The 72,089-nt window shown below is 38.2% G+C and overlaps 4 protein-coding genes and 2 long non-coding RNA genes across 7 annotated transcripts; 5 read left to right on the top strand and 1 right to left on the bottom strand.

Moving 5' to 3' along the window:
• Positions 1–29,799: 29,799 nt before the first annotated feature.
• On the bottom strand, positions 29,800–31,117 carry LOC145642886 (uncharacterized). Its single transcript, XM_081694047.1, has 5 exons — positions 31,085–31,117; positions 30,732–31,001; positions 30,324–30,652; positions 30,028–30,219; positions 29,800–29,920 (listed from the first exon to the last, which is right to left on the bottom strand). Exons 1-5 carry the CDS (start codon positions 31,115–31,117, stop codon positions 29,800–29,802), a joined length of 945 nt encoding a protein of 314 aa, XP_081550173.1.
• Positions 31,118–37,272: 6,155 nt separating this feature from the next.
• LOC145642885 (uncharacterized) lies at positions 37,273–39,103 on the top strand. The gene is made up of 2 exons (XM_081694046.1): positions 37,273–37,890; positions 38,198–39,103. Exons 1-2 carry the CDS (start codon positions 37,273–37,275, stop codon positions 39,101–39,103), a joined length of 1,524 nt encoding a protein of 507 aa, XP_081550172.1.
• Positions 39,104–41,166: 2,063 nt separating this feature from the next.
• Positions 41,167–41,917, top strand: LOC145642884 (uncharacterized). Its single transcript, XM_081694045.1, has 2 exons — positions 41,167–41,787; positions 41,894–41,917. The coding sequence occupies exons 1-2, from the start codon at positions 41,167–41,169 to the stop codon at positions 41,915–41,917; spliced, it is 645 nt and encodes a 214-aa protein (XP_081550171.1).
• Positions 41,918–42,516: 599 nt separating this feature from the next.
• On the top strand, positions 42,517–44,103 carry LOC145555999 (uncharacterized). Its single transcript, XR_014091664.1, has 3 exons — positions 42,517–42,641; positions 43,204–43,256; positions 43,938–44,103. It is a non-coding gene; the product is annotated as an uncharacterized LOC145555999 (long non-coding RNA).
• A 6,272-nt stretch (positions 44,104–50,375) lies between these two features.
• Positions 50,376–51,457, top strand: LOC145641802 (uncharacterized). Its single transcript, XR_014115526.1, has 2 exons — positions 50,376–50,716; positions 51,087–51,457. It is a non-coding gene; the product is annotated as an uncharacterized LOC145641802 (long non-coding RNA).
• Positions 51,458–51,732: 275 nt separating this feature from the next.
• Positions 51,733–62,727, top strand: LOC145641801 (F-box protein SKIP23-like). Of its 2 annotated transcripts, XR_014115525.1 has the most exons (3): positions 51,733–53,131; positions 62,022–62,102; positions 62,196–62,727. XR_014115525.1 is itself a non-coding variant. In XM_081692766.1 (2 exons), the coding sequence occupies exon 1, from the start codon at positions 51,961–51,963 to the stop codon at positions 53,113–53,115; it is 1,155 nt and encodes a 384-aa protein (XP_081548892.1). In that variant the 5' UTR covers positions 51,733–51,960; the 3' UTR covers positions 53,116–53,131; positions 62,022–62,727. The 2 variants fall into 2 exon arrangements, 1 of the variants encoding a protein (XP_081548892.1); XM_081692766.1 differs by having other exon boundaries at positions 62,022–62,727.
• Positions 62,728–72,089: the final 9,362 nt, after the last annotated feature.

The raw sequence follows: 72,089 nt of genomic DNA, 5'->3' as shown, positions 1-72,089 counted from the left end.
CTCCACAAGAGAACTGCAATGGGGAGAAATCTCTTATGCATAGCCAAGAAAGAAGCACATAAAACCATGGAAAACCTTCATGCCGGTATATGTGGAACGCATATGAATGCAAAGATGTTAGTCCAAAAGATTCAACGTCAAGGTTATTATTGGACTACTATGGAGAGAGATTGTCACGAATACGTCAAGAAATGTATGAAGTGTCAAGTCTACGCAAATTTACAGCATGTTCCACCTTCGCTTCTCTACACATATACTTCTCCATGGCCTTTCTCCACTTGGGGCATCGACATCATTGGAAAAATAACACCACCAGGACAAGGGGGGCACGAATTCATCCTCGTAGCGATCGACTATTTCACCAAATGGGTCGAAGCGGCCTCATATGCTAAGCTGACGGCGAAACATGTAGCTCAATTCATTGAGAAAAATATCATATGCCGCTATGGGGTACCACATGAGATGATCAGTGATAATGGAACACATTTTCAAGTCGAATGCGCAGAATTATTACAGAAATATCATATCAAGCATCACAGATCATCACCTTACAGACCACAAACAAATGGTGCGGTCGAATCGGCCAACAAAAATGTGAAAACTATCATCGAAAAGATGACAGAAAATTACAAGGATTGGCCAAGTAAGCTACATTTCGCCCTTTGGGGATATCGAACCTCTGTTCGTACATCAACGGGGGCTACTCCTTTCTCTCTGGTTTATGGAGTTGAAGCTGTACAACCAATAGAACTCGAAATCCCTTCTCTTCGAATTGCATTGGAAAGCCAACTAGATGAAGTCGACTGGATTAGAGCAAGATATGATGAACTAGTCTTACTTGATGAAAAACGCTTGGCAGCTTTGCATCATGTCCAAACCTACCAACAGCGTATGGCGCGACATTTTAATAAAAAAGTCAAGACTAGGAACATCAAAGAGGGTGACCTGGTGCTTAAGGCACTTCGTAAAAATGTGTTAGATCCAAGAGGAAAATTCAGACCGAATTGGTCAGGCCCGTACATTGTTAAAGTCATCTTGTCTGGCGGAGCGGCACAATTGGTAGACATGGACGGTAACGGTTTCCACAATTTAACCAACTTGGATCAACTCAAGAAATTCTACACCTATTCACATGGGTTCATGACCCAATAGAGCTACGTTTGGCCTGATTCCTTTTTAAGGATACGTAGGCAACTCCTCAAGGGGGCCCGACCACTTTAAAAAATAAAAATCCTCCCTCCGTCAATCAAGCATACGCTCCAGTTCAACATTGCGTCACGACAAAAAAAAAAAAAAAAAAAAAAAAAAAAAAAAAAGAAAGAAAGATAAAATTGCCGTGACGCGGGAATCTGCAACGTGTCACGAGATTTTTCACCGTGACACGGTGGAATTTCAGGCTTTCCGACTTTTTTTAGTGACGTATTCTTTGCGAATTCATTATTTATTTCGAGGTTTTTATTTTCATTCTTCCATTGCGTCCGACTCCTTGACTCGGATAAATAAAAAATAAAAAAAAAAAGTCATTGTAATTTTTTATTTAAGGCTGAAATAAATTTGCTATTATTGAAATAAATGTGACTACAATTATTGGCATCATATGCCTTATTTTAAATAAAAATTATAAAAAGCAAAGCAATATTGATCTAATCTCTCTTCACTTTAGGAACATCCTTCTCTTGGCCAATTAGGTCGGCCTTCACCATTAATGTGTCTTTTGTAGCCCGAACCGTCACACCCCTAGTCGAACTTTCACCCCTTTCACCCTTCTTGAAATTCTTCGGTTGTTTCTTTCTATAGACCATCTTTTCTTTACCCTTCCCTTTCACATAACTCTTCCTTTTCGGCATTATAGGAGTCTTAAACTCAATCCCTTGTGTTCTTGGACCTTGACGATCTTAAGAAGGTGCTTTCTTATTTCCAAGACGACTCTTCACATCAGACTTGCGTGATCCGAATCGTTCCCTCCTACTTCTAGGGTTCAACCATGCCATTTATGCACTAGATAAAGGAGGAGGAGCTTGGTCACTTGCCGAAACGGTCCACAAAGGTCTTCCAATCCAGTAAGTCTCGTACTTATGAACATTACTTTCATGCAACGATACTTCACGAGGACTATCGTTATAGCGTGGAACTACTTGTTCAAGTCCATACTGCCGCATCAGTCGAGAAGGACAATAAAAAGTCAATTTTGAGATACTAGGAACACGGCAATATGGAGTATCATTCGTGCCAACCATCCTAGTAAGCCTCCACCAAGGCACCACCCAACGAATGGAAAACTCCCTCTTTGCAAAGAAATTTTTCCAGTCTTCATACGACATGTTCGCAGAATAATTCTTTTTGCTGCGGACTAGATCGTTAGGGCCATATTTTTCAACATCGTTGGGGGCTTCAAATAGTTCTAAACGTTCCATCAACCAAATCTGCAAAAAAAAAAAAATTAAAAAAAAAATCAGTCGTTTTAAAAAATGAAAAAAAAAAAAAAAAAAAAAGTGCAGATTTCCGTGACACGGCAGATCTAACCGTGACACAGTGCCTGTTTTGTGTCACGGGGGCTAATCGGAACGTATTTTTACCTGCAGCAGTACCAGATAGCCCTTCCTGATGGCTTTCCGGTCAGCTTTGGCCTCGTCAAGGCCACGAAATGTTTCTCCAAGGCACGTAGGCATAGGAGACCTCCCAGATTCGACATGTTCAAGCACTGACGCTAGACAAGCATGTCCTACCCTACCGTTTGCAAATAGAAGCTTGCTAAACATGCAAAAAATATATGCCCTTCTACGATATACATGATAAGACTCAGAGATAGGGCGATTAAAATATAAATTTGCAAGTTTTTCTAAGTCTACCTCATTACCACATACTATTCTAATTAAGTCTGGATCTGTTAGATTCAGATGGCGTTCAAAATCTTGGTAATAATATTCACGCAGGGTAGGCATGGCAATAAGATTTCTAGCAGGAAATCCAAAGATTGCACCGAATTCCTCCAGCAGGGGAAAGATTTCATCGTAATCAAATTTAAAACAATGTGTTTCTGGACTCCAATAATCTAATGCTGCCCTAAGAAAATCATGTTCAATAGCTACATGTCGCAGGGCTAGTAAACCCCTGATATGAAATAATTCTAACTCTCATTTGTCAGCATTTGTCAAAGAATAAGACCAGTCGCGCAACGTATTATCAAAATTCTGAGACATGATTATTGAAATATGAAATTCTAATTATTTTGTGTTTCGTAATTATGCATATCATGAATATACTGGTCCTATTTTATAGCAAAAGCGCTCGGAACTACTCAGAAATTATCTTTTTGTACGCGCAAACCACACCGCTGCAGAATACGCGTACCGTGACACAGGAAATCCCACCGTGTCACGGGAATCTTTGCCGCGACACGGCAATTTTTGCCGTGACACGGTGTACAGTGCCGTGTCACGGCACCCCACGCGTTTTCTTTTTCAATTTTTACCGTATCTATCCGGATTTTTTTTCGTATTTTATCTTCACCGTTTATTTTTCAGTTTTTCTGAGAGTTTTATTCCTAATAAAATTCTCAACTTTTATATTTTTATTTTTATTATTATTATCTTTATTTTATTCATCACTTTAATATTTTATTTTCTCTTTATCATTTTATTTACTTATTCTATTTATTTTACTTGTCTTTTTATTTCTTTTTCTTTTGGGGAAGGTCGGTACCCTCCATTACTCCACTTACGTTTTTTTTTGTCACGTCATTAATAAATACACGATCACACACAATGAGTCTCAAGCACACACTAACACACACTAATAAGTACATAAACTGTGAATAATGTACAAAAGAGTCATAATAAATAAATAGCGTCAAGTGTCATCATAGTACGTACAAATAAAAACCCTTGGTCAAAAGTCTCTAGAACCAGAATCAATATCATCTCCACCCTGTGAATATGGGAACGGTGAGCCAAAGAGCCCCTCCATCATCCGAGTACGGGGAGTAGTGTCCCTACTAGTCCCTGTGACCCCAGCAGTAGTCAAACTCAAGGCAGGACCCGTCCAACCAGCAAACGATGTAGACTGACTTATAGAAACGGGAATCGTCGGTGAAGGCATCGTCCCATACATCGGAACAGAGAACTGAGGCTCTCGCTGAGAATGAGAACGCCGATGAATCTCAGGAGATCGTCTACCATGACCAAGCTTCTCCTCGTCCGAGCCTCTATGCCTCGAGCGCGAGCGGGACCTCCGTTGCTCCTGAAAGATACAAAATCAAAAGGTGTCAACAATGCAAAATAAAACAAATGGTAGAAGTGAAAAAAATGAATGATACCTCAAGAACGTCGCTAGAACTGCTCCGACAACTCACACCACGCCGAAGCTTGATGATGTAGTACTTCAGGGCGTCAACCAGCTTCATGAATCCTATCATCTCCGGGCGGTTAGGCTGAGGATAAAAAAAAGGAAAGTCAGTAACAAGCGGTGTTAAAAGAATGAATAATACATCAAAAAACTTACCGGCTCAAAGACCTCGGGCAGAGACTCCTGCGCCTGTTTGTAACCCTCTGGCGCGTCAGCAATATGGTCCTCGGTAATACCAATCGGCCCCGGGTAGCGGACAGACTGAGGCGGAATCTCGATCCTCCCCACAGGGCGAATAGTCGTCTGAAAATATGATCGGGTAATCAAGTTATTCGACTATTTAAAATAGAGACTAATAACAAAGATCCTCAAAAGAAATCATACCTCAGGAAGACGGGGTGGATGAGCCAGAGAGGGAAGCAAGTCCTGCGCATAATCACCCTCCATGTGCACAAGCTCCTGCCAAGGAAAAGTGTAGCGCTCTCCCCTGTTTATCAACTCCCTAATCAAGCGCGAGTCCGGCATAGACTCGGGTAGAGACGAGGGCACCACAAAGCGATCGCCGCTATGCTGACGAACGACACGCTCCCCCAAATACCAGTCAAAGCGTCTGGTACCAACCAAAATGGTGCGGTGCGCTGAAAGACGCAAGGCCTCAGGAAGATCAGTCATCCCGGCCCAAGGACGATATTGAACCTCATTGGCAACCTGAAAATCACAAAAAGTTGGCGTGAAACATCGGAAACAACGTCAGAGGGAAAATAACAGGCGACGAAACTAATTCTTACGCCAACAGAAGAGGTGCCTCGGCGTAGCAGCCCACGCAGCGCAGGGACAGACTCCACCTGTGACTCTCCTCGATCACGCCAGCTGGCCCCGACAGGGAAATCATGAACCGCTCCACGACACCGTCGAGGAGCCAAGCCTGGGAAGTACTCGTAGAACCATAGCTGCAATGAAAAGTAATCTTTGAGCACATGAGTCGAACAAATTAAAATGAAAAAAGAAGAGGTAACGATCATCACCTCTACGACTCTCCACAGACCATAGACAGTGATGGGAGACTCGTCGTTCAGCTGCCGACAGCCATGACGTAGCGATAAGAGAAGGTCGGCGTATCCGAGGCTGGCCCAGCTATAAGATCCTATCTCATGGATCCTGACCAAAGAAGGGAGGTAGCAAAGGAGTACGCGTGAACTCCTATCAGGAGAAAGAGTCATAGAGATCAGAATTAGAATGAAGATCCGCACTCGCTGCTCAGCCGATGTCTCCTCCATGTCGAAGCCACGAGCTAGAACTGAAGCTAACTCCGATCGCCCGCTCCTAGGACCACCTCGAGACACTGGTCGGGTCCTGATATGCTGAACGATCGGACCTAACAAATCGGCTGCCTTAGCCGATCCCCAAGATAGATCAGACATCTGAGCTACAGCCCGGTCAGTAAAGCGCAGCCCGCTAATCATACTAAAGTCCAGAGGGGTCACTGTCATCTCCCCCCAAGCAAAATGAAAAGTGTTGGTAGTATCCCAAAAATACTCCAACAATGCGCGAACGACCGTCGCACCGCAACCCCGGGGCCTGCGAAATCCTACGACCGCCGTATAGAAATCTACTAAACCAGCCAATTCCCATAGGGCATTCGTAGCAGGATCCCTCGTAATGATCTGGTGAAGTCGAGGAATCAAGTCTCCGGCTCTAGAACCGTGGTGGCGAAGCGTGCCGTCGACTATGCCGGAGAGTGGGCGATGAGAAACGTGGTTTTCACGGCAGAAAACCAACTGGTCTGGAGTCCACAGAGGTGGAACCCACCTACCTCTACTCGTAGAAGCCCGAGGCTCAGATTCTAAGACATCGTCGTCCATGCCCTCGGGAATAGTGGGAGTGTCCTCCCGGAAAGCCTGACGTCGGCCATGGGTGGAAAGATCGCGATCCCGTCGCCTAGGCATGCTATTATAAAAATAAAGATCTAAATGCTTAGCATCATTTCCTAAGTTATTTAGTTGTTTATCGCATTATACGCTAAATTTTTACCTCAAGGCTAAAAATTGGCAAAATTATGGAAGTATTTAGTTTCTCCATGACAAACTAATACTACAGTTCTCTTAGCCGCATGATACTATGTTCTCCATGATGATATAGTAAATACGCGAAATATGTTTCGGAATTGCGCAAAAACAATGAATCAACACATCATAACATATTTTATAAGATCTACCACCAATATTTCACCATTTCAAGTGCAAGGAAGTAACATGAACAATAAGAACATCATTTCACAAAAAGTAGTACCCAAAAATGGTGATTTGCTCAATTCTCCATCAAATCATGCAATTTTTGTCTCAAATTTCACACAAGCACACATACATACATATATAAGTAAGTTCATGGCAAGAATTTCAACATAAAACCTTAAAATCAAAAATCCCCAAATTGATTTTTAAGGGTTTTTCATGAAATTACTCATTTGAAGCAAATTTGAGACAAAAATTAAGAGGAACTTACATAGATCCTTGTAGAGGTTCGAATATGAGGAGTATGGAAAAAATTTGGAGTGAATTTGGTGAAAAATCGAGCAACAAAAGCTCGAAAAAACTCCGGCAACCCAGCAGACCACCGCGACACGGTCAGTCAATGTCGTGACACGGTGAGTGTGTCCCGTGTCATGGTGAGCCTGAGAAGAGACGGAGCTCCGGCGGCACCGGCGGCAGCTTCAGGCAACAGCAGCGCGACAAGCAGCAGCGATTAGCGGCGAGTTGCAGCGAAAATTAAAAAAAAAAGAGAAGAAGGAGATGAGAACACGGAAATACCGTGACACGGTAGTGTAGGGAATAATTTCAAGCTTTTAAATCCCACTAGCTTGAACCCCACTGTGATCATACACTAAAGTACGGTGGCGTCCAAAAGGGAAGAAGATAGAGCAAAAGAGTCGCCAACAAGTTTTAGGAACTTGTAAACCGTTCACGAGGTGAAGGTTACACCCCTTAACGATCCAAGAGATCGTCAACTCCATAAGGTCATGAACCAAATAAGGGTTCGGGGATGAAGGTACAAATCCAACCTAAAAGAGATTGAACCTGCCCTAATAATAGGCCTCTACTTTATTCTGATCATATTCATGTGCGCTTTCTGACTAACATGCAATCAATAAGATTAACCCCAAACTTGTTTATCTATGTTGGTTGAATATTAATGCACAAATAAACTATTATTGGCGATCACTTGAATTATAATCATATTAACCCTAAACAAGATTATTAGATATCTTATTAAGCGTGATTACAAGTACCAAATTCCCTTTGAACATGTATAAAAGGCGTAATCAAGCAATAAATAAAAATAAGCATCAAGCAACATAATAATAATAAATATCACGACAATAAAATTATAATCATCAAAATAATAATCATAATAACATTCATAGTCATCATAAATCATAACAATTATAATCATAAAATCATAATCATAAATCATAATTAAAATAATCATATCAACATTAAAGCATAATAATAGCAATATCCTAGGCATGATACTAACAAGATTAATAACAAACCCTAGCATGTCACTAAGCAATAAAAATCAAATCTTTAACCCTAACATGATACTAACAATCATAAACATTAGGAAGAACATAGGAAGCATCATAGCAATCATATTTAATATTAAAAATACCCTAGACATGATACTAGGAATATCATAACAACAATATAAACATGATGTCTACATCATAATATCAATAAAAACCATTAAAGTACTTACTTTGATGCCTCGTACCTCTTTCTAATAACAAAATACACGCGTTAGTAACTTCAAGGAAAATAATAAACAAAACAATTAAATTAAATAATTGAAAGAGAGATTTGGGACCAAACCCTCAGAAATTAAAACCTTTCACGTCTAGGGCGAAGGCAACTTCGAATATGGCTAGGTGTTTCTAGATCTTGCGAATGCGGAATTTTGTATGAAAAAGCAAAGTTTGAAAGAATTGAATGTTTTAAGAGAGATGATTGATTTAGAGAATGCTAAAGAATTAATGATTGTTGATGAAAACTTGTGAATGAGGAGAATTGGTGAATGATTAGTGAGAATAGGTGAAATCAATTTGTGAATGAAAACGGAGTTTTAAATACGATATTTATAGAAAAAATCAGCCAAAAAGATAAATTAGACAAAACAGAGTCTGACGCTTAGAAAACAGGGCTGGCGCCAACCCTGGCTAGCTGGCGCCAGGCACCAGCACTAGCGCCAGGCGCCAGGCGCCAAAGCCTGGGGTTAGGCGCCAAGCCTGATTCCAACGCGTTTTCGAAAATTCGATAAGTTTACCGTACTGGAGGATAAATTAATATAATTTCCTCGAAAATGCTATTTGATTTTGATTAAAACTCTGAAAATTCAACAAAAGTCAATTTATCAATGCTAATTGAACTAGGAATGAAAAGAACCTTCTAGAAGAATCTAGAAGACTAAAACCATTCCTAATTGCATTAGGAATGATAAATCATATTAGGCCCTCCCCTAGATCATTAAACCGTACATAAAGCTCAAACCGGGCCCAGTTTAGTAAATTGGCCATAACTTCCTCAATATTCATCGGAATTGGGCTTATAATATATCGTTGAAAAGGTCTTTGAAAGCCCCATCCAACTACACTACCATTAGACCCATATCATGGACCAACCAAACTGGATTGGCTGTTTTCTTAAAATAAGTTTTCAAAAACAGAGAGAAGAGAAAAGAAATAAAAACTTTCCGCAACACTAGACCTTTCCACACTTTCGTTTCATTCGATTATGATTCGACGTGAAAGGTACTCATCACTGGGTTTGGTTTTGGGGAGACACAAATGGGTGTCTACAAAAGCCCCCACTTTGACTGAGTTTGGAGAAACGCAAGTTTCGAAAAACAAAAGTCAAAGTATCGATAGGGACGGAGAATGATTCAAAACGTTCTGCGATCCTAAATCAATCTTGCAACGCCGATACCTGCAAAACTAGCATTAGTTAAACAGATAAAAGAGTTAAGAAACGCGTATCTTGCACCGTCGAGCACACGTCTCTGAAAGTAACCGATTGTTTTGATGACCTCTTGCAAGCTAGAGAATGCCATCCCGCTTGAAAACCGCTACGCCTGTAACTGCTTCCAAATAGAAGATTGCTTCGCCTGAAACGATCCTCCTCCGCATTGATAATATTCCACATCCTAGGGAATACTATCGAAGATTGCTTCTCTTGAAACAATCCTCATCCGCATTGATAATATTCCACATCCTAGGGAATACTATCAAAGATTATTTCTCTTGAAATAATCCTCATCTGCATTATGATCATCTTCCATGCCTGAGGGAATATGATCGAAGACAACTTCGCCCGAAATTACCTTCAGTTGTTTGTGACAACTTTCCGCAAGCTAGGGAATGTCGTCGAAGATATCTTCTCTTGAAGTCACCTTCATTTGATGCGATAATTTTCCAAACAAAATTACCGAAGATCCACGCCTGTCGATCTTTAAAAGTTCGCCTGAACTTTGCTTCCGCTATGCCTGTACGTCGGCGCTTCCGTTGCTTTGAACCTGTACGTCGGTGTTCTTTTGCTTTTGAACCTATATGTCGGTGCCTTTTTTTGCTAATGAACCTATATGTCGGTGCCTTTTTGCGTTAATGAGCCAATGCTTAGGCGCTTTTAAGCTAAGTGAGACGATCTCTTATCAGGTCGATCACTTTATGTAATCAAGCCGATTACTAAATCATGTCAGGTTGCTTAGAGGGGCTAACTGGCGTACCAAGGAACCCAAAAACATGTTGCAGAAGGCTAGCACAACCTCATTAGATGGTTGGATGCTTTGGCATCGCTGAAAAACCATCAGCGCCACCTTATTAGCATTAGCGCCAGGCGCTGATATTGGCGCCAGGCGCCAAGCCAAATTTGTGACGCCAATGCATAGGGCTTGGCGCCAGCACGGGGACTTCCTTAAATACCCCCTTCCTTCTTCATTTTGCTGGCTACTCGTCGCGAAACTGCTCGAAAGAAGTCTAAAACTTCAATTGCTCATTGCTTGCTCGTTTCTCAACCGAATTTGCTCAAATTTGTTGCAAATCAAAGCTCTTTTCATATATTTTCCTGATCTATGTAAGTTTTCTTCAAACTCACATCAGTTTTTATGAATTCTTGGCATGTTTATTCACGAATTTCATGAAAATTCAAAACTTATAATGCTCAATTTGCTTTGTTTGTCAAGTTTTATGCCATGAAATTGCTTGATTATGTTTGTATATTGCCTTGGGAGTAATTTGAGACTTGTTTGACTCAATTTGGTGAAGAAATGAGCAATTTGCCATTGTTGGACCTCTTAAGGTCGTGAAGAACAATGTGGCTTGTTCTTGATATTTTTGCTAGCAATTCTTGTCCAATTTGTCACAATAATTACTATAGTGTTGCAACAAATTGTTTGATTGCTTGAAAAATGCTGTTATACTCAATTTGAATTTGTGCTCTGTTTTAGTACTATGTACTCTGTTTTTTGCGAACATAGTATCATGCGGCTAGGCGAACCTTAGATACTATAGAACCTTAGTTCATGATAATTTTGCACAATGTATCATGGCTAGACGACGAGGCTCGGGTTCACGGTCTCGAAACACTAGACGGGAGCATGAGCCCGTAGAGGATGACATCACGCCTTCCACTTCGCTTGGTCGACTTCCGGAGTGGGATGAGCGTACCTTGTTCTTCGCCCCTGTCCACCACATTTCTGAGAGGGTGAGACGGGGAACCGAGCCCAGAGGACACGGCATCACGGCTCTAGCTGTGACGATTTAGGCGATTTGTACAGGATGTACATCGCCAGGGATCTTGAGACGAGACTCCTATGGGAGTCTTGCGGGCTAGCTACTCTGTTCGAGACCTCTGAGGCTATGGTCGCCTCCAGCGGGGGTCACCACGTAGTGCGCGCTTTGGTGGAGTTATTCTGGGACACCACCAACACCTTCCATTTCCCCTGGGGCGAGATGATGGTCACCCCTACGGACTTCAGTCTCATCACAGGACTGGAGTTCACTTTTGTGCCACTGCCGTTTGACAGTGGAATCGACGTCTTTTCTTCGGAGGTCGAGGAGCTGTTGGGGCCGATCGCTATTCGGGCCCGAGTTGAGGTCGAGACGACTCAGTTTAGTGCTAGAGGAATTCGCCGCTCGACGCTGGCAGCGGTTCTTGATGACGATGCGACCACCCGAGAGCAGCGGGTGCGCATCTTTGTGCTGATGTTGTTGTTAGGGACATTCTCCCCTGACAAAGGTAGTAGAGCGTTGCTTTACTATCTTCCTGTTGTCCGTGATCTTCACCGGATTAGGACTTATGACTGGGCCAGCTTGGCCTATGCTGACTTCGTTCGTGCGCTGAGGGACTCGTGTCGACACCGGTCCTTTGGGACGAACGTTGCTTTGTCTGCCTTTTGGAAGGTCGTAGAGGTAAACATTTATTCCCTATAAGGTTTAGCTCTGCATATTAGTTAGCATTTACTCACACTTTTAACTCTTTGTAGATCTGGTTCTACGAGTATTTTCCTTTTGTTGCGCCGGCGAGACCATCGCCGCGGGGATTTCCACTGAGCGCCTCTTGGGGCGGTCATCATGTGGACATGTCTACTACACATGTCCGAAGACGGATCATCTCGGTACAACTTTTATTGTTTATCTTGCTCTTCCGCGGTGCTTTAGATATATTCTTGCCTGATTGATGATTTTTATAGGGACCTGAGGTGGTATACCGGCCGTGGGGTGGTTGGACAGTCCCTGGATTAGCCGCACAGTACTCTACTGAGCATCGCTATTTTATGGGGACTTATGGAGCGGTCGCGTACTTAGGAGAGAGGGTCGCTAGACAGCATTCTTCTGATGTCTCCGTCGTTCCCATTGCTCCACCATGTCATATGTTTGACGAGTCGCGGTTGTCGAGCATGTCTGAGGGAGCTGGCACCCCTTGGCGGTCCCATGTGATCCTCGGGCGGTGTTATGCTGAGGAGCTACTACCTTTGTTAGCTCCAGCCCCCGTACCGGCTGAGGATGTGAGGGTAAAATTTTCTTAGCTTTACTTTCCACTAAGTAGCCCCCAAGTAATGCTTTACTGATTTTTTCTGTTTTATCAGGACAGTGCTACTGAGTTCGTGCCACCCCGTATGTCCATCCACTATCAGGGGAAGTACGGGCCGATCGAGGAGATGATTTCTCCGGCTCCCGAGGGCGAGCGCTTCGTAGAGCGGTCAATTCCTCGCCACCAGACTAGAGTAAGCCTAGTTTTTTCAGAATTTTTGTGTTCATATATCATGCATTTTTACTGACTTATTTTCCGACAGTTTTCACGCGAGGTGGTTTCGGCGATGGCACGATGCATAGATGCCTTCCGGAGCCAGCTCGTCCAGATGAGGAACGCGGCCACTTGCCGTCGGGATGACGTCATCCGAGAGGTAGCCTTTCTTTACTCATTATTTTTGCATTGCTGCTTCAATTTTATTTTGTTTAACTCTTTTTGCAGGGCCAGCCTATCGCTTCTCACACCCGCACGAGACGTGAGGGGCGGAGGGATCCAGCGAGGTCCAGCTCGAGACGTCGTCGCACTTCGTCAGGGGGTAGAGGCGGTCGCTCTGAGGCTGCTCGAGCTGATGTTGCTGAGGGCTCGGGATATTCTTCTGAGGGTGCTCATGCTGCACCGGTAGGAGAGGCTACCTCTGCTTTCAGAGGTGGTGGGATGTACGAGGTTGGCTCGTCATCGCAGCAGCCTTCGCGGCCTCAGCCTCAGGTTGATCTTGGCTGGAGTGGTCCTATATTGAGTCTTCCTCCTCCTACAGAGACTGGAGCTGGAGCTGGAGCTGGAGCTGGAGCTGGTGGAGAGGTGACTCCTTGTACAGCGCAATTTTATGACATGATTGGCCTACGTCCTCCAGCTCCGTAGTTTGTTCCTGTGTATATTTTATTTTGACTTTTTTATAGAACTTTGCCTTAGACTCATTATTTATACACACATTTTGTATATTTATGCTATTATGAGTTTATTTACTGTTGTGTGTATGTGTGTGTGTGCAAGAAAAGTGTGACAACAGTTTTGCGCAAAAATTCCGTCATTTTTATTATTGATGGAGGGTATCCGACTCTCTCCCCCAAAAAGAAAAAATAAAAAAGGAAAAAAATTGAATAGAATGTCGAGTGTTTGGAAAAATAAAGTCCAAAAAAGAATAATATAAATTAAAAAAAATAATAGCTATATTTAATTAATTAAGAAAAAGGATAAAAAAGATGTTTGGGAAAATTAAACGGAGCCATAAAATCATTAACCGACTCGAGTCTAATATTAAAACGCAAGTTGAGCACGCGCGGCTGGCCTGGCAACTTGGCGCCAGCTGGCGCCACACTATGGCGCGTGGCGCCAGGCGCTACACTTAGCGTGTGGCGCCAAGCGCTGGCGGCTGGCGCCAATTGACACTGAGGCTGTATTTTAATCCGATTAAAATTTCTCGCAGTTTCTGTATAAAAATCCCCCTGCCCAGTTGATTCTTCTCATAATTCCAGCGAGTAAATAATTCTCTGCTTTAGAAAAACAATGATCATGTATTTAGTCACCAAAACCTTCACCCAATACACTCATGAATGGTGTCGATCTCTTAATGCGAGGGAGAGAAAAGAATTAGACTTATTTCATCTGGGGGGAATTTATGGCATCAAAGGGGTAGATCTTGACCTAGAGTTCATACATACCGCTTTAGAATTTTGGAGTGTTGATACTCATTGTTTCAGAATAGGGTATGATGAGATTAGCCCTTTGCCGGAGGAATTTGGTGCGAGCAATCCTTAGAGTAGACGCATACTATTATAAGGATTTTGAGCGCTTCTTTAATTTGAAGGAAAGGGATTTATCAAAAATAGTGGATAGCAACATAGTTAATTTGAAAGAATTTGCACGCCATTATTTTGATAAACCTCTTTCTGAATCTTTTCATATATATAGAAGAAGGGCGTTCTTATTTTGCATGCTTAATCAATTTTTTCTTAGTAGTGGTAAAAATAATGAGGGCCAATCAATTATAACCACTGTACTAGAACAAATTGAATCAGGGAGAAATCCAATGCCATTAATAGTTGGAGAGACTATGATTAGTCTAGATGAATTGAAAAGGGACCCAAAAGCGCCTTTTCGCGGCTCTCCAATTTTATTACAGGTAGAAAAATAATATTTTTAATTACAGAAATCAAAAAATATATTTTTGTATTGTAATAATAATTTATTTGCATTGAAATTTTTTTACAGATGTGGCTAATGGAGAGGCTAGGATTAATTAGCCCTCCGGACGATATTGAAAAATATACTCCCAATTGCTTTGTGAGAAGGAAGAAATGCGTCCCTAAAATTGGGCGCCATGGGTGGAGAAAAGTCTTTGAATCACGTGATTTTGCTATCAAGTGGGTCATCCCATGGTGGAAAATAGAAAAGATGGTTGGTGTTAACAAGCAACCTTTCTGCCGTCTTCCAAGCTTGTCTCGTGTAACTTATTATTATCCCTGCAGGGTAAAAAGACAATACGGCTTGCTTCAGAATATTCCTTCCGGGGATCTTCGTCCTCCCTTTGAGTACCCTATTTCTCAAGAAGTAGACAGATTTGATGCTTATTGGAGTGCTAGACCTTTATGGGAAGTGATTACCCAAAAGGTCCCTCCTTCTTTGCCCAATGATGTAAAGAAGTGGTTGCTGAAGAAATCTTCGATTGATCAGGGTAGGACCGATGTGAAGAATCGTCTAGGTGACAGGGTGACTCCTGCCAAGGAACGCTTAGGTGCAAGAATTGAATTCAAAACACCTGCAATGCCTAGGAAGAAAAATGCTACCAAAGACAAAGGAAAAAGGAAAGCTAACACCACAGATAAAAAGGCCTGGGTGGAAAAGAAGCATGGAGTGTTAGCTGAAGGGGAGACCATCTACTCCAAAATTGAATGTAGGTCCTCTAAAGGATGCCTACTAGCTAAAGTTATGGATGAAGAGGAGGAAGCAGACAAGAATTGGAAAAAAACTAGAAAGGAAAAGAAAGATTAAGAGCATTGCTTAGCTTTAGATTTATTAGACTTAGATTGTTATTTTTATTCAAAGTTAATTTATTTCAGCTTTTATTTAAATTCCATCAATAATGTAATTTTATTTTATTAATGAAATTTTAGCTTTCAATTAAATTATTTACTTTAAATTTATTTTATTAAAGCAATGAAAATCGAAAAAAATTAATTTTCCAGAAATTCTTCGAGTACGAAAGTCGAAAATTTTCCGAAAAACACCGAAATTCGCCCAGATTTTATTCCCGGATTGGCGCCAGTTATTGGCATTTGGCGCCTGCCATTGAAGTCTGGCGCCAGGCGCCAATTCCATCGGCTGGCGCTGATGACTTCTGGCTAACCCCAGGTTCTGTTCTGCGACGCCAATAATTCGCCGATTTTCTGTTGAATTTTTAATTGATTCTGGAACGCAGAGATGTCGAAAAATAAAGTGGCCGCACCCGTAAAGGGTTACCTACGTATCCTTTCTTAAGGAATCAGGTCGAACGTAGCTCTCTTGAGTATCCTACTCAAGTAATTATGGGTAGTGTTTCTTAAGTTGGTCAAGATTGGTCATGTTTGAGAATTCATTGCCATCCATATCAGTTAGTTTTGTTGCACCTCCTGATAGGATTGTCTTGACAATGTAGGGTCCAGACCAATTAGGTCTAAATTTTCCCCTTGGGTCTAAAACATTTTTCCTTAGTGCTTTTAATACCAAATCTCCTATTTTGATATTTCTTGTCTTGACCTTCTTATTAAAATGCCTAGCCATATGAGTTTGGTAACACTGAGTGTGATGTAGAGCTTCTAGTCGTTTTTCGTCGAGTAGAATCAATTCTTCATATCTTGCCCTAGTCCATTCAACTTCATCGAGTTTACTCTCTAGCGTAATGCGTAGAGATGGTATTTCTAATTCGACAGGTTGTACGGCATCCATTCCATATACCAAGGAAAATGGCGTATTTCCTGTTGATGTACGGATTGACGTGCGATAACCCCACAATGCGAAGTGAAGCTTGTCAGGCCAATCCTTATAATTTTCCGTCATTTTCTCGATGATAGTCTTTAGATTTTTATTAGCTGCCTCGACTGCTCCGTTTGCTTGAGGTCTATAAGGGGAAGAATGATGATGTTGAATGCCGTATTTTTGTAGCAATTCTTCACATTTGGCTTGAAAGTGAGTTCCATTGTCACTTATCATTTCATGTGGGACTCCATATCGACAAATAATATTTCTTTCGATAAAGAGTGCTACATGTTTTGCAGTGAGTTTAGCGTATGATTGCGCTTCGACCCACTTTGTAAAGTAATCGATTGCTACTAGGATAAATTTGTGGCCTCCTGTTCCTGGGGGAGTGATTTTGCCAATTATGTCAATTCCCCATGTAGAGAATGGCCATGGCGATGTGTAGGTGTAGAGCAAAGATGGAGGGACATGTTGCAAATTGGCATAAATTTGGCACTTAGGGCATCTTTTTACGTATTGATGGCAATCCCTATTCATTGTAGTCCAATAATATCCTTCTCGCATTATTTTCTGGACTAACATTTTGCCGTTTACATGAGTGCCACAGATTCCTTCGTGAACTATTCTCATTATTCTTTGTGCATCCATATTTCCTACACATAAGAGAGCTCGACCTTTAGGTACCCTTTTATGTAGCTTGTTGTCTATGAGTACATATTGAGAAGCCAAAAGTCTCAACACTCGCTTTGCTCTTTTGTCAGCATGAGGAGGGTATTCTCCATTGGTGACATAATTGAGTATGTCCGTGTACCACGGTTCCTCTTCTTCTTCTTCTTCTTGGACTAAGTCGTCGTCTTCTATAGCCTGGATATATGCTGGTTTGTGCCTTTTTTCGATAGTTAGAGGCATTTGCTCGATCTCCGTGGGAATCCTAACCATTGAGGCTAATCTTGCCAAGGCATCAGCAAATTGGTTTTCTTCTCTAGGTAGATATGTGTATTCTACCTTCTGTAACTGATCGGTAAGAGTTTCCAGATAGGTTTGGTAAGGGGCTAGTCTTTCGCTCCTCACCTTCCACCTCTTAGATATTTGATTGATGATCAAAGAAGAGTCTCCAAATATCCTTAATTTCTTTACTCCCAATGCCAAAGCTGTTTCAAGGCCTACCACGCATGCTTCATATTCAACAGCATTGTTGGTAACGTCGAAATCAAGCTTTATGGAGATTGGAACGTACTCTTCTTTAGGTGATACTAGTAGTACTCTGACGCCACATCCCTTTTGGTTTGAGGCTCCGTCGAAATACAAGGTCCAAGTATCATCTTCAGTGACCATTAGGTCTTCATCTGGAAATTCATTGTCTTGTATTGGCGTCAAGTCTTCTATTGGAAATTCTGCTAGAAAGTCTGACACCACGGATCCTTTGATAGCTTTTTGTGGCATAAACCTTACATCGAACTGGGCTAGATTGACTATCCATCTTGATATGCGTCCATTGAGTGTAGATTTCTCGAATAGATACTTGAGTGGATCTAATCGGGAGACTATGAAAACGGTATGCACCAACATGTAATGTCTTAACTTAGTTGTGGCCCACACCAAGGCGAGGCACAATTTCTCGAGCGGTGTATAGCGTGTTTCGTATTCGAGCATCTTTTTACTTAGGTAATAGATTGCGTTCTCTTTGCCTTCTACTTCTTGTGCCACCATGGCTCCCATTGTCTCTTTGGTAACCGTCAAATATAACCTAAGAGGTATTTCGGGAAGTGCTGGTGCTAATACGGGAGGATTTGCGAGATAGGCTTTGATCTTTTCAAAGGCTGTTTGACACTCGTCATCCCATATTACTGGTACATTCTTCTTGAGCTTCTTGAAGATCGGTTCGCATATTGTCGTCAGTTTTGATATGAACCTACTTATGTATTGCAACCGGCCAATAAATCCTCGAATCTGTTTCTCAATCTTAGGCGGTGGCATTGACATGATTGCTTTAATCTTGGTTGGATCCACCTCTATTCCTCTAGAGCTTATGACGTATCCCAAGAGCTTGCCTGAGGTGACTCCAAAAGCACACTTTGATGGATTCAACCTCATATTATATTTTCTTAGCCTTTCGAAAAATTTCCTTAAGGCTACTTGATGGCCTGGACGGTCTTTCGATTTTACAATCATGTCGTCGACATATACTTCGACTTCTTTGTGCATCATGTCATGGAGTAAGGCAGTTGCTGCACGTTGGTAAGTAGCACCCGCGTTTTTCAACCCGAATGGCATTACCGTGTAGCAGTAAGTGCCCCATGGTGTTGTAAAGGTTGTCTTCTCCATGTCTTCTTCTGCCATGAGAATCTGGTTGTACCCTGCGTATCCATCCATAAACGAAATAAGCGCGTGGTTTGCCGTGTTATCTACCAGAATATCGATGTGTGGAAAAGGGAAGTCGTCCTTTGGACTTGCCTTATTTAGATCTCGATAGTCGACACACATCCTTACCCTTCCGTCTTTCTTTGGAACTGAGACGACGTTGGCGACCCATTCGGGGTATTTGGATACCTTGATGAAACCTGCAGTTATTTGTTTTTGAACTTCTTCTGTTATTTTAAGTGCTACGTCGGGTTTCATTCGACGCAACTTTTGTTTTACAGGTTTCATTCCTGGAATTTGTGGTATAGTGTGTTGAGCTATTTCTCTATTAATGTCTGGCATATCTTCATATGACCAGGCAAATACATCGATAAATTCTTTAAGTAAGTTAATTAAATCGGTTCTTTCTTGTTTATTCAATGTTAATTTGATTTTAACTTCTCTTTTATGAGTTGAATCATTCGTGATGTCAACCATTTCAGTTTCTTCAATTACCGGTGTTTTATTTTCGAGTGTTTCCATTGCTTTAATAATTTCTTTGTTTTTTTCATCGTTAGATAAGCAATGCTCGTCATCTTGGGTTAGGGAAGAACACAAGAAGTAAGGAGAATGAGAAATATTATTATACTCTGAGATCATTACATCAAAGAGTGATATGTCCTCAGGGACTGGATCACTAACTATCCTATGAGAAGAAATAAGAGGGGGAGGTGCTACTACTAAAGACTTAGAAGACTCTAAAGGGAAAGACTCTGACTCTAACTCTGACTCTGACTCAGACGACTCTTCAAACATCGGTCCTTGCCCTGTCGTGATTGATATCTTCCTTCCGCTTAGAGTAGTCACTTTGATAGTCTTGCGCCACCCTTGTAGTGATCCTTCGGTTGGAGTGATTAGCTTTGAGGGGTCAAACCTTTCACTTTGTAGGACCGTTTGAATGAGCGAGGAGTTATCTTCTTCATAAGCTGGCTCATTCTTTTCTCGCCCAAACAGTAATCCCATGACGTTAAAGTCAAAGCATGGGGGTGCTTCCTCCTTATGGATGGGAGTTGGGATTTCATCAGTGAAGTAGCAATCCAAGAAAATCTCGAATCCTGGTTGTCTTATGTCGTTTACAACAAATGGCTCAGGAAATTCATGGCATGGGTAGTCCTCTCCTTCTTTTATAAACTGACCATTAAGCGTAAGAGGGTACTGATCCATTGGAATTGCTTTCTTTTGAATGCGAGCGTCCCTACGTGCTTTCAACTTTTCCTGGGCTCGCTTGAGATCTTTCCGAGTCGGTTCAAAACCAAGTCCGAAAGTATCTAACTTAGGGAGGCCAGGTGACTCCAGCGGTTTTGCCATTCCTTTCTTCTTTCCTAAAGTCATCCCAGGAAAGTGTCCTTGTTTCTTCAGCATGGCGTTGACGGTCATGTTGGAATGGGGGTCATGGCAAAGAGATGTCCTTTCATCCTCCTGGATTAAGGAGACTTCTTCGTTAAATCCCCATAAGTCTTCATCATCCTCGTCGTGTTCCACATTAATGATTGGATTCTCTATGGATTTGATTCTCATAGGCGAAGCATCGATGGTGATTGGAATTCCTCCAACTATAGCTTTCACTTGTTGGTGGAGAGATGAAGGGACGGCCTTTAGATCATGAAGCCAAGGGCGTCCCAACAATAAGTTGAATGAAGCTTTGATGTCCACTACTATTGATGAATCTTCGTCAGCCCAAATCCCACTAGCTTGAACCCCACTGTGATCATACACTAAAGTACGGTGGCGTCCAAAAGGGAAGAATATAGAGCAAAAGAGTCGCCAACAAGTTTTAGGAACTTGTAAACCGTTCACGAGGTGAAGGTTACACCCCTTAACGATCCAAGAGATCGTCAACTCCATAAGGTCATGAACCAAATAAGGGTTCAGGGATGAAGGTACAAATCCAACCTAAAAGAGATTGAACCTGCCCTAATAATAGGCCTCTACTTTATTCTTATCATATTCATGTGCGTTTTCTGACTAACATGCAATCAATAAGATTAACCCTAAACCTGTTTATCTATGTTGGTTGAATATTAATGCACAAATAAACTATTATTGGCGATCACTTGAATTATAATCATATTAACCCTAAACAAGATTATTAGATATCTTATTAAGCGTGATTACAAGTACCAAATTCCCTTTAAACATGCATAAAAGGCGTGATCAAGCAATAAATAAAAATAAGCATCAAGCAACATAATAATAATAAATATCATGACAATAAAATTATAATCATCAAAATAATAATCATAATAACATTCATAGTCATCATAAATCATAACAATTATAATCATAAAATCATAATCATAAATCATAATTAAAATAATCATATCAACATTAAAGCATAATAATAGCAAGATCCTAGGCATGATACTAACAAGATTAATAACAAACCCTAGCATGTCACTAAGCAATAAAAATCAAATCTTTAACCCTAACATGATACTAACAATCATAAACATTAGGAAGAACATAGGAAGCATCATAGCAATCATATTTAATATTAAAAATACCCTAGACATGATACTAGGAATATCATAACAACAATACAAACATGATGTCTACATCATAATATCAATAAAAACCATTAAAGTACTTACTTTGATGCCTCGTACCTCTTTCTAATAACAAAATACACGCATTAGTAACTTCAAGGAAAATAATAAACAAAACAATTAAATTAAATAATTGAAAGAGAGATTTGGGACCAAACCCTCAGAAATTAAAACCTTTCACGTCTAGGGCGAAGGCAACTTCGAATATGGCTAGGTGTTTCTAGATCTTGCGAATGCGGAATTTTGTATGAAAAAGCAAAGTTTGAAAGAATTGAATGTTTTAAGAGAGATGATTGATTTAGAGAATGCTAAAGAATTAATGATTGTTGATGAAAACTTGTGAATGAGGAGAATTGGTGAATGATTAGTGAGAATAGGTGAAATCAATTTTTGAATGAAAACGGAGTTTTAAATACGATATTTATAGAAAAAATCAGCCAAAAAGATAAATTAGACAAAACAGAGTCTGACGCTTAGAAAACAGGGCTGGCGCCAACCCTGGCTAGCTGGCGCCAATGGCTAGCGCCAGGCCTGGTTCATGGCGCCAAGGCCTGGGGTTAGGCGCCATGCCTGATTCCAACGCGTTTTCGAAAATCCGATAAGTTTACCGTACTGGAGGATAAAATAATATAATTTCCTCGAAAATGCTATTTGATTTTGATTAAAACTCTGAAAAGTCAACAAAAGTCAATTTATCAATGCTAATTGAATTAGGAATGAAAAGAACCTTCTAGAAGAATCTAGAAGACTAAAACCATTCCTAATTGCATTAGGAATGATAAATCATATTAGGCCCTCCCCTAGATCATTGGGCCGTACATAAAGCTCAAACCGAGCCCAGTTTAGTAAATTGGCCATAACTTCCTCAATATTCATCGGAATTGGGCTTATAATATATCGTTGGAAAGGTCTTTGCAAGCCCCATCCAACTACACTACCATTAGACCCATATCATGGACCAACCAAACTAGATTGGCTGTTTTCTTAAAATAAGTTTTCAAAAACAGAGAGAAGAGAAAAGAAATAAAAACTTTCCGCAACACTAGACCTTTCCACACTTTCGTTTCATTCGATTATGATTCGACGTGAAAGGTATTCATCACTGGGTTTGGTTTTGGGGAGACACAAATGGGTGTCTACAGGTAGGTGACTCCGGCCGACGGGAATAAGCTCCGAGCACCGGTGAGAAGTCGCCGAGACACGGCAAACCGAGCAAAGAGATTTTTCTTTGGGTGAAAATCGGACAAGAAAGAGGAATGGTGGATGAGAAAAATGGGAAAAATGGTTGATATTTAAAACCAAAAAAGAATCCCGTGCAACGGACCCCGTTCCCATGTAACGGTAATATATTGTGTGGTGCACGTGGGCTGACTGGTCAAAGATGCTAGTTGACCGATTTTTCAGCCAACAAATTCCCGCGCCACGGGAATTTGTTCCGCGTGACGGGACCCCCCTGCCGTGTCACGGGAATCCTTTTCGTGACACGGTGGCTTTGTGCTTGCTTTACACAGTTATCTGCGAATATTCCTAACATTTTGACTAAAATTGCACGATTTTTCGCGTAAATTGGACAGTTACTTTTCGCTGGAATTACGCGGAAAATTTTAAAGGGGACTAAAATTACCATTTTACCCCTAGCAAGCATCAAAGTTTATTTTTCGGCATGTTAAACACCTAATGTGGTCGGATAATCGATTTGAAGGTGTGAATCATCTGCGACCCACGTTCAGGGATAATCGAACCATCATACACAGTAGTCCTCGGCTTTCCTCAAGCATGGAAAGCGTTATCGGTGGATTTTTCTTCAATTATAGAAAACCGCCAAGTCGGCTTTCTTCAAGCATGGAAAGCGTTATCGGTGGATTTTTCTTCAAGTATAGAAAACCGCCAAGTCGGCTTTCCTCAAGCTTGGAAAGTGTAGACACCCATTTGTGTCTCCCCAAAACCAAACCCAGTGATGAATACCTTTCACGTCGAACCATAATCGAATGAAACAAAAGTGTGGAAAGGTCTAGTGTTGCGGAAAGTTTTATTTCTTTTTCTCTTCTCCCTGTTTTTGAAAACTTTATTTTAAAGAAAACAGCCAATCCAGTTTGGTTGGTCCATGATATGGGTCCAATAGTTGTGTAGTTGGATGGGGCTTGCAAAGACCTTTCCAACGATATATTATAAGCCCAATTCCGATGAATATTGAGGAAGTTATGGCCAATTTACTAAACTGGGCCCGGTTTGAGCTTTAAGTACGGCCCTATGATCTAGGGGAGGGCCTAATAAAATTTATCATTCCTAATATAATTAGGAATGGTTTTAGTCTTCTAGAACATTCTAGAAGGTCTTATAATTCCTAATTCAATTAGGACTCTTCAGAGTTTTAATCAAGATCAAATAGCATTTTCGATGGAAATTATATTATTTTATCTTCCAGTACGGTAAGTTTATCAGATTTTCGAAAACGCGTTAAAAGCCGATTTGGCGTCCAACCCCAGGCCTTGGCGCCTGGAACCAGGATTGGCGCCAGGCGCTAGCCATTGGCACCTGGCGCTAGCCACTGGTGCTGGCGCCAACTAGCCAGGGCTGGCGCCAAGATGGTTTTGCGGTCTTCAGACTCTGTTTTGATAAATTATCTTTTTTGGATGATTTTCTCTATAAATATCGTATCAAAAACTCCGTTTTCATGGACCAATCACCAAGAATCATCAGTTCTCTTCTTCATTCACCAATTCTCTTTATTCTTAAGTTTTAAGAAACTCCGTTTTCATTCACCAATTATCAATATTCATTCATCAAGAAGCGTTCATCAATTCTTCATCAATTCTTTTAATTCTCTTTCATTCATCAATTTTCATTCATTCGTTAGAATAAATATTCTTTCTTGCTTTTTCATACAAAATTCCGCATTCACAAGATCTTGATACACCTAGCCATATTCGAAGTTGCCTTCGCCCTAGACGTGAACGGTTTAATTTCTGAGGGTTTGGTCCCAAATCTCTATTTAAATTATTTAATTTAATTGCTTTGATTATTATTTTTCCTTGAAGTTACTAACGTGTGTGTTTTGTAATTAGAAAGAGGTACGAGGCATCCAAGTAAGTACTTTAATTGATTAATCGATTTATGATGTAGATATCATGTTTATATTGTTATTATGATATTCCTAGTATCATGTCTAGGGTAATTTTAATATTAAATATGATTAGTACGATGCTTCCTACGTTCTTCCTTATATTTATGTTAGTATCATGTTAGGGTTAAATATTTGATTTTTATTGCTTAGTGACATGCTAGGGTTTGTTATTAATCTTGTTAGTATCATGCCTAGGATCTTGCTATTATTATTATGCTTTAATATTAACATGAATATGATTATGATTATAATTGTTATAATGATTATGAATATTATTATTTTGATGATTATTTTATTTATGATAATTATTTCAATTAATATTAATATTATGATTATTTTCTTTTCTGATTATTATCATGATTATTTCAATTATAATTTATTTTTATGATGATGATTATTTATTATGTTGCTTGATGATTTATTTATTTATTGCTTGATCACACCTTTTATTGCATGTTTAAAGGGAATTTGTATTTGCAATCACGCTTAATAAGATAATTAATAATCTTGTTAGGGTTAATGTGATTATAATTCAAGTGATCGCCAATGATAGTTCATTTGTGCATTAAATTTAACCAACATAGATTAAACAGGTTTAGGGTTAATCCTATTGATTGTATGTTAATCAGAAAGCGCACATGAATACGAGCAGAATAAAGTAGAGGCCTATTATTAGGGCAGGTTCAATCTCTTTTAGGTTGGATTTGTACCATCATCCCCGAACCCTTATTTGGTTCATGACCTTATGGAGTTGACGATCTCTTGGATCGTTAAGGGGTGTAACCTTCACCTCGTGAACGGTTTACAAGTTCCTTAAAAACTTGTTGGCGACTCTTTTGCTCTATCTTCTTCCCTTTTGGACGCCACCGTACTTTAGTGTATGATCACAGTGGGGTTCAAGCTAGTGGGATTTTTAAAGGCTTGAAACTATTCCCTACAGAAAGCGTTATCGATGGATTTTTCTTCATGTATAGAAAACCGCCAAATTCCTTTGTCGGCTTTCCTCAAGCATGGAAGGCATTACCGGTGGATTTCTTCAAGCATAGAATGACACCAAATTCATTCGTCAACTTTCCTCGGGCATGGAAAGTATTATCCGGTAGGTTTCAAAAGGCTTAGAAAGCTACCAAGCTCTTCAGTCGGCTTTCCTCAAGCATGGAAAGCGTTTCAACAAATGTCACTCGGTGGATTCCTTCAAGCATAGGAAGCTGCCAAATTCGTTTGTCACCGATACACTGCTGCCAGATACGTACTCTATCCTTTTTACTCTTTTATTTGTAGAATTAACATTTTTCTGCAGGTATCGGCGTATACAGAGTGATTTAGGATCGCATAACGTCTTAAATCATTCTCCGTCCCTATCGGCTACTTTGACTATCGTTTTCGAAACTGACGTTTCTACAAACTCAGTCAAAGTGGGGGCTTCTGTAGACACCTAAAAATGTCTCCCCAAAACCAAACTCAATGATGAACAACCTTTCACCGCCACTATTGGTCGGGTTCGGTATTTAATCCCGAGAGTGCTTAAAAAATCGTATTTGGTTAAATTCATATTTTTGAACAGTCCATGAACTAGTCTTGATGTTTGGTAAAAGCATAGTTTTAATTTCAGCCCAAAACTTATTATTTAATTTTAGCCCAAACCTTTTTTATTTTATTATTATTTATTTTTGGCCCAAGCTTTTTATTTATTTTTATTTAATTATTTTTTTATTTTAGCCCAAATGATAATAAGTCAGAAAAGGCCCGAAATTATCAATCGGCACTTAAAATGCCGAATGAAATTAGGGTTAAAAAATGTATTTAGACGGAAAAATGGGCTGGGAATTCCCACGCCACGGCAGGTACCTATCGTGTCACGGGAATCAGTCCCGTCTGACGGTGGGATTTCCCGTGACACGGGACATTCCGTGTCTTTTCCGCGTAAACCCTCAACGCGTTTTCTTTCTCGTTTTCTGAAAATTTCCCGCGTCACACTAAAAATGTACCGTGTCACGGGAAAGTTTGCCGTCTGACGGTGGTACTTCCCGTGTCACGGTACAGTTTGTCGTGTCACGGGATACTTTTTTAGGGTTTTTATCATTTTAGGGTTCCATGTGCTCCCTCAGCACATTTTCCCTATAAATACCCCCTCATTTTTGATGTACGGGGCATCAATTAATTCTCTAGTTTTATTTTTTCTCTCTTCTATAGTCTAGCCTAAAACACTAGCCTACCCTTCTCATTTCAAAATTCCTTCTTCAAGTACTCAAAGGAGTCCATACTTTACTCGTGGTTCCATCCTTAAGCCAAGGCGTGAAAGGTAGAACTGTTTGAGGGTTTGGCCCCAAATTAACTCTACTTTATTTAATTTGATTTAATTATTGTTTTATTATTTCCTTGAAGTTACTAACTCGTTTATTATTTTGTAGTTGCAAACAAACAGAATCAAAGTAAGAATTATGTTCCTTTTATTTATATTATTTTTCTAACGATTTTATATTGTTGGAATTACGGTTAAATTGCTTCCAATGTTAATGTTTATTTTATTATTTTTATGATCACTATATTGCATGTTTAAAGGGAATATGTAATTGGAAATCACGACTAATAAGATAATTTGGATAACCGATTTAGGTTCCTTTTTAATCTTGTTGTTTAATCAAGTGATCACAATATTTTAGAGTAATGTGTTGCATTAATATTCAACCAATTTAGCATAATAATAGTTTGGAGCAAATTGAATATTTTGTTTGTATGCCTTTGAGATCGCAGGAATCACTTTTCACTATAAGAATCGAGTAGAGGCCAATACGGGCGAATGTGACTCCATGACTCACTTCGTACCATCATCCCCGATCCTCCTTTCGTGGTTCCGAACCATATGGAGTTAGTAATCTCATGGATTATGAATGGGGTGTAACCTTCACGGGTCAATCGGTGTTGCCTATCGTTGTCCCTTATCGTGGTTGCCTTTTTATGATCCGTGAACGGTTTACAAGTTCCTTAAAAACTTGTTGGCGGCTCCCTAATTTATTTGTCCCTAATCGTATATGTCAATTCTCACTTCCTATGAGTGCCAAGCATATTCACAACATGCTTTAACGTAAGCGCACTTCGAGCGACTCCTACAGACATCTGAAATGTCAGTTACGAATAAATCCTTTTTTGAATTAAAATAAGTCCTTATTCGTAACGGGCACCTAAAACGCCCGTTACGAATAAGTGATTATTCGTAACTGACATCTTAAATGTCCGTTACGAATAGAATTTTATTGTATATAATTTAACACTTATTTGTAACGGACAACAAAAATGCCCGTTACAAATAACTGGTTATTTGTAACTGACAATTCTGCTGCCCGTTACAAATAATTATTAAATTAAATTTTCATTTTATTTAATTTCGACAGCATGTATTTATATATAATTAATATATATTAATTAAAACCTGTTATAATATACCTGTTCCTGTAAATAAGCAGTTATACCGAACAATCTTTCGTAAAAATTAATACGACGTAATATAAAAACTGAAGTAGTAACACATTACAAATAAAAACTTGTATAAATTTATCCAACATATACAACAACACTAAAAATATTACGTTGTTCTACCTAAGCTAATAGTTATGCATTCAATAAATATTTACACCTAAAGTATTGCGCCCATTGTTCTCGAACCACATTCAACTCGTCAACATCATACGGGGCGGTCCTTGGACAAAAATCCTATTGAAAAAAAAAACATATGAAAGAGGTTACAAAATAAAAACAATCCATAATAAATACAATCATTAGAATAAATGTGATGAACCAAATTATAGAAATAAAACTCATAATATAGAAACATAACACATAACATCCTTAATTGACTTATGTTTTGATTTCTATGAGTTGAAATCAATAAAAAGTTAACATTTACTCACTTTTGGGAGCGTATAGAGCCAAAAAGGCTTCAAAATTGTGCTAAAGGACTTCTATCTTTCCCATCTTTCAAGTATTGGTTCAAATTAACACAATGTAACACATAACATCCTTAATTACCTTTTTTTTGGTTTCTATGAATTGAAATCAATGAAAATTGACCACTATCTCACTCTTGGGAGCGTATAGAGCCAAAAACGCTTCAAAATTGCCTAAGGGACTTCTACCTTTCCCATATTTCAAGTATTTGTTCAAATTAACACAATATAATACTAAACATCCTTAATTACCTTATATTTTGGTTTCTATGAATTGAAATCAATGAAAAGTGACCATTTACTCACTTCTAGGAGCGTATAGAGCCAAAAAGGCTTCAAAATTGCCTAAGGGACTTCTACCTTTCCCATCTTTCATGTATTGGTTCAAATTAATACAATATAATACTAAACATCCTTAATTACCTTATATTTTGGTTTTTATGAATTGAAATCAATGAAAATTGACCATTATCTCACTCTTGGGAGCGTATAGAGACAAAAACGCTTCAAAATTGTCTAAAGGACTTCTACCTTTCCTATCTTTCAAGTATTTGTTCAAATTAACACAATAAAACACATAACATCCTTAACTACCTTATATTTTGGTTTTATGAATTGAAATCAATGAAAATTGACCACTATCTCACTCTTGGGAGCGTATAGAGCCAAAAACGCTTCAAAATTGTCTAAGGGACTTCTACCTTTCCCATCTTTCAAGTATTTGTTCAAATTAACACAATATAACACATAACATCCTTAATTACCTTATATTTTGGTTTCTATGAATTGAAATCAATGAATTGACCATTATCTCACTCTTGGGAGCGTATAGAGCCAAAAACGCTTCAAAATTGCCTAAGGGACTTCTACCTTTCCCATCTTTCAAGTATTTGTTCAAATTAACACAATATAACACTAAAAATCATTAATTACCTTATATTTTGGTTTTTATGAATTGAAATCAATAACAATTGACCATTATCTTACTCTTGGGAGTGTATAGAGCTAAAAAGGCTTCAAAATTTGCAAAAAAAAACTACTAACCTCTTTTAAGACACCTTTGCACTCCAAGTGAGAAGTAACAATCTCATACATGTATCTCATAATGTAGTAGCCACATTCAACGCCTCCTTGTTGTTGAGCACACTAGTATATATAACAAATAGTTAAAAATTTTGTTTTCAAAGTGAACAATGTATAACAATATGGGGTGAGTAGTGTATTTACCTCCATTTGTATGAATTTCAATTTTTGCCTTTGTGATTTCAATTCACTCCCTGTGAGATTCGCCCAATATACTTTATAAGCCCTACAAAAATAATGTATATTCTAACACTTAGAACAAAATAATCTACAACACCACATACAAAAATGATATAGAAACTAGGGCATAATTTCAAGGTTGTGGCTCACGTCATCATAATCTCGGCAATTTTCAATTTTCGTGGATTTTCCTTAGGTAGCTTCATAGAGTCAAACTCATAAGGTAAACCTAATTTTAGATCGACCACCACAAGAACCCAATGAGCACTACATCATTTAAGAGGAAAACACAAGTTAGAGTATTGGAAAATTGGTGAAAAACATATCATTTATATGATTAAGTTTAGTGGCAATATAAAAAACATATTTCGAACCTTGCGACATATGGAGCCACGATGAATTTGCAACGTTTACCCGTCTTTCTTACTTCATGCAAAAATGTATTCTTCACATATGTATAAGTTTCAAGGTAATCATTCTCAATTGAAGATTCAGAAATGAGTTGAGGACAAAAGAATGTGATCTCAGTCCTGTTGAAAAGGTCGATGAATTTGTCTACTAAATACCTACATGATAAAGGCATAGAAAACAAAAAATTCAGCATTATAGCATTAAAAATATTACTATAGTGAATATAAGAACCAAAGTAAAGGAATATTAAGTAACCTACATGATATAAACATGAATCAATGAAACATTAGCCCACGATCCTCTTAGAAATTCACGTACATCGGTAGCGGTTACCCAAATCTGTTTGTCGCTATCAAAATTAAACATTGAGGCCTTTAAAAGTACCGATGTTGTATCATACTTTGCATCATCAGAATTCATTAACCAATACAACAACTCACACCCCTCGCCAAAAGTATCGACAATTTTATCTTCAAGTGGTAGGAATTTTGTGGGTTTGATGGTAGATTGCCTTGATTTTACACCACAACTATCGTCCCCTTCTTTGCTTTGGCGAGATCTATGCTTCTTTTTGGGCGATGGTGAAACCTTTACAAATAGGTGAATATTAGTCTAGATAAAGTATACAAAAATTATGGGATTTAATGTTAATAGTAGGAGAATATACCTCTTCTTCAAAAAAAACCATGTCTATAGGCCATAGTACAAAGGAAGACTTGGCTTTTCCCAACTTAGTCACACCATCGGGAGATGGTACCGGTATATCAAGGAGGGCACAGTCGGGATAAGGGTTGTCCACACTAACCCTGTAATGATCAGGTAACATCTTTAGGTTGTGAGTAACTTCACCGGTAACAGGATATACCGTTCCATCTGCCACAACCACTAAATTTTGATTGTACTCATCTTTCAATGCTAGGCGACATATAGTGGCTACCTACATATTAAAAAAAAATCAATCAATATTATACATGTTAACCATGTAAAGTCATATCTTTAGTATTAGTTAAAGACATATACCTCTATTACACGAGGGCTTTGTGTTGCCTCCATGTTCGTCATCACTTGCATTCATTGAAATGCCTCCACGTCACCGGTCATCTGTGGTAGTAAATTGGCGAGAACCATTATACATCCAACGACGGTCCATTTCTAAAAATGTATGATTAAAACCTAAGAAACAAATTATATTCAACATCACATATCAACACATTCCAAATGCATGATTCCAAAGGTCCTTATCGCTCCAACCTAACCCATCCTTGGAAGTGTATTCTCACTAGCAAATGGTTGACCATTTTTCGGCCCTAAGGAAATTTCGGCAGCATTTCCCTATGGTTCTCAAAGTACACAATGTAATTAATTTCTTTATTACATATGTACCCCAAGAACACATTAGGGAATGCTAACACAAAATTACCTTTACTTCCGAAAAACAAGCAACCATTTACATCCTAAGTGAGAATACAATTCCAAGAACAGTCCCAAACAGGGACTATTCAAGATTTACTCCTAATGAGTAAATCTTGAACGGGTATCTAGGCATATGAAGATATAATGCATAATAAATATTAACACATTCAAGATCAATCATGTCAAATAAAAGTAACCAAACACATAAACATGAGTTATTTACCTAACAAAGAAAATTTGATATTTGATGCAAATAAATTATGCACATACAATAAAATAGACCAACCATGAAACTATACACTAAAAGTATCTATATAAAGTAAAACATACTTCAAAATTTCCAAATGCGAGAAAAATATTCACCTCTACCTCTAATTCTTAGGAATTCGTCACATAAATAACATTTCATATCCTCTTACATAGTAACACTAATTCTTCATTTAACACACCCAATTAACACACTCATTCTTCATCATCACTTGGATTCAAAATTTCTACGCTAATCACATTATCTAATACACAATCAATCTTAGTTTAATTTCAATTCTCTTAGCTAAACAAATCATCGTTAAAAGTTTAAGACAAAACAATTTCAATCAATAAAATACACTACACCACATCAAAAATGCCAAAAATTAAGACTAAAAACAGACCTTGCCTTGCTGATAAAGGCGTCGGAGCTTGTCCTGACTTCACTAAACTGGCTATCCAAGACTCATTACTGCCACACGGTTCCTGCAGACAATACTCTGGTTATTTCAGTGTTTTCAGCATCACTCTCCCCAATTATAGCAAAAACAATGAATTGAAAACTAAAACTTCATGTTCAAAAAGAACATAAATAATTAAAAAAATTAATTAAAAAATTCAACTAAAAAAAATCAAAAACTGATTGAACTAGAAAAAAATTCAACTGTTCTTCACCTCACTACCAAAAAAATTATATGAAAACCTTAACAGATTTAATTTTTCTAAAAATTAAGGCTAGGAAAAAAAATAAAACTTATTACTTTGAGTAAAGTAAACTTATTACCTTGAGTTCTTCACATGCCGGAAAAAACCGCAAGAAACCACCACCCACCGGAGTTGCGAGGGGGAAACGAGGAACTTGCGAGGGAGAAAGGGTTCAGGATAACCCCTACTGCAATGAAAGATTAGAACTTGATTAGTTGAATTCGAAAGAGCAATGAAAGATTAGAACTTTAGAGAAAAATTGTGGGAGATTTTGTTAGTAGGATTATCCAACATATTTAAATTTGAGAAAAACTGTGAATTGATATTGCTAAAATGATTTGAAGGCCAGAAATAGTAAGCTACAAGATTCTAGCTACTAATGCTTTCAAATTTATGAATTGATTATACTACTTTAAAGAACATTAAAAAAAAATCCAACTATACAAACATTCCTCAAACCAACCAGAAAATTTAGCCTCAACCAAAGAATGAATCTGAACATACAATTCTAACCAAAAAATTTAGTGGTTATTTAGAATGTTGCGTGATCAGATGAAAGGCTTCAGTGCTGTCCATTTAGTCATTGATGATATTTTGCTTTTTAGTAGTAAGTTTGATTATGTTAGCTGGCAATTGTGAAAAGGGGGGGTAATGGAGTTGCTCACACTTTAGCACATTATTTGGTAGGTTGGTCTTCGTGTTTGGGATGATGTTATCCCTTCTTGTATTGTATTGTAAGATATCAATGACCATATATTTGGTACAATAATATCAAGTATTTAAACAAGTCCGAATCAACGTCTCAGGTATAATAAGAAGGTTGCCTATTAATTTAGTTTGATGGTTCCAGGGCACCACAATGAATCCAGGAAAAACAAAGTCAAAAATAGTTCCCATATTTCTTATTATGGTATAGACAGCAATCAAAATCCATTTAGAATTAGACCATGGACTTTTGAACACATAAGATGGAAAACTTGATGCGGAAGATGTTAAATACTTATAGGTTAAGTATGCGACTTTTTTAGGAGATTGTTGAGTTAACATGATTCACAGGACATGATAATCAGACAATCTGAGAACAACAGTAGCCACATTGGCCCTCATTCGCAAATATGAGCTCAAAATCACAAATTCAGAAGTACAAAAGGTTTTAAAGCCAAGAAAAGTTGTCGCCCAAATTAGCTTAACTCAGATACATTAAATAGAGTAGCCAAGAAATATACTTGAACAAGTAAAAATTTGTAGATACTTCTACTCAAAAATAGTTTTCTAGAAGCACACAAAACAAGCTACACAGTACTAACTACCTAAGAGGTACACAAAGGCTTAGAAACAAATAGTAAAAAGCTTAACACAATTGAAGCTAGAATATTAGTTAGCTCAAACAAACATCATAGAAGCTCCCCACACGAAATTAAACATCAAAAAAAAAAAAAAAAAAAATCATAGCATTGTATCTATAATCCCAACAATACGGTTTCAGTTCTAAACAATTAAAGCTAAAATTAAAATTCAAGAACATGCAAATGAAATTGATAGAAATTCAGAAAATCACCTGTGACATTTCAAGCCAACTGTCTTCAATTTAGGGCATCCAACATCAGCATTCAATTTTCACCGCCCTAACCAAAGCTTCTCCAATTTCCACCACCCAACAAACCACCACCCACCAGAGTTCCTCTGATAACCCAGGCAGCCTACAATTTCCGGCACACGCAGGCCCAACAATCCCAAGACCGGCGACGGACAAACCATAAAGAGAGGACCAGGCTGAGATTGCGCTTCAATGGGGAGCAGGGAGAAAGAAACGAAAAGGCGAGAGAAGGGACGGCGACGGAGAAGGCACCGGAGAAGAGATTGCGCTTCTACGGAGAACAGATCTAAGCTTCAATGAGGAAAAGTGAATGAGGGACGACGCGCGAAATGAATTGAAAAGGGGGAATTGGAAATAATTTAGGGTTAAATTCGAATCCGTGCAAAAAAAAAAAAAATTCCAACTTTTACTCGTAACGGATATTTTATGTCCGTTACAAATAAGTAGGTCAATTACGTTTTGACTTTACTATTTGTAACGGACAGAAAATGTCCGTTACGAATAATATAGTATTTGTAACGGGCAGTAAGGTGTCCGTTACAAATAAATATTTATTCGTAACGGACAGAAAGATGCCCGTTACGAATAAGTATTTATTTGTAACGGACACCTTACCGCCCGTTACAAATACTACTTTTTTACGCTGATGGATAATTATTTGTAACGGACCTTAATTTTGCCCGTTACGAATGATGTAATTGTAATGGGCAACAATATGCCCGTTATGATTAAGCCGTTACAAATAGACTTTTTTCCACTAGTGTCTCAACTACTATTACTACTACTACTCTCATGTTACGTACTACTACTACTACTACTTCCTATTATTATTATTATTATTATTATTATTATTATTATTATTATTATTATTATTATTATTATTATTATTATTATTATTATTATTATTATTATTATTATTACTATTACTATTACTATTACTATTACTATTACTATTACTATTACTATTACTATTATTATTATTATTATTATTATTACTATTATTATATTTGTTGTTGTTAGTATTATAGTTGTTGTTGTTGATATGTTTGCTACTACTACTTACAATTTAGTTATCTACTACTACTACTACTACTACTATTATTATTATTATTAGCTAGCAACAACTAAATACTTACACATATAAGTCATATACTACTTCTATGTATATATGATACTACTACTTCTACTTTTATAATTATTATAATTATTGTTATTATAATTATTATTATCGTTATTATTATTTATTTTATAAAAACAAGTGTTAATTTTATAAAAGGGTTATGATGATAAATTGTTCATGCACAACTAGTCAAAGTTGATAGTCTAAGCCCTTGTGTCTATGGGTTGAAAAATATTTGATTAGGATTATTGGTTTGTTATAGGAGGAATTTCGGGCTCAAAATTAGGAGTTCCGTACTTGTGTGCAAGGGTCAAGGTACGTACATGTGGCTAGATCTTTTAAAAAGTGACTTTTATATGCAACGTGATTTACATGTTAAGTGATTTCGAACCATGTTTAAATGATTGTGAAATATATTTCGGTGAAACATGTTTTAAGAGTTTGATCTCAAATGTTTAAATATTTCATATGATTGATTATAAATTTGTACTGATATTCCAGATGTTTTAAAAAGTAAGTTTTATTGTTTAAATTATCCCGAGTATGGGATATTGGAAAATTTATTTAACAGGATTTACTCCTTGGATCTTTGGATTTTTAACTCCCACTATGCGGAGTAAGTTGAAGACTATGGACTTTGTATGACCTAGTCTTTCCCCTTGATAGCACTATGTAAAGGAGTTACTAGCTTAGGGGGTGTGCACACTTAGATGGGAAAATGATTTATGAAAATATGGACTGATCCATCCTATTCGGAATTATCTTTGGAAAGTTGGTTATTTCGGAAATTGGTTCTTTAGACAGGTTTTTATACATGACTTCTTATTCAGGAATGGTTTGGATAAATTATGATATATTAAAGTTAATTCTCTTCGAAAGCATATTTAATTAATTAAATTGATTTTACATGCCTAGCATTTGTATGTACTTAGCATTTTGGCTAATACATATTTGTTTTGTTTTGGCTTAGCCCTACTTATCATTTTGATAAGTAGATAGGTAATGGCGATCGGACAACGTGAACTATATGCTGCATTTGGAATGATGGGAGGTGATCACCTAGTTTAATTTAGTAAACATAGTATTAGTGGTGTAGCTACTTTGAAAGTGTATCAAACTATTATTATTACTATTATTATTAATAAAAGATAAGTACTGTTTTCCGCTGCAAAACTCTGTTAAGCCTTACGTAATCACGTGGCGGTAATACTCTCATGTTACTCCTTAAAGTTGAATTATTATTGTTAATATTAGAGAGTAATTTGGGGGTGTTACAAAGTGGTATCAGAGCTTAATAAGCTACTTTCCATTTTAATATGAAGAAATATTGGAATATAAAACTGGATAGGTAGACTTAAGAGGGGCATATAGGATAGAGTTTCGCATTTGTTTTCTGAAAGTATATATATTAAGTATATATTTAAGTAAAAACTACTTTCCATTTTAGTATGAAGAAATATTAATAGTGGGGATTATTGGATTGGCAATGAGCTCTGGCTAGGCAGGACTTGGGCTTAGGGCAACGTCGTCCCTAACCTCTCCTACCTGGGATCTCATTGGTCCAATTAATCCACATTATGAATCAAGTACTCAACTTACAACTACACATAATATTTTCGAAATTAAAGAATTTGAAACATATTCAAAAAGTGATTTCGAACTTTACGTGAATTATGTGCATATGGACTAAGCAAACGTCTAAACTATGTTTCAGAATACAAAGGTTCGAATTAAATTTCGAATTGCATTAAGATTAATAGTGTTTTGGGAATTTTTTCTTATATTCCAAGGTATATTAGTGAAGGTTCATGAAGTATTATTCAAGTATTATTCATAAATTGGAAAAGGATTGGAAGGTGAATTGCACCTTTATGTGACGAATTATATGGAGAAATGTTTGTTATAATTGTATGCAAATTATGATAAATCTTGTGGTGATTTTTTGAGATGTTACATAGAGTTGCTTCTAAAGTGACAATTTAGACTTGCTAGTTAATTTGATGAAACATTTAGTACTCAAGATATTTTGTGAACAGTAAAGTTATCACATCTCTGAGTTTTTGTTGGATGGATGAGTAATTTGTTTGTAAATTCATGTGTCTAATTACCACATTATTCAGGATCATGTCTCTAAGGCAACGAATTAAGAAAGGGAGTAGTTCCAAGGTCAGCTCTGTCATCAAAAGGCTAACCAAAATAACCGAAAACATAGCTGGTATTGTCTCAAACCAGGGAAAAGCCCATAATGACCTTGATTCTTTTGGGGAAGTTTTTAAAAGAATAGCTGTGGCCAAACCACCCACTTACCTTGGCAAAGTAGACCCAGCGAGCTTAGAAAATTGGGTTAGAGAATTTGATAAACTTTTTGAGGCTATTAATTGCCCTGAGGAATTAAAAGTCAATAATGCTGTTTATTACCTTAGAGAGGAAGCCGATTTGTGGTGGAGTCAAAGGAGAGATGACTTGTTGAGTAATCCTAACTTTGGGTGGGCTCAATTAAAGGAAGATTTGAGAGAGAAGTTTTACCCTTCCTATTTGAGGAAGCAGAAGTGCATGGAGTTTACTAACCTTAGAATGGGGAACATGACGATTAATGAGTATTATAGCAAGTTCATTGAGTTAATGAGATTTGCACCTGAGGTAGTGCCAACTGAGGTGCTTAAGGCCCAGAGGTTTGAGCAAGGTTTGACTTTAACCCTTCAAGGGAAATTGGGAGGAGTGACTTTTGAGACCTTAGATGAGGTTTTCGGGAGGGCAGCGCACCTTTATGGGATCAAAGGGAGCTGAGAGAGCTAGAGGGAAACTATTCTGGGGAAAAGAGGAAACCTAGTGGAGCTTTCAATGGGGGTGAGAAGAAACCCAAGGTTGAGGGGAACTCGAGTGGGAATTTTAATGGGAAAAGGGACAACAGGGGTAACTTTGAAAGAGGGAATGGGAACCGAGGGAATGGAGACAACCCAAGAGAACCTATTTTTGCAAGAGATGTGCGAAAAACCACCCCGGAAAGGATTGTGAGGGAAACCTAGTGACCTGCCGCTACTGCCAAAAGCTAGGCCACCGTGAGTATGAGTGTTACAAGAAGGTTTCAGATGAGCAATCGGGTAAACCCCGAGTTGAGAAGAACCAACCCAAGCCATTTCAGCCCAGCGGATTCAATCTTAAGCCTGGACCCAACAACAACAGTGGAGCCACTCCCAAGGGTCGTGTGTTCGTGATGAACAGCCGTGAGGCTGCAACTGCCTCCGATGTGGTAATTGGCAATTTCTTTATTTGTTCTATGTCTACTAAAGTCTTGTTTGATTCAGGGGCGTCTCACTCTTTTATTTCTAGAACTTTAGTAGATAGACTCAAGTTCGAGAGTCCGGTGTCTGTTTCCTTAGATATTGCTATCCCATCAGGGGAAGTGGTGAGTTGCACTAAAATGCATCAGAGTGCACCTCTTGTTATTTCAAATGTAGAGTTTCCGTCAGACTTAATCGAGCTTGACTTACAAGATCTCGATGTTATTCTGGGGATGGACTTGTTGGGCAAGTACAAGGCCCAAATTGATTGCGAGGCCCAAAAGGTCACATTGTGTGGCCCAGGAAAGGTTAGAGTAACTTATCGAAGGGAGAGGAGGAAATCAGGGTTAAAAATCATATCTGCTTTGCAACTTAAGAAGTGTGTAGCAAAGGGACATCCACTGTATTTATGTAGCGTCCAAAGGATAGAAGAAGGGGGTAGAGAGGATGGGAAAAATATTCCAGTAGTAAATGAATTTCTTGACGTTTTTCCCGAAGAAATTCCAAGGATGCCACCTGTGAAGGATGTTGAGTTTACTATAAACTTAGTGCCCGGGACAGGACCTATTTCAAAGGCTCCATATAGGATGGCCCCGGCTGAGATGAAAGAGTTGAAGACTCAGTTAGACGACTTGCTAGAGAAAGGATACATTCGACCGAGTTCATCACCATAGGGTGCACCGGTGTTGTTCGTAAAGAAGAAGGATGGAAGCTTGAGGCTATGTATGGATTACCGAGAGTTGACCAACGTCACAATCAAGAATAAGTACCCTTTACCTAGGATCGATGATTTTTTCGACCAGTTAAAAGGGGCGGGAATATTCTCGAAGATTGATTTGAGGTCGGGGTATCATCAGTTGAGGATAGCAGAGTCGGACATTGTAAAAAGTGTTTTTAGGACTTGTTATGGTCATTATGAATTCACTGTAATGCCATTTGGTTTAACCAATGCACCTACTGTTTTTATGGATTTAATGCACCGAATTTTTAGGCCATACTTGGACAAGTTTGTAGTGGTGTTTATCGATGATATTTTGGTGTACTCGAAGGATCGAGATGAGCATGAGGACCATTTGAGGGCGGTATTGGCAACCTTAAGGGAGCATCAATTATATGCCACACTCTCAAAATGCGAATTTTGGTTGGAAGAGGTAGCTTTCCTAGGTCATGTGATTTCTAAGGAAAGAGTATCAGTGGATCCAGCAAAGGTAAAGGCTGTAAGTGGATGGCCGACCCCGAGGAGTGTGTCAGATGTTTGGAATTTTCTTGGGTTAGCAGGTTACTATAGGAGATTTGTTAAGGATTTCTCGAGAATTGCAAGGCCTGTGACGAGCTTAATAAGGAAAGAATGTAAGTATGAGTGGACTCCGGAGTGCGAGAAGGCTTTTCAAACATTAAAAGAGAAGCTAACTACGGCACCTGTGTTAGCCCTGCCTGATGGAAGTGAGCAATATGAGGTGTATAGTGATGCGTCAAAGTTCGGGTTAGGTTGTGTGTTGATGCAAAATCGAAAGGTTATTGCTTATGCCTCGAGATAATTGAAGCCTTATGAGGTGAATTACCCGACCCATGACTTGGAGTTAGCCGCAATTGTATTTGCATTGAAGATTTGGAGACACTACTTGTACGGAGATACATGTAGGATTTTCACCGATCACAAGAGTTTGAAATGCATATTCACTCAAAAGGAGTTGAACATGAGACAACGACGATGGTTGGAGTTGATTAAGGATTACGATTTGGAGATTCAGTATCACGAAGGAAAGGCAAATGTTGTAGCTGACGCATTAAGTAGGAAGTCAAGTCATGCAGTTAATGCGATGATCCTACCAGACTAATTATGTGTGGAGTTCCAAAAGATGAATTTGGAGGTATTGTAACAAGGAGAGGTAAAGAAAATTTTGAGTGCCTTGTTGAGCAAACCATCGATTTACGACGAGATTCGAGAAAGTCAACATGCGGACGAGAAGTTGAACAAGATTAAAGAAAAGATCGAGGAAGGGCAAATATTAGACTTTGCAATAGCCGATGATGGAAGCATGAGGTTTAAAGGGAGATGGTGTGTTCCACATAATCGAGGTGATTTGAAGCAAAGGTTGATGGAGGAAGCTCACAATTTTCCTTATTCAATACATCCCGGAGGGGATAAGTTGTATAAGGACATGAAAAAGACATTCTGGTGGCCGAATATGAAAAGGGAAGTGGCAGAATTTGTGGCTAGATGTTTGACTTGTCAAAAGGTCAAAATCGAGCATAAGAGACCCCAAGGAAAAGTTCAAGCCTTAGAGGTGCCTAGTTGGAAGTGGGATTCGATCTCTATGGATTTCGTAGGAGCTTTGCCAAAGACTCGAGCAGGAAATGATACAATTTGGGTCATAGTGGATCAACTAACGAAGTGTGCAACGTTCATACCCATGAGGAGTACATGGTCGATGGATCAATTGGGAAAAGCGTATGTGAAATTTGTGGTGAAATACCATGGTGTGCCGAAGGACATCATCTCGGATAGAGACTCAAGGTTCTTATCCAACTTCTGGCAGAGTTTACAAAAGGCTATGGGGACTAAGTTGTTGATGAGCACTGCATTCCACCCCACAACCGATGGTCAAACAGAGAGAACAATACAGACATTAGAGGACATGTTGAGATCATGTGTCATGGAGTACCAGGTTCATGGGAAGATCATTTGGACTTGATAGAATTTTCCTACAACAACAGTTATCATGCAAGCATTGGGATGGCGTCATTCGAAGCTTTGTATGGGCGAAAGTGTAGAAGCCCGATATGTTGGAACGACATAAGCGAGACTGTTACACTTGGGCTAGAGATGATCAAAGAGATGGTGAAACAAGTAAAGATGATTCAAGAGAAAATTAAAGCCGCACAGGATCGTCAAAAGAGTTATGCAGATTTGAAGAGGAGGGATGAGGAATACGAAGTAGGTGAGAAATTTTTATTGAAAATATCTCCAATGAAGGGAGTGATGAGGTTCGGGAAAAGAGGAAAGTTAAGCCCGAAGTACATTGGACCGTATGAGATCATCCAAAAGGTAGGAAAAGTGGCATACAAGTTGGACTTTCCTAAAGAGCTAGAAAGAGTTCACAATGTGTTCCATGTGAGCCAAATTCGGAAATACATACCAGATGCTTCTCATGTCTTACAGCCTAAGACCATCGAGATGGACGAAAACTTGACTTATGAGGAAAGACCTGTGAAGATTTTGGATAGTAAAGTGAGAAGCACTAGAAACAAGGATGTTAAGATATTTAAAGTTTTATGGTCAAACCATAAAACCGAGGAAGCTACTTGGGAAGCCGAAGCAGATATGAGGAAAAGATACCCAGAGTTGTTTTCTGAGGTCAGTAGTCGAGTTACGGGGGCGTAACTCCTTTTAAGGGGGGTAGAATGCGATAGAGTTTCGCGCTTTTGCCCTTTTTGGTTAGTTTTTGAGACATTTTGAGTAGGTATGCATTGTGCCAGAGTCATAGTTTGAGTTGTTCTGAGTCATTATAAGTTGTGCATGAGTCAATTTGTACTAACTTGAAATATTTAACCAACTTTTTACTCAAGTTTCGAGGTCAAAACTTCTTTTAAGGGGGGTAGACTGTAATGCCCCGTATTTTTAAGTTGTTTACTAATTATTAATTATGGATTTTTCCGAAATATTTTATTATACAAAAAATATCTATTTAAGTCCATATATGATTTTACAAAGATATAATTTTATTACGCTTTATAATTATATGAGTCAACTCAAAGTTGTCGGAATTTCAACCTCCAGTATTTTGCTTCCGAGTCAAACTAACAAGTACCAAATTATTCCTCCTTCCGTAATCAAGATCAATGCTTATATTAATACTACTCATATTCACAACATTAATTAAGCCGGCTGCATTTATTGGGTCAGCAGCATTTATTAGGCCAACAACATATATTAGGTTGGCTGCATTAATTGGGTTGGCATCATTTATGAAATCGGTTGGGATAGTGCCTGAGTTGGGGCTATAAATAGTCATGGAACATGAGCTATTTTCATCACATCTCCTACTTCTCATCTTACTTTCCTTCTCCTTTCTCCTTCCTCTCCCATACTCACCTCCTTTTAGCTTTCATTTGTGGTCTTGAGCTCCTCACGAGCACCTCCTCACTGCCACCATACCGCCGCCATTCGACCACCACCTTGTTGCCATCCCCTTCCTTGCGTTGCTCACCGTAAGTAAGCCATATATTTCTCATTTTAGTACTACTACTAAGTACTACTAATATTACTACTACTACTCTCAACTACTATTACTACTACTACTCACATGTTACGTACTACTACTACTACTTCCTATTATCATCATCATTATTATTATTATTATTATTATTATTATTATTATTATTATTACTATTATTATATTTGTTGTTGTTAGTATTATAGTTGTTGTTGTTGATATGTTTGCTACTACTACTTACAATTTAGTTATCTACTACTACTACTACTACTACTACTACTGTTATTATTATTATTAGCTAGCACCAACTAAGTACTTACACATATAAGTCATATACTACTACTATGTATAAATGATACTACTACTTCTAATTTTATAATTATTGTTATTATAATTATTATTATCGTTATTATTATTTATTTTATAAAAACAAGTGTTAATTTTATAAAAGGATTATGATGATAAATTGTTCATGCACAACTAGTCAAAGTCGATAGTCTAAGCCCTTGTGTCTATGGGTTGAAAAATATTTGATTAGGATTATTGGTTTGTTATAGGAGGAATTTCGGGCTCAAAATTAGGAGTTCCGTACTTGTGTGTAAGGATCAAGGTACGTACATGTGGCTAGATCTTTTAAAAAGTGACTTTTATATGCAACGTGATTTACATGTTAAGTGATTTTGAACCATGTTTAAATGATTGTGAAATATATTTCGGTGAAACATGTTTTAAGAGTTTGATCTCAAATGTTTAAATATTTCATATGATTGATTATAAACTTGGTACTGATATTCAAGATGTTTTAAAAAGTAAGTTTTATTGTTTAAATTATCCCGAGTATGGGATATTGGAAAATTTATTTAACAGGATTTACTCCTTGGATCTTTGGATTTTTAACTCTCACTATGCGGAGTAAGTTGAAGACTATGGACTTTGTATGACCTAGTCTTTCCCCTTGATAGCACTATGTAAAGGAGTTACTAGCTTAGGGGGTGTGCACACTTAGATGGGAAAATGATTTATGAAAATATGGACTGATCCATCCTATTCGGAATTATCTTTGGAAAGTTGGTTATTTCGGAAATTGGTTCTTTTGACAGGTTTTTATACATGAATTCCTATTCAAGAATGGTTTGGATAAATTATGATTTATTAAAGTTAATTCTCTTCGAAAGCATATTTAATTAATTAAATTGATTTTACATGTCTAGCATTTGTATGTACTTAGCATTTTGGCTAATACGTATTTGTTTTGTTTTGGCTTGGCCCTACTTATCATTTTGATAAGTAGATAGGTAATGGCGATCGGACAACGTGAACTATATGCTGCATTGGGAATGATGGGCGGTGATCACCTAGTTTAATTTAGTAAACATAGTATTAGTGGTGTAGCTACTTTGAAAGTGTATCAAACTATTATTATTAATAAAAGATAAGTACTATTTTCCGCTGTAAAACTCTGTTAAGCCTTACGTAATCACGTGGCGGTAATACTCCCATGTTACTCCCTAAAGTTGAATTATTATTGTTAATATTAGATAGTAATTTGGGGGTGTTACACACCGTAACACGACAAACTGTACCGTGTCACGGTACAAGCTTCCGTGACGCAGCATTGATTGCCTTGACGCGGTGATTATTTCCAGTTTTTTTTTTTTTTTTTTTTTTTTTGCTGGAAATCCACCGTGCCACGTTGAAAATTATCATGACACGGTAAACATTCCCGCGGCGTGGTGGATGCTGACATGGCACGACATTTTTTTTTTTGCGGAAATCCACTGTGCCACGGTGAAAATTGCTGTGACATGATAAACATTCCCGTGGCGCGGTGGATGCTGACGTGGCACATATTTTTTTTTTCGCTAATTACTAAGTGAGTATGGTCCATTGGCAATCATTAATCATAAAATAATCCACCATAGACAAAGAAAGATCGTTAACGTTAGGATCAAAACAACCAAATATACACTCATAAAACACGTAAGCACAATGATGCAAAGAATAGTTTGCAACCTAAGGTCAAGTTCTATGTTCGACTATGGTCAGGTTTATTTGGTGTCAATAGGATACCATGGTTAAGAGTTTGGACGCGTTAGCAAGGTAGCCTCCCTTGAGGGTGTATGCCAATGGGCGGCTCCGCGAGTTCGTGATGAAATCAAACTCGACTCCATGGTTTGGCTGGATTTAAAAACTCGGATGAACCCTTATTGCCATGAGCGTTTTGGGTTGATAGATCTTAAATCCCCCGAGGCTAAGACGTATGTATAACACACACATTTTTTAAGAAAAATCGAAGGAAGCTGACTGTGAGAAGAGAAAATAAGCCACCAGACTGATTTAAGAACTGTCGTGACACGGCAGAGAGCCCCGTGTCACGATGCTGCACACCGCGTGACGGTGTAATGCACCGTGACACGGAAGAATCTGCCGTGGCGCAGCAGTTAGAAAATCTGACTGGTGCCCTGTTTTCCTTCGTACACAATCAAGTTATTCAAATTTTCCTACGGGACAAACCTAAATGCAACGTTAAAACGTCTATGCTTATGAAAAAATACCAAATTAATCACAAGAATAAATTTCAAGAATCTTTCATGTCTCATCCACTCATCTGACTTAAATACCGATCACTCAAATCGATAAATAACCAAGAATCCTCCCTAGTGGAGTCGCCAGATTGTAGGCGTCGCTCGAAGTGTGCCTAAATTAAAGCATGTTGTGAATATGCTTGGCACTCATAGGAAGTGGGAGTTGACATATGATTAAGGACAAGGAAAGTAGGGAGCCGCCAACAAGTTTTTAAGGAACTTGTAAACCGTTCACGGATCATTTAAGGCAACCACGAATAAAGGGACAACGAAAGGTAACAACGATTGACCCGTGAAGGTTACACCTCATTCATAATCCATGAGATTACTAACTCCATATGGTTCGGAACCACTAAAGGAGGATCGGGGATGATGGTACGAAGTGAGTCATGGAGTCACATTCGCCCGTATTGGCCTCTACTCGATTCTTGTTGTGAAAAGTAATTCCTGCGATCTCAAAGGCATGCAAACAAAGATTCAATTTGCTCCAAACTATTATTAGGCTAAATTGGTTGAATATTAATGCAACATATAATTCTAATATATCGTGATCACTTTAATTAACAACAAGATTAAAAAGGAACCTAAACCGATTGTCCAAATTATCTTATTAGGCGTAATTTTCAATTACATGTTCCCTTTAAACATGCAATATGGTGATCATAAAATATAATAAAAATAAACATTAATATTGGAAGCAATTTAACAATAATAGTGTTAGTCAAATCAAATATAAAATAACCTAATCATGATGCTAGCAATATTAAAATAAAATAAGAATAATTAAATTAATTAATTACTCACATTCTGCGCATTCCTTAAAACTGCTACATCATGAATAAATTGTTAGTAACTTCAATAAAAAAAATATAAATCAAATGAAAATTAAATTAAATAAATGTAGATTTGATTTGGTCCAATCCCTCAGTTATTTGTACCTTTCACGCCTTGGTTTAAGGACGAAACCTCGGGTTAAGTATGGACTCCTTGGAGTGCTTAAGGGAAGAATGGTGTAATTAGGAATATAGGTTTGAGGCTTAGAATATGAGAGAAAGAGAAGATAATGATTTTTGGTGTAAAAGAGAGGAAGAGAGAAGGATTTGGTGCCCCGAATTGTAGAAAGGAAGGGGGTATTTATAGGGAAAATGAGTAGAGGGAACACACGGAACCCTAAAAAGATTAAAAAAAAAAAAAAAAAAAAAAAACCCTAAAAATTAACACCGTGACACGGTGCCAGGCACCGTCAGATGGGGGAAAATCCCGTGACACGGGGAAAATTGGAGTGACGCGGGACATATTTGACCTACGGGAAGTGAAAGCGCATGAAGGGTTTACGCGGAAAAGACACGAGAAAATTCCGTGACACGGCACACGTACCATGACACGGAAGTTTCCACCAAGGCACGGTACAGTACACCGTGTCACATTATGGGAAAACGCGGAAATTGCACGGAAAAAGCTCTGTGACACGGTATTTCACGGCAGCAGATACCGTGTCACGGCAACAGGTACCGTGCTACAGTGGAATTTGACGCAAAAAAGCTTCGAAAATAGCACCGTGACAAGATTTACAGTACTGTGTCACGACACCAGGCACCGTGCCACGTCGTCAGGCGCCGTGACACGGTGCTTTTGCACTGTGCGCGGTAATTCTTGTTTTTTACACGTTTTTTAAATAGCGATAACTTTTGATTCGTAACTCGAAATAAGGCATATAATATATCATTGGAAAGTTTTATCAAGTCTATTTTCCAACCCAATAAAAATCAGGTCAAAATGATCTATAGATTTTAAGATATGGCCGTTTTAGTGGAAGGATGTCGGTTTTTGGTCGAGTTTAGTGTTTTGCTCATATCTTTTTCGTTATAGCTCGGAATTGGGCTGATGATATATGGTTGAAAAGCTTATTTCAAGGCCTATCCAACCAAATAATAATTGTATCAAAATTTTATATCCATAAAATCAGTTCAGCTCGGTTTTGTGATGTGGATACGAAAAGCGGAAAATAGGTTATGGTTTAGGGAAATGAGCTAGAAATTGGATTGATTCATAAAATATATTGGATAGAACATGGATTTAAGCACTCCAAAGATTAAATACTCAACCCGACCAATAATGGTGGTGAAAGGTGTTCATCATCGGGTTTGGTTTTGGGGAGACATTTTTAGGTGTCTACATAATAGAATCTGGGGGAAGCACTTTTTCAACAAGAGATCACCACCTTCAACTGCTTAACCTTTATTTGATTTCTAGGGAGAAGCTCAAAGATTTTCGTTAAAAATTCGCCTCGGGTTTTCAATATGGATGCCATCATCGCAATCCTTTTCACCATGTCCAAGCTTCTCACAAACGTAGCAAAACAGGGGGAGCTTCTCATATTTTACCTCAAAGGATTTCTTTTCTCCTCCCCTCATTGTCAGCCTGACTTCTTTAACCAAAGGCCTTTGGAGATCAATCATCACTCTGATTCGAAGGGACTTATTGATTCCTACGATGTCAGTTTTATCCATAGCCATATAGACTCCCACCTTGTCACCAATTGTATGAGCATTGGACACATTGCTTCGACCCGCAAAGGGGAGATCATATACCCGGACCCAGAACGGGGATTGGTGAAGGGGCATATCTGAGGGTTTTTCGTCCCCTTGTATATCATAGAGGGCTAAAGCATGGCTATCAAAGTGCCATGGGCGGGCTTCCATTACAAATTCCCTGTCCTTCCGTGATGGAATTGGAACAAAAAGGTATTCTTACCTATGTTATTTGCTTCCATTCCATATTTAGGATTCCAGATACGCTTCATAGTTGAGATTAGAGCGTTGTTGTTTACACTTCTCTCCGTCCAGGTGTTCCCAACCACTCCCAGCATGACCCTAGATTCATCATCATCCTCATCATCTAATTGCCATTCAACTTCACTTCTACATTCCTCTTCAGTACTCTCACGAGTGGGAAAAGAAACACTCATTGTAGAAAGACACACTTGAGAATAACACATATTACACTCGAAATTTTCTGGAGGGAAACAAGATCAAACGAGAACCTTTGAGATCAAAGGAGCAAAACCTAACAAAGGCTAGGGCGAAACCCTCCCAAGAAATAACCGCTCTAGAGGGAACTTTTTTTAGTTTGGATTTTTCCTTTTATAATTTTTTCTGACATATTTCTTCACTTTTTCCATCAATACAACATTTTATAATACTCCCTCCGTTTCTTTTTACTCGCAACAAATAATATAAATGGCCGTTACACATTACTTGCAACAAACTATTTTCTTTCCTTTTGTAGTAAGTTTTTTTAGTGTGATTTTACAAAATTACCCTTACTTTTGTTTTTAAACACCCTAATTAAACTATTGATTTTATCTTATTAACTTTAACACTACATTAATTAACTTAACCATTTCCACCAAAATCATTCTCCTCCCAAATAAATTCATCATCACTTTCAATTGCCAACCACCACCACTACCATCACTACCACCACCACCACCATACCCAGAATTTCTCTCTCTTTCTTCACCGATCTCCCCTCAATACAACCACAACACCTCGCTGGAAGTCACTCCGTTGTCCCCTCGCTTGTCCCCGATTCCGTTTTCTCTTCTTTCCTTTCTTCCTTATCGCCGTTGTTTTGTCATTGTTGCTAAAACTCAAATTTTAAGGCTTTATGGACAAAATTAAACCATCAAAACTCTAGATCTAGAGTTTTGATAGTTAAATTTAACCATAACACCTTTAATTTTCCAGATCTGTCTTTGTTCTAGGTTCGAATTTCGTGGGTTCGTTGGTGGTTTTTGGTTCGACTTTGGTGGGTGGTTCGAAATTTTGGGCGGTTCGAATTTCTGGACTCTTCAAAGTTGGTGGGTGGTTCGAATTTTTGGTGGGTGGTTCGAATTTGGTTGGTGGGTGGGTGGTTTGAAATCGGTGGTGGGTTTTAGGGCTCGAAATCGGTGGTGGGTTTTGTGGGTCGAAATCGGTGGTGGGTCGAAATAGGTGGTGGGTTTTGTGGGTCGAAATCGATGGTGGGTTCTGGGCGAAATAGGTGGTGGGTTTTGATCGGGGTTGTGGGCGAAATGGGTGTTGGGTTGTGGGCGAAATCAGGTTTGTGGGTTGTGGGCGAAATAGCTGGTGGTGCTTCAAGGTGGTGGTGGTGGTACTGCTAGGTGGTGGTGCTTTAAGGTGGTAGTGGTGGTACTGCTAGGTGGTGCTGCTGCTAGGTGGTGGTGGTGGTGGTGGTGCTAGGTGCTAGTGGTTGTGTTTGAATTTGTTTTGATTTTTTTTGGTTGGATTAATACTAACACATGCCCTTATGTTTGTTAATTACACTAACCATATTTTGCCTATGAGTCCGCAAACTACTAGTTTGTTGCGAGTAAAAAGAAACGGAGAGAGTATAATATTCATTTCTCCCATTTTTTTAGTAATTTGATCCTTACCGATGGTTAAAGCGGTCAACACAAAAAAGAACAGAGGTTTTTCAGTGTGGCAAGCCACATGGTGCGGCACGGTTACTTGTACTTTAGGGTTACTTGTATGGGTTACTTGTAGGGTGTTACTTGTATTATGAGGTTACTTGTATGGGTTAGTTGTATCGTGGGGTTAGTTGTATCGTGGGGTTACTTGTATGTGTTACTTGTATTCAGAATAACTCCAGAACAAAATCCCATACCAAACCAGTAACACCCTACAAGTAACCCTTGATCAAAACCAATAACAGCCATACAAGTAACCCTAGAATACAAGTAACACCTGACAAAACCAGTAACACCCTACAAGTAACCCCGACCGAAACCAGTAACACCCATACAAGTAACCCCTGACAAAATTAGTAACACCCTATAAGTAACCCCGACCAAAACTAGTAACACCCATATAAGTAACCCCAGAATACAAGTAACACATACAAGTAACCCCTGACAAAACCAGTAACACCCATACAAGTAGGGGTGTTCAAAAAAACCCGACCCGATTGTCCCGACCCGATTTCCCGATGACCCGAATAAAAACCCGATGGGAAATTTGGGGAAAAAAATTATATTTTCGGGTCGGGTACCCGACCCGGGAAACCTACCTGTTTTCGGGTCATGTCATGGGCCGTATTTTTTTATTTTCGGGTACCCGATTACCCGAAAATAAATTAATATGAAAAAAAAAAACACCCACATAACTCAAAATATTGCCTATTATGTAAATAAGCCCACTGCCCACTTGCCCAGTGCCCACCCACTGACCCAAATTACTCACTCACTCACTCACCCAAATTAGGGCTCACTCTCTCTCTTCCTCTCATTCACTCACCGCCGTCCTCTCTCTCTTCCTCTCTCTCTCTCTCTTCCTCTCTGGGATCTCTCTCTCTTCCTCTCTTCCTGCCATTCACAGTTTCACACTACTACACGAATTCAAGACTTCAAGCCTTCACGGATTTGCCTTCATTCAAGCCTTTGACGAGTTAAATCCTCAATTTTGACGAGTTCTAATCTCAGGTACTTTCTATTCTCACGCGATTTTTTAGGGTATTTTAATTTCGTTGTAAGTTGTGGTATATTGTTCAATGTTCATGGAATTTGTGGTATATTGGTTGTATACTTGTATGTTTATGGAATTCGTGGGTATATTGGATTATTGGTTGTGTATCTGAATTTTTTTAGGGGTATTTTCGTTGTAATTTCGTTGTAATTTTCGTATTATTTTCGTTGTAATTTTCGTTGTAATTTTCGTGGTATTTTGTGGTATATTCTGCATTTATAATTGAAGAAATGAATTATGTTGAAATATGTCTTGAATTTGTAATTTTGTATGTCTGAATTTTCGTTGTTTCGTTGTATTTCATCAGTTTACCCTTTAATTATATAGTTGATTAGTTGCTGTCTTGCTGAATTGCTGAGAATGCTGACTTGCTGCCTTGCTGAGTTGCTGGTGATACTTGCTGAGACGATTGAAATTTCGGATCTCACAAGTGAATGAAGCACGACCTCCCATCTTATTTAATTTGCATTGTGACTTTGTTATATTATTGTACTTTGTAATTTGTATGTTTTTAATTATGTAACTAATGACTTCCCCTAATTTTTAGCTTTTACTAGTACTTTAATATGTTAGAACATGTACTTTAAGTCTTTAATATGTTAAAATAGGTACTTTAATAGTTTAATATGTACTTTAATTTTTAGTAGGTATATTTTTATTAAATTACAGCATGTATAAATTTACAGATTTACAGATTTACAGCAGGTCAGCAGGTATAAAACATAAAATTAAGTAAATTACAGATTTACAGCAGGTATAAAACATAAAATTAAGTAAAAAATTATTTAAAAAAAAAAATAAAAACAGATTCGGGTACCCTATGTCCCGACCCGAATTATTCGGGTACCCGAAACCCGGGTACCCGAGATATTCGGGTCGGGACATGGGACAACTTAACAACTACCCGAAAATCCGGGTACCCGTATTTTCGGGTACCCGAAAACCCGGGTACCCGGATTTGAACACCCCTACATACAAGTAACCCCAGAATACAAGTAACACATACAAGTAACCCCTGACAAAACCAGTAACACTCTACAAACCCTTGTCGTATTTTTCTAAACAGAATATTCTAAACCAACAACCACATACAAAAATTTGTAAAAACAGAATATTCGTATTTTTCTACCGAAAAAATAGAACAAACTTCAGGTGATCAAACGTTCTTATTTACCATCGGAGAAATTCATTCATTTGGTGAATGAATCAGACGATGTCCACTATTTCCGGCGACAGCAGCAGCGGCGGCGGGCAGAGATCACGGTGGCCCGATCTTCCCGACGACATCCTATCATCGATCGCCGATCGTATCGACCCAAAAATTGGCACTCTTCGACTTCGCTCCGTTTGCAGGTCATGGCATTCTTCCCTTTCTCCTCTTCCTTCCTCCATTACTTTCCCTCTCAAGCTCCCTTTTCCACTCTCCAATGGCGTCTCAACCTCTCCTTCTCAACTCTCTCTCTCTAAACGAACTGTTTATCTTTTATCTCCTCCTGAAAACTTCTCTAATGGTGGTTTTCTCATTAAGGTTGAGGAGAGAGAAGGTAAACGAAATGGGTTCTCTCTTTTCGACCCTCTTTTGAGTTACTCTAAATTCCCTCAACCAAATTTGTGTTTGAATCTTCTTGATTATAGGGTTTCTGTTGTTTGTGAATCGTATGTTGTTAATTCTGATTTGGGGTTGCCGCAGAATCCTTTTAAGAAGGCTGTTGTTGCGAAGAATTTCGCTGTAAAAGGTGGTTTTGTTGTTCTGGGTTTGAAATTAAGTGGGGAATTGTTGATTTGGAGAATTGGGGATGAACAGTGGACTGAAATTGGGGTAAATGGGCGTTCTTTTGATGATATTATAAGTTATAATGGGAAGTTTTATGCTACTGCTGATAGAAAAGGAAGGCTTGTGATGATTGATTCCAGGTTAAAACCCCTTGATTTGGTGCCAAAATTGGTGTATGGTAATGGTATGTGTACATATTTGGTGGAGTGTGATGGGAATTTGTATGTAGTTGATCGAGTTGGCATTGATGACGGTCGAGATATTAAGCTTGGAGTGTTTAAATTGGATGATAAGGGACGTTTTTGGGATTATGAGTCGGACTTGAATGATTGTGTGTTCTTTGTGGGTGATGATGCAAATTTTTCATTGTCTAGAAATGATTATTATGGTGATATAAGAAATGTTATCTACTTTAAGGGTGTCTCTGTTGAAGAGGAAGGTGATAGAATTGGTGGAATTGATGAATTCACTAAAGTTTTTGACATGAAAACAAACTCTAGTAGTTACTTGGTAGAATCTGAGAGTTATGCCAAGCTTTATTGGCCGCCTTCTAGTTGGTTCCAGTCTGGCTGTAGCTCTTAATCTTCGCTGATTTAAGGTATGTCATGTCACATCTACTTGCATTTGCCTTTGTTGTTGGCATTGCTGATTCTTATGCTTTGCAATTGACGCTTGTTTGAGTTTTTTATGACTAATTTTGTTTTCTAAATTGTTGTTATGTAATGTCTGTTTGTGGATCATGACTATACTACAATGGAAAAGTTGCTTGAATAGGTTTATTTGTTAGGTTGTAGAGAACTGTGCTTACATGGTGTGCATAACAAAGTCCCAACGCGGCTAGGCCTAAATAATTTGAGTGAGCTCTTTACCAATTTTTTCTCTTGTAGTGTATGTAGTCTTGTGAGTCCCAGTGACCAGCAGTACCATAACTATACCTCTTAGATTGGATGGGATATCACTCAATAAGGATTAGGTTTGTATAATGCTCCGTTCAGATGATGAATTAATGACTATGAATACAATAGCATCACAGATAATTTTAGTCATTTTTTTTTCTAGCCTAAGCTTGTTTAAGATGGGGAACCACTCTCTAAGATGTACTCATCTCATGCTCATCCTAAAAATAATGGCAAATTGCATTTCCAGCATTAAATTTAGGGTGCTTAGATTATGCGATTTGGAGTGTAGTTGTATCTTTATCATTGGTACATGAAAATTCCTTTTATTGTAAGTTAATTTCCACAAAGTACCTCAAAGTCGGAAACTGAAACCCAAAAATGTGTATCTTGGAACGTGACATGTGTAAAGAGGCAGTAAAAAAATCTCCTCCTGGAAATGCTTTGGAGAACCTTATCCCTTTCTAACTCTCTCTACTATTTCGCCACTTCTTGAACTCAGATTTCCTAAATCCTGTGTTCACTCAAACTGTAAGAAAAACTTTGAAATAAAACACTCAGGTGGTGTGTGGAACTGTGGATAGTGCTTGACACAAGTCCAAGTTTAGTCTTGCTGACTTATTGTAACCCCCATTTAGTGCTATAGGTTATACGTAGCTAGTAGCCTTTCATGAAGGGGAAACCACATAATAACCCTTGCTTGAGGTTTCTGGTTTTGTGCAAGATTGCGACTGTTTTATTTTATTTTATTTTATTTTTTTATGAGACTGCTTATTTAGAGGGGGACCTAGGAAGAGATAAACCGTCTTAGTAGAGATAGACAATGTGTTTCTTTATTCATGTTGGAGGCATTGATACACATTAGTGGATGATCCTGAACATTTCACCTTAATTCCAGTTCAAGGGAAAATAAGGTCATATAAGTACAAATAAGTTTTGATAAGGATCAATAAAGGTTACTGTAGACACCTAAAAATGTCTCCCCAAAACCAAACCCTCAGGTAATTATACCTTTCACGCCTTGGTTTAAGTATAGAACTTTGGGTATTGTATGAATTCCTAGGAGTGCTTAATTAGGGGAAGTATTTTGAGAGAATAGGGTGGCTAGTATTTAGGCTAAAGAGGGAGAAGAGAATTATTTTGTGATCAAGCTTGTTGATGATTGGAAAAGGGGAGATATGACCTCTATTTATAGAGAAAAAAAGAAGGTCGAAGAATCAAGAAAAGATAAGAATTAAATCGGAATAAAACTCGATAGACTGCAGTTTTTGCGATTTTTGTTTTTATCATATCTTTAGATCCAGAAATAAGAATAAGATGAATAAGATATCTTTGGAAAGCTCTTCAAGTCTACTTTCTAACCCAATTAGAATTAGATAAAAATATTTTGTAGAATAAAAGATATGGCCGAAATAGTGAGACGGTGTCAGTTTTGGATAGAGTTTGACATTTTATTCATATCTTTTTCGTTATAGCTCGGAATTGATATTATAATATATCATTGGAAAGATAATTTCAAGGGCTATCCAACCATATAAAATTTGGATAAAAACTATGAGGCACGAAAATAATATCTGTCTATCTTTGAACGTCTTTCAATTCGGATAAAATTAGGATTTTCAAAAAGAAAAGTTTTATTCAATTTCAAACTCTTTAATCTTATCTTTTCAAAACGGATAATTAGGATCTTTTAGAAACTTATAGAAGCTTCTAATTAATCCTAATTGGTTTAGGAATGAGATTAAATAATTTGGACCCTCCACATGATCATTGGGTTGTAGGTAAGGTGGCTTAGGTTCGGTTTGGGCTCAAATTAATATTTTGTCCATAACTTATTCGTTATAACTCGGATTTGAGCTTATAATATATCGTTGGAAAACTCTTTTAAAACCCCATCCAACTATTTAATCATTGGACCCATATTATGGACCAAAATAAACTAGATTAAACGTTTTTATAAAAAAGGACACGAAATGAATGATTTTAAAGGACACGAAATGAATTATTTTGGGTTTAAAGGCACGAAAAGAGGAAAATTAGTTATAGTTTGGGGAAATGGGCTAGGAATTAGGTTGGTTTTATGAAATTTATTTGGATTGAATATGGATTTAAGCACTCCAAAAATTAAATACTCAACCCGACCAATAATGGCGGTGAAAGGTTGTTCATCATCGGGTTTGGTTTTGGGGAGACATTTTTAGGTGTCTACAGAAGCCCCCACTTTGACTGAGTTTGTAGAAACGTTTGTAGAAACGTCAGTTTCGAGAACGATAGTCAAAGTAGTTGATAGGGACGGAGAATAATTTAAGACGCTCTGCGATCCTAAATCACTCTGAATACGCCGATACCTGCAGAAAAATGTTAGTTCTACAGATAAAAGAGTAAAGGGATAGAATGCGTATCTGACACCAGTGTATCGGTGACAAATGAGTTTGGTAGCTTCCTATGCTTGAAGGAATCCACCGGATGACGTTTGTTGAGACGCTTTCCATGCTTGAGGAAAGTCGACATATGATTTTGGTAGTTTTCTAAGCCTGAAGAAACCTACCGAATAATATTTTCTATGCTTGAGGAAAGTCGACGTATGAATTTGGTGTCATTCTATGCTTGAAGAAATCCACCGATAATGCCTTCCATGCTTGTGGAAAGCCGACAAAGGAATTTGGCAGTTTTCTATACTTGAAGAAAAATCCACCGATAACGCTTTCCATGCTTGAGGAAAGTCGACTTGGTGGTTTTCTATGCTTGAAGAAAAATCCACCGATAACGCTTTCCATGCTCGAGGAAAGCCGACTTGGCGGTTTTCTATGCTTGAAGAAAAATCCACCGATAACGCTTTCCATGCTTGAGGAAAGCCGACGACTACTGTAATCGCTGAAATTTGCAAGTGTATGATGGTTCGATTATCCCCGAACGTGGGTCGCAGCTGATTCACACCTTCAAATCGATTATCCGACCATATTAGGTGTTTAAAATGTCGAAAAATAGACTTTGATGCTTGCTTGGGGTAAAATGGTAATTTTAGTCACCTTTAAGTATCAGTTAGAATTTTCCGCGTAATTCCAGTGAAAAAATAACTGTCCAATTTGCGTGGAAAATCGTGCAATTTTAGTCAAAATGCCAGGAATATTCGCAAATAGCTATGTAGGGCAGGCACAAAGCCACCGTGTCACGAAATAGATTCCCTTGACACGGCACGAGTCCCCGTCACGCGGAGCAGATTCCCGTGACGCGGCAGCGGAGTCCCGTCACGCGGAGCATATTCTCGTGGCGCGGGAAATTAGGTGGCTGAAAATCAGTCAACGGCATCTTTGACCAGTTAGACCATGTGCACCACACAATATATTACCGTTTCATTGTAACGGGATGCTTTTTCTTGCTTTAAATTCAAGCTTCTTCTGCCATTTTCGCCATTTCCGCACTCCCCTTCTCCGTTTTCTTTTTTTTCTCTGCTCAAATTACCGAGCCACGACAAAAACACACCGGCACACGGAGTTGTGTCCGGTCGGACGGGGTCACTAACCGTGTCACGGCATTTCTGTGTTTTCGTCTTTTTTTTTTTTTTATTTTTGTTTTCACTGAAACTTGCTGCTGTTCGTTGCTGCTTTACCGTCGTGCTGCTGTTGCTGTCGCCTGAAGTCGCCGCTGGTGTCGCCGGAGCTCCGTCGCGTCCCAGGTTCACCGTGACACGGAAGCCGCTCACCGTGTCACGACATTGACTGACCGTGTCGCGGTTGCCTGCGCTGCTGTCTTCCGTTTTTTTCGAGCTTCGGGGCTCAAATTCTCATCACTTTTGCTCTAATTTTTTGCTACTTCCCTCATTTTCGATTCTCCACAAGGATCCATGTAAGTTTCCCTTGATTTTGCCTCAAATTTGCTTCAAATGAGTAATTTCATGAAAAACCCTTAAAAATCAATTTGGGGATTTTTGATTTTGAGGTTTTATGTTGAAATTCTTGCCATGAATTTACTTGTATATGTATGTATGTGTGTTTGTGAGAAATTTGAGACAAAAATTGCATGATTTGATGGAGAATTGAGCAAATCACCATTTTTGGGTACTACTTTTTGTGAAATGATGTTCTTGTTGTTCATATTACTTCTTTGCACTTGAAATAGTGAAATATTGGTGGTAGATCTTGTAAAATATGTCATGATGTGTTGATTCATTGTTTTTATGCAATTTCAAAACATATTTCGTGTATGTACTATATCGTCATGGAGAACATAGTACCATGCGGCTAGGAGAACTGTAGTATTAGTTTGTCATGGAGAAACTAAATACTATAACTAATTCCATTATTTTGCCAATTTTTAGCCTTGATGTAAAAATTTAGCGTATAATGCGGTAAACAACTAAATAACTTAGGAAGTGATGCTAAGCATTTAGATTTTTTATTAAAATGCAACTCGAATTAAATGTCTTAGGAAATGATGCTAAGCATTTAGATCTTTATTTTTATAATAGCATGCCTAGGCGACGGGATCGCGATCTTTCCACCCATGGCCGGCGTCAGGCTTTTCGGGAGGACACTCCCACTATTCCCGAGGGTATGGACGACGATGTCTTAGAGTCCGAGCCTCGGGCTTCTACGAGTAGGGGTAGGTGGGTTCCACCTCTGTGGACTCCAGACCAGTTGGTTTTCTGTCGTGAGAACCACGTTTCTCATCACCCACTTGCCGGCATAGTTGACGGCACGCTTCGCCACCACGGTTCTGGAGCCGGAGATTTGATTCCTCGACTTCACCAGATTATCACGAGGGATCCTGCTACGAACGCCTTATGGGAATCGACTGGTTTAGTGGATTTTTATTCGGCGGTCGTAGGGTTTCGCAGCCCCCGGGGTTGCGGTGCAACGGTTGTTCAGTGCGCGTGAACAAGTGGCCGCCCATTATGCCCAAGTGGCCGCCCCACTCAACTCCCAACTCAAAAAAGATGCATTTGGGTGGACAAGTGCAGCTGAATTGGCGTTCCAAAAGCTCAAGGTCACCATGACTACCGCCTTGGTATTGGCGATGTTGGATTTTTGTAAGGAATTCGTGGTGGAAACAAGATGCTTCCGGTTATGGTCTTGGTGCTATGTTAATGCAAGAGAATTGTCCTATTGCTTTCTATAGTAAGCTAGGAGTAAGGGCTCAAGCTAAATCCATCTACGAGAAAGAGCTCATGGCGATTTGTTTGGCGATTGTGAAGTGGCGACACTACTTGTTGGGTAGACACTTTATAGTGCGAACTAATTAACAAACTCTACGCTATATTACCCAACAAAGAGAGGTAGGAAACGAATATCAATAATGGATGCGAAAGCTTGTGGGCTTTGACTTTGAGGTTTGATATAGGCCGGGGGCCTCCAATCGGGCGGCCGATGCACTGTCACGGAAAGGGTGTGAATTTGGAGCCTTGGTGTACACGCAAGGAATTAACTTGAGGAGTTGCACAAGGAACTTAAGGATGATAAGTGGATCACTGAGCTTAAGGAGAGGATTGTGCCTAATAAGGATGGGCCCAATGGATTTGCAATAGAAAATGGCAAGGTTTTGTACAAGGGAAGGCTGGTTATTCTAAAAACTGCCAGTATTATTTCCAAACCCCTCCACGAATATCACGATTCACCCACCGGTGGTCATGAAGGCAAGGTAAAAAGAATTGCGGAAGAGTGGTATTGTTCGGTCATGAGGAAGGCCGTAGGAGAGTATGTGCGAACTTGCGAGGTCTTTCAGCGGAACAAGGCCTCCCAAAAACATTTGGTCGGTATGTTGCAACCTTTACCGTGTCGGTGTTGGTGTGGGAGGACATCTCAATGGATTTCATCGAAGGGCTTCCATTGCTGAAAGGGATATGGTTGTGGATAGATTTTTAAAATATGGGCACTTTGTGGGGTTGTGACATCCATTCTCGGCGTTTAAGGTGGCCGATTGTTTTATAAGGGAGATTGTGAAATTACACGGGTTTCCTTCAACCATTGTGTTTGATTGTGCTCGAATGTTTATGTGTAATTTTTGGAGCGAATTGTTCCGGTTATAAGGGAGTCAATTGAAGCGAAGTACGACCTACTATCCACAAACGGACGGGCAATCGGAGATTGTGAACAAGGGCTTATAGGTGTACTTGCGGTGTTTCGCGTTGGTACATCCAAGAGGGTGGGCGGAGTATGCCTATAATACATCGCCTCACTCCACAACCAAAACAACCCCATTCAAGGTGGTTTAAGGACGAGAGCCACCTAGGTTGTTAATGGTGGGCCTAGCAGACTCTGGTGGGTTCGTTAGAAGAATACCTCTGAGAAAGAGATTGCATGCTTGAGGAGTTGAGGATGACACTGCTTCGAGCTCAGCAATTGATGACAGAACAAGCCAATAAGCATCGACGGGATGAGCAATTCACGGAGGGGGAGGTGGTGTTCCTCAAACTTCAGCTGTATCGGCAAAGGTGTAGTGGATTGAATTTTCTAGCTTAATATTTCTGATTTAATAATCCAATAATAAAGATGAAAGCTTTAGGATTGATGGATAATGGTGGAAGAGTTACAAAAGATAAGTTATTAGCTTAAGGCTATTACTCTCAAATAGTGAGTTTAGCTCACAACTCTCCAAAATGGCTCTAGGCCATGACTCTAAGGTTTCCCTCGTTCCCTCAATACAAATTTCTTCCTACCTTCTTCTTTCTACCCTCTCTTTATATATACTAAACACTAAAGCTAAGGACTCTAACCTAATATTACTAGAATACCCATATTATCCTTCCTTAGGTTAGTCTATTAGTTAAGCCCACTTATATATCCATACTATCCTTCCTTAGGTTAGTCTATTACGTAAGCCCACTTATATAAAGTGCAGGCATGTGGTGGCTTGTTATTATGAGTCCATCCTGTTAGGCGTGTTGTGTGTCATGTGCTTGATTAGCCAAGCCAGCATGGCACGTCCAGTGAGAGGTGATCCATCATATCCTGACCCAGTGACCCTGCACAATGGTTCGGCAAAATCCACTGCCTGTCTCACTGTCTGTAATATCAGTTTATATACTGGTATATGTTTCCTAGTTTTCAAAGGAAACAGAACATGGATTTTTGCAATAAATGCAATGTAATATTTTATTATAAAAAAAAAATGAAAAATTTGCCAATTACTACCGCGTATTAATGCCTCTTTGGTAATTATTACCGCGAATTATAAAACTTGCAAATTACTACTGCAAAAAAATTTAAAAATTTGCTATTACTACCTCCTAACCTAAGGTTACCCAATTTACCCAACCTACATTTCTCTCTCACATAGCTTCACTTTGACCCTTTGACATTCAACCTCCATTAAAAGAACACTATGCACTTTGACCCTTCTAACCTTCTTCCTCAATTCTCTTTGGTCCAAGACTTCATAAATAAAATCTTCACACTTGCATTCCATCCTAATGAACTTGTCAAATCGTATATAATGCTTAATTGATAGCTTAATTCAAAGAAAAATACAAAAACCCTATGTTAATCAACAAAAATCATAATCCATAAACCCTAGAATTGCAAAAACCTTAAAATTTGAAAACCCTAGAATTTGAAAACGAATTTGTTTCAGGCGAATTACACATTTTTGTGGAGCAATTGGAGGATAGATGGAATAGTGTCAATTTTGGAGCAGGAAGCTTGAAGGGACTTTAGCGATGGTGAAGGAGGAAGATCAATGATAGAGAAAAAAATTAAAGGAAAGAGGGGGGTTTTAGTTAGGTTAGTTTGCTAGGGTAGCCATGGGTTGGGGGATTTTTTTTTTAATTTTTTTAGGGTTGTTTAAATGCTTAATTAAGAGTTAAACATGGGTTAAGGGAATAAATGACATCATAAATGGTCTAAAGTGTAGTCTGGTAGTAAAATAAAATTTTAAAAAAATTTAGCGATAGTAATTCACAAAGTTTTTAATTCGCGGTAGTAATTTTTAAAATGTCATAAATACGTGGTAGTAATTGACAAATTTTCAAAAAAAAATTAAGTGCATTGCTTCATTTAGTTCCTCTCTAATAAATGTGTATTGAAATCCATGTTTTACCAGGAACAAGGACTCACAAAGTTAGAGCTACTGCTCTGTAAACCTTATTTTATTTGATTCAGACATGTTTAGATGACGCAACTGAATTCGAAGAAATTGCAGCCGCCTCTGAATGTTTCATCTAATTCACGTTTGTGATTCTTGTTTTGTTTTGTTTTTTTTTTTTTTTTTTTTTTTTTTTTTTTTTTTTTTTTTTTTTCCTTTTCCTTTTGTTTGTGGCTTTTGAGTTAGCTGTCTGTGATTGTAGAAGAAACTCCCATGCTTTACCATCATGACTTCGTGATAAGATTGATAACAGTTTCATAGCATACTTGTTTGTTATCTTAACACTAGTATTTGATTAATATGCTTCTTTGGATAATTCACATGTTGCATTTTATAGGGTTATGTTGATAATAATATGTTTTATGGGATCAGTTATTTTTAATCCTAATCTTTTTTATCTATCTAGATTGCGTTGTCCTTGCCTTATACTAATTATAATTTTGATCATAGGCTTTGTGAGTATAGTTTAAGTTTCAATATAGAATTAACTCATTGTGTAACAATTTCATTCAGGTGCCTACACTGTCTTCTTCTGGACAAACATCCTGATTTCTTGCAATTTGGAGTACTGTCCTGTTGGTGTGAGCCTCCGAGGTCTGGCGATAAGTTTTTCTTTCTTAATATAAATAAATGTGCTCTATTTATTGTGAAGAGTAGACTTTTTGAGGAATTAACTTGCAATTCTAGGATGTACAGTATGGAACAAACAGTTGTGGGCTAACTTGGACAGCCTACTTCATCCTCTTGTAAGCAAAATTGGTGTACATACCCCCTCTATTCTTCACCCAGGAGGAACAAATTAAATCCAACTCTTGACCAAGAATTTAATCAATGTTACAACAACCTTCATCTTTTGTCAAGGGCTTTCGAACAATATCCAAAAGATGTCGGATGTTGGTGGAGATTCTTTGATTCTAGGGAGATATTAGAATTTACGGAACCGTCGCTTGATGAGCTAGAGTTAGAAAGCAAGTTGCTTTTTAAATCTTGATGTTCTTCGCTGAACATGTTTATGTCTAATACATTAAATTAAGTTGCCTATTAATTTATTTATTTTTTTTTTTTTTTTTGTGGTGATAATATTTTTTAATTTATTTTTTGTCAATGATACATAATTTCTACCATTACACTACGGAAGATTTGAACTCGGGACCCTAGTCCACAGTTTGATGATAAGTACTCCGTAGTTCCTTATCTTGTATAACTGTGAGGAAAGGTCCTATCTAACCATAGTGTTGTTTTTAGACTGTTGGGAGTTAGCTTCCTTTTTCGCCCATCGTAAAAAAAAAAACACAGACACACACAAAAATACATTTAGATTTTTAGACTGTTTATAACTCATATGTATGGAGATTATGCTTTGTTTTTGCTAAACATATGCACTTCTGAATTGAATGGTAACTTCTTAGAATTGAAGGATGAGATTGGTCTCAATCCAAGTGTGTTATTATTTATTTATTGGATTTTATTGACGAGGCATCATGACCTCAATGTTTTGATATTATCCCACCTTAACATTGTGTTAGGTAACGATAATGAAAGCATTTAGTTTGTTGGTTGTTCGAAGCTTTCACCTTGATTTCTGTCCATTGTTGTCACATTCAGTTATTTGCTTCAACTGTTTCGTAATTATTCGCTGCAATAAAACTTAACCAGTAGTACAATTATATCTTAATGGCTAAGGAAAAAATAGATATGTCTTTGAATTATTTGTAATATAGGGAATAGATCCAACGCGAAGTATCTAAATACAAGGACAATACAAATTACAAATGGGGATGATGAAGGATCTGAAAATCTATGAGAAACACGGCATACGAAGTATGAATGGTTGTAATTGGAATTTGTCATTGGACCCCTCTTGAGGCCTTCACATTCATGCTTGACCTCGAGAGTTAAGACCACATCGTTACTTTTTTTTTTTGGAAATCCTAAGACTACATCTTTAACCACTGAAGCAATGCCATAATGTTTTGCTGAAATTAATTTTATACAAATTGTGATAGGCCCCTGGCGGCCTGGCCTAGTGGATCTCAAGGTTGTACCGCAACTAAACATCAACCCTTTAGCAGGCTATCAGTGTAGCATATAAATTTGGTAAATGCGAAACGACTAATAGATACTTAAAAACGACTATATCATCTAGCTTGTTCACGCCAAACAGGTGCAGATACCCCCCTCTTCAAACACCCACACCGACACGGCTGCATCCATATAAAATTTATACATTCACTACCTATGTTGGATATGTATCCATAGCCATAGCTAGGGGTGTGTATAATTGGACCTGGACCGTAAAACCGACCGGGACTGGACCAGACCGGATGATTCCAGGAGATCCTGAGATCGAGATAGCTCAAGTGGGTTTATATGAGAGTGAGGGATAGCTCAAGTGGTTAGAGCTTTCTTCTTGATTCCAGGAGATCCTGAGATCGATTCTCACCCCCGCCCTTTGTGACTCTTTAAACACATTAAACAAACAAAAAAAAAAAAAAAAAAAAAAAAAAAAAAAAAAAAAAAAGAAAAGAAAAGAAAGTGGGTTTATATTTAAGAAAAATGATATACCTAGCTTTTAGGGGTTACATGTGTATAACATTTATGATATGTATCCATAGCCGTCTAAGAGCAACTCCAATGGTTGTAGCTAGGGACTTGCTTGCAATTTTAAATAGTCCCTAGCTACTAGCTTGATCATTGGAGCAAAAATATGTAATTAGCTTAAAGCTAATTTGCTTGAAAAAAACTTGCCAAAAAGAAAATATTAAAAGCCAATTAGTAACTAAGATAAAAATAATAAATTAATAATTTAAGTAGTAAGCTAATAGTTAGCCATTGAGGATCAAACTAGCTACAAACATAATTAGCTTGAAAGCTTATGTGGCATGACAAGCTAATTTGACAATTAGCTTGCCATTGAAGTTGCTCTAAAGGGTTTATATATAAGGAAAATAATATACGTAGCTTTTAGGGGTTACATTTATTACATCGATTTACACGTGATTTTGTCATGTTCTAAAATATACCAAGATATTAAATGTTTATTTTTAACCATAAGGCTAAATATAACTATCTTGTAATCCATGTCTACTTCACCACTCAAGTGGATATCTATCACCCATCTATTACTCATGTATATTCGTCTATTATCTGCTTACACCCACTCGAAATTACTTTTTAAAAATACATAAAAATTGAGCAGGCCCTCATTTTACATACTAACGCCCATATTTTGTCTTAAATAGACAATTATGCCCTGCTCTTAATTCATGTCTAATCCTTTGAACCACTTGCTCTTAATTTATGTCTAATCCATTGAACCACTTGTTCTTAGTCATCCACAGAATGTGGCTTATAGTTTTGAATAAAGCATTTTCCATGCTGTAGACACCCACTTGTGTCTCCCCAAAACCAAACCCAGTGATAAGTACCTTTCACATCGAATCATAATCGAATGAAGTGAAAGTGTGGAAAGTTTAGTGTTGCGGATAGTTTTAATTTCTTTTCTCTTCTCTCTGTTTTTGAAAACTTATTTTAAGAAAACAGCCAATCCAGTTTGGTTGGTCCATGATATGGGTCCAATAGTAGTGTAGTTGGATGGGGCTTGACAAGAGCTTTCCAACGATATATTATAAGCCCAATTCCGATGAATATTAAGGAAGTTATGGCCAATTTACTAAACTGGGTCCGGTTTGAGCCTTATATGCGGCCCAATGATCTAGGGGAGGGCCTTATATAGATTTATCATTCCTAATGCAATTAGGAATGGTTTTAGTCTTCTAGATTCTTCTAGAAGGTTCTTTTCATTCCTAATTTAATTAGCATTGATAAATTGACTTTTGTTGACTTTTCAGAGTTTTAATTAAAATCAAAGAGCATTTTTGAGGGAGATACGATTTTATCCTCCTGTACGACAATTTTTATCTGATTTTAGGAAAACGCGTGAATTTCCAGGTCAGCGCCAAACGCCAGCTGTAGCGCCTGGCGCTACGTTTGGCGCTTGGCGCCAGGGTCAGCGTCTGGCGCCAATAGCCAGCGTTGGCGCCAACCTTGTTTCATGTGCGCCAGACTCTGTTTTGATTATTTTATCTTTTTGGGTGATTTTCTTTATAAATAACGTGCTAAAAACTCCGTTTTCGATAACCAGTTCTCTCTATTTTCACCAACTCTCATCAAGATTCTCTTGATTACTCTCTCTCTCTTTTTCTAAACTAGCTTTTCTCAAATATAAAAATTCCGCATTCATTAGATCTAGAAACACCTAGCCGTATTCGAAGTTGCCTTCGCCCTAGACGTGAAAGGTTTAATTTCTGAGGGTTTGGTCCCAAATCTCTCTTTCCATTATTTAATTTAATTGTTTGATTATTATTTTCCTTGAAGTTACTAACGTGTGTATTTTGTTATTAGAAAGAGGTACGAGGCATCAAAGTAAGTTCTTTAATGGTTTTTATTGATATTATGATATAGAGTTCATGCTTAGATTGTTATTATGATTCCTATTATCATGTCTAGGGTAACTTTAATATCAAGTATGATTAAAAGTATGATGTTTCCTATGTTCTTCCTAATATTTATGATTGTTAGTATCATGTTAGGGTTAAAAATTTGATCTTTATTGCTTAGTGACATGCTAGGGTTTATTATTAATCTTGTTAGTATCATGCCTAGGATCTTGCTATTATTATGCTTTAATATGATTTATAATTATGATTATGATTATTTTTATGATTTATGATTATGATTATGGTTATTTTTTATGATTTATGATTATATATAGTTGTTATAATTATTATGATGATTATTATTATGTTGCTTGATTATATATTGTTATTGCTTGATCACACCTTTTATGCATGTTTAAAGGGAATTTGTACTCGTAATCACGCTTAATAAGATAATTAATAATCTTGTTAGGTTTAATATGATTATAATTCAAGTGATCTCCAATAATAGGTTTATTTGTGCATTAAATTCAACCAACATAGATAAACAGGTTTAGGGTTAATCATATTGATTGTATGTTAGTCAAAAAGCGCACATGAATACGATCAGAATAAAGAAGAGGCCTATTATTAGGGCAGGTTCAATCTCTTTTAGGTTGGATTTGTACCTTCATCCCCGAACCCTTATTTGGTTCAAAACCTTATGGAGTTGACGATCTCTTGGATCGTTAAGGGGTGTAACTTTCACCCTGTGAACGGTTAACAAGTTCCTAAAACTTGTTGACGACTCTTTTGCTCTATCTTCTTCCCTTTTGGACGCCACCGTACTTTAGTGTATGATCACAGTGGGGTTCAAGCTAGGGGTTAACGCTTGAAATTATTCCCTACAGTTTTTGGCGACTCCACTGGGGAGGATTTCTATTTTAATTCCTGAATTTGTTTCGGCAATGATTTAGAATGAGTGGATGAGACTCGAAACGTTCTAAGTATTTCATGTGCGTAATTTTGATTAACATTATTGTCATATGCGTAAAAAAGATCTCATTGGAAAGACCATCCGTAATGAGTTAAAAACATAGGATTTTACACGTAGGAAATTTGAGAAATATCTTTCACAACTAGGACCGAAATAACACTGCGCAAAACTGGAAAATTTTATCGAGCACAAAAAGCTGCTGAGGCATGTAGGAATTAGCGTCAGCGACCAGAGGATTGGCGCCATATTTTTAACTGTAGCGCCAGACGCCAGCATTGGCGCCAGGCGCTACAACTAAAATTTCGACCAGTTTTTCGTATTGTTTGCTGGCGCCAAATTCTTCCAATACCGAGCCAGAAATATGCGTTATAATTTCGACTAGTTTTTCGTATTGTTTGCTCGATCCTACTTCCTGATTGAGTTTTTCTCACTTTGTTGAAACCCATATGTGTTCTACATATGGACATAACCCTTTGGGAATTCATGCTCCATCTACCTGATTGAACGCTCTGAGCAACAAAGGGTACGTCCGAGATTGTTGAATTCACCAAACCATGGAAGCGAGTTTTTTCTATTTGTTCCCATCCACTCGCGCCAACCCTTCACGGTGAGGCTTCCGCGCGGTGCATCCGGACAATTAACCATGGACCCTCTATTGACTAAACCATATCCCGAACTTTAGAGAACTAGAGCCATGGTTAGGTTGTGAACTCATTGCATCATATTGTGCCTACTTGACTAATTGTGCGTTATTTGTTGTGCATATATTCTATGTTTTCTTAATCGTTTGTTTGACTTGTGTTGAGATTAAATAAATTAATGACTTAAAGAACTTTGCCTAATTAATTAATTAATTAATTAATTAATTAATTTGAGTCAATAAAGTCTAATATTTTAATCAGAATTGACCTAGTACGACTTTAGGCATACCCCTGTTGATTATTAACACCGAAAACAGTCCCAGATTGAAGCTCCAGCATTGGCGCCAAAGTCTGGACTGTAGCGCCACTATGTGGAGTGTGGCGCTTGGTGACAGCTCTGTCGTCTGGCGCTACGCTACATAGTGCGACGCTAGTCCTGTCATTACCTAGTGTCTAATTAACCAGTTTGCTAATTAATTCGGTTAATTTTCGCTGTCAATAGTACTTGGTTGAGTCATTAGTCGAGTTTAGGCACTAAGTCCCATGGTCTTAAACAAGAGTCCAAACATGTCACTTACACTCAACGCACACATCAATACACACACTTTGACCATGTCTAAGGGAGTCTTGCATGCGCGTTTTTTTTTTTCCCGTCATTTTTTTTAGGGGGGTAAGTTGGATATTAATCCTCCAATTTAAAAATCATACTTAGTTCCCTAAAAATAAATATGTACATTATTTTTGGCAAAAATATGCACCCATTTTTTATTTTCTCCTTTAAAAAAAAAAAAAAACCGTAAAGTCAAGTCGATTTGAGTCAAGTAATTAAAACGCAAAATGGTTTAAATTATAGCGCGTGGTCAAGAAAGGAAGGACGGTTAATCAAAGACAACCTCTTCGTACAAGTCCAACTTTTCGACAAACCCATAGCTCGTAAGAGGAAAACTAAGACCATAATGGCAACATAAGAAGAAGTCAATGAGCTTAGGAACCAACTGGTTACCGTAACTGAAACACTGAAGCTCCTCACACTTAAGATCGATGATCCCGTGAAACAACAACATATGGATGTAGGGAATAATTTCAAGCGTTAACCCCCTAGCTTGAACCCCACTCTGATCATACACTAAAGTACGGTGGCGTCCAAAAGGGAAGAAGATAGAGCAAAAGAGTCGCCAACAAGATTTAAGAACTTGTAAACCGTTCACAGGGTGAAGGTTACACCCCTTAACGATCCAAGAGATCGTCAACTCCATAAGGTCTTGAACCAAATAAGGGTTCGGGGATGAAGGTACAAATCCAACCTAAAAGAGATTGAACCTGCCCTAATAATAGGCCTCTACTTTATTCAGATCGTATTCATGTGCGCTTTTTGACTAACATGCAATCAATAGGATTAACCCTCAACCTGTTTATCTATGTTGGTTGAATTTAATGCACAAATAATCTATTATTGGCGATCACTTGAATTATAATCATATTAACCCTAACAAGATTATTAATTATCTTATTAAGCGTGATTACAAGTATAAATTCCCTTTAAACATGCATAAAAGGCGTGATCAAGCAATAAAAATAAATAATATATCAAGCAACATAATAAATAATCATAATAATGAAATTATAATCATAATCAAAAAAATTATAAAAATAATCATAAATCATGTTAAAGCATGATGAAAATATGCAAGATCCTAGGCATGATACTAACAAGATTAATAACAAACCATAGCATGTCACTAAGCAATAAAAATCATATATTCAACCCTAACATGATACTAACAATCATAAATATTAGGAAGAAAATAAAAGGCATCATACTTTTAATCATACTTGATATTAAAGTTATCCTAGACATGATACTAGGAATCATAATAACAATCTAAACATGATTTCTACATCATAACATCAATTAAAACCATTAAAGTACTTACTTTGATGCCTCGTACCTCTTTCTAATAACAAAATACACACGTTAGTAACTTCAAGGAAAATAAAAATCAAAACAATTAAATTAAATAATGGAAATAGAGATTTGGGACCAAACCCTAAGAAATTAAAACCTTTCACGTCTAGGGCGAAGGCAACTTCGAATATGGCTAAGTGTTTCTAGATCTAATGAATGCGGAGTTTTTATATGTGAGAAAAGCTAGTTTAGAAATCGAGAGGGAGAGAGAGAATAAGAGAGAGTTGATGAATAATTATAGAAAACTGGTTGTAGGTGAAATCTGGTTATTATTGATTAAAACTGGTTATCAAAAACGGAGTTTTTACTACGTTATTTATAGAGAAAATCAGCCAAAAAGATAAAACATCAAAACAGAGTCTGGCGCACGTAAAATTGAACCGGTGCCAACGCTGGCTGTTGGCGCCAAGCGCCAATGCTGGCGTCAGGCGCCAAGCGTAGCGCCAGGCGCTACAGCTGGCGTTTGGCGTTGATTCAGAAAATCACGCGTTTTCTTAAAATCAGATAAAAATTGCCGTACAGGAGGATAAAATCGTATTTCCCTAAAAAATGCTCTTTGATTTTAATTAAAACTCTGAAAAGTCAACAAAAGTCAATTTATCAATGCTAATTGAATTAGGAATGAAAAGAACCTTCTAGAAGAATTTAGAAGACTAAAACCATTCCTAATTGCATTAGGAATGATAAATCTATAGTAGGCCCTCCCCTAGATCATTGGGCCGCATATAAGGCTCAAACTGGGCCCAGTTTAGTAAATTGGCCATAACTTCCTCAATATTCATCGGAATTGGGCTTATAATATATCGTTGGAAATCTCTTGTCAAGCCCTATCCAACTACACTACTATTGGACCCATATCATGGACCATCCAAACTGTATTGATTGTTTTCTTAAAATAAGTTTTCAAAAACAGAGATAAGAGAAAAGAAATTAAAACTATCCGCAACACTAGACTTTCCACACTTTCACTTCATTCGATTATGATTCTACGCGAAAGGTACTCATCACTGGGTTTGGTTTTGGGGAGACACAAATGGGTGTCTACAGAAGCCCCCACTTTGATTGAGTTTGGAGAAACGCATGTTTCGAAAACAAAATTCAAAGTATTGATAGGGACGGAGAATGATTCAGAACGTTCTGCGATCCTAAATCATTCTTGCAACGCCGATATCTGCAAAACTAGCGTTAGTTAAACAGAAAAAAGAGTTAAGAAACGCGTATCTTGCACCGTCGAGCACACGTCTATGAAAGTAACCGATTTGCTTCCGCTTTACAGTTGCTTTGATGACCTCCTGCAAGCTAGAGAATGCCATCCCGCTTGAAACTGCTACGCTTGTAACTGCTTCCAACATAGAAGATTGCTTCGCTTGAAACGATCCTCTCCCGCTTTGATATTATTCCACGTCCAAGGGAACACCATCGAAGATTGTTTCGCTTGAAACAATCCCTATCCGCATTGATAATATTCCACGTCCAAGGGAATACTATCGAAGATTGCTTCACTTGAAATAATCCTCATCCGCATTGATAATACTCCACGTCCAAGGAAAACTATCGAAGATAACTTCGCCTGAAATCACCTTCAATTGCTTTTTTGACAACTTTCCACAATCTAGGGAACGCTATCTTGCTGCTTGTTTTGACGATCTTCCTCAATCTAGGGAACGCCGTCGATCAATGTTGCTACATCTCGATCCTTTTCTTGAATCATAGTGACAACCTTTCCAATCATAGCAAAAGTCGTCGAAGACCGCCTCATCATGAACCGCTCTTCTCATATCTTGGTGACAACCTCCACAATCTTAGCGAACGCCGTAGAAGATCGCCCATCTCGTGCTATCTTCTCAAATCTTGGATGACAACCTCCACAATTTTAGCGAATGCCGTCGAAGACCGCCCATCTCGTGCTATCTTCTCAAATCATGGTGACAACTTCCACAATCTTAGCGAATGCCGTCGAAGACCGCCCATCTCGTGCTATCTTCTCAAATCTTTGGTAACAACTTCCACAATCTTAGCGAACGCTGTCGAAGACCGCCCATCTCGTGCTATCTTCTCAAATCTTTGGTGACAACTTCCACAATCTTAGCGAACGCTGTCGAAAATAACTTTACTTGAAGTCATCCTCAGTTGTTGCGATAATATTCCCAAGAAAACTACCGAAAATCAACGCTTGTCGATCTCTAAAGCTCGCTTGAGCTTGCTTCCGCTAGTACACCAGCGCTTCTGCTGCATGTAAACCAGTACGTCGGTACTTTGAATTGTGAACCTGTATGTCAGTGATGTGAACCATTACGTCGGTGCCTTTGTGATGAGCCAATGTTTAGGCGCTTTAAGATGAATGAGACGATCTTTCGTCAGGTCGATCACTTATTTGCGGTTGTAATCAAATCGACTACTCAATCATGTCAAATTTCTTATAGGGGCTAACTGGCGTACCAAGGAACCCGAAATTGCTGCATGAGGTCAAAATCACCCTTCTGAGAGGCTTCGAACTCTGTCGTTGCTGAAATATCTCTGGCGCCAAGAATTGACTCTGTCACCAGACGGCAGACGCTG

Source organism: Chenopodium album, chromosome 8, assembly GCF_948465745.1.
Source record: "Chenopodium album chromosome 8, dcCheAlbu1.1, whole genome shotgun sequence".
Taxonomy (NCBI): domain Eukaryota; kingdom Viridiplantae; phylum Streptophyta; class Magnoliopsida; order Caryophyllales; family Amaranthaceae; genus Chenopodium; species Chenopodium album.
The sequence above is the reverse complement of the archived record's forward strand: the minus strand, read 5'-3'. Positions and strand labels throughout refer to the sequence as shown.

Coding starts and splice junctions, on each gene's coding strand:
- LOC145642886 (XM_081694047.1), bottom strand. CDS start 31,117: ATGGAGGCAACACAAAGCCCTCGTGTAATAGAG. Junction 30,653..30,731: donor TGGTTTTTTTTGAAGAAGAG/GTATATTCTCCT, acceptor CTATTTGTAAAG/GTTTCACCATCGCCCAAAAA. Junction 29,921..30,027: donor GTGGCTCCATATGTCGCAAG/GTTCGAAATATG, acceptor TAAATGATGTAG/TGCTCATTGGGTTCTTGTGG.
- LOC145642885 (XM_081694046.1), top strand. CDS start 37,273: ATGTCTCTAAGGCAACGAATTAAGAAAGGGAGTAGTTCCAAGGTCAGC. Junction 37,891..38,197: donor CTTTTGAGACCTTAGATGAG/GTTTTCGGGAGG, acceptor TACTGCCAAAAG/CTAGGCCACCGTGAGTATGA.
- LOC145642884 (XM_081694045.1), top strand. CDS start 41,167: ATGGCGTCATTCGAAGCTTTGTATGGGCGAAAGTGTAGAAGCCCGATA. Junction 41,788..41,893: donor ACCCAGAGTTGTTTTCTGAG/GTCAGTAGTCGA, acceptor CATTTTGAGTAG/GTATGCATTGTGCCAGAGTC.
- LOC145641801 (XM_081692766.1), top strand. CDS start 51,961: ATGAATCAGACGATGTCCACTATTTCCGGCGACAGCAGCAGCGGCGGC.